At 43.7% G+C, this 72,089-nt stretch overlaps 2 long non-coding RNA genes across 2 annotated transcripts; both read left to right on the forward strand.

The window, feature by feature from the left end:
• The first annotated feature begins 9,818 nt into the window (after nucleotides 1-9,818).
• LOC309868301 lies at nucleotides 9,819-39,226 on the forward strand. The gene is made up of 3 exons (XR_014313627.1): nucleotides 9,819-9,995; nucleotides 10,149-10,241; nucleotides 38,681-39,226. It is a non-coding gene; the product is annotated as an uncharacterized lncRNA (long non-coding RNA).
• Nucleotides 39,227-67,585: 28,359 nt separating this feature from the next.
• On the forward strand, nucleotides 67,586-71,605 carry LOC309868302. The gene is made up of 3 exons (XR_014313628.1): nucleotides 67,586-67,965; nucleotides 70,715-70,819; nucleotides 71,420-71,605. It is a non-coding gene; the product is annotated as an uncharacterized lncRNA (long non-coding RNA).
• Nucleotides 71,606-72,089: the final 484 nt, after the last annotated feature.

A 72,089-nucleotide genomic window follows, 5' to 3' on the forward strand; every position in this document is an offset into this window, starting at 1 on the left:
TTGTATACCTACTTCAATTAAATAGTAAGAGCTACACAGAACCTTGTGTGAAACAGACTCACAGGCAAGTCTGGGCTCTGGGAGAAAGAGTGCTTCGGACACTGGAGAATAAAGTCGTGAGATATACACCATGGATTTGGTATCCTTGCGCTGGGGTTGGTTTAGGGAAGTTAAAGGGATTGACTCTGTGGGAAAAGTCACAGCAATATAAGATTAATATGAGTTAACACCTGTCGAGCACAAATAGTACAGCAGGCACTGTGGTGAGGACTTGACATGGATTGTCTCATTCGCTAGTCCCAACAAACCTGGAAGGTAAGTACCATTATTCCTACCATGGGAGGAACTAAACTTTGATTAAGTAACTTGCCCAAGATTATGTCACTAACAGATGGAAAACAGAGGGCTCAGCAGACCCCATGCCCCTTGTTAACTAAGTAACCAGGGTAGTGGATCAGCACCTTCATCCCCGACACTAGGGCATTCCTCCCAAACCTGAAATATGTGCACAAACTAGCTATGGCTCTTACCATTCATCTCCTTTTTGGAGGAGGGAGAGGGCAGAGGGAGGAGAGAGAATCTTCAGCAGGGCTCCATAACACAACCCTGAGATCATGCCTGAGTTAAAATCAAGAGTCAGACACTCAATGTACTGAGCCATCCAGGCATCCCAACCTATGGCTCTTATTAAAATGCAGGTTCTGAGGTGCCTGGGTGGCTCACTGCATTAAGCCTCTGCCTTCGGCTCAGGTCATGATCTCAGGGTCCTGGGATTGAGCCCTGCATAGGGCTCTCTGCTCAGCAGGGAACCTGTCCCCCCCCCCTCTGCCTACCTCTCTTCTTGCTTTTAGGAGTATTCTTAAACCCCAGATATTCCATCATTTTGTACACAAAGAACAAGAGAAGTGATCAGAGAAATGCACCTGTTCTGTTGGAAATTCTAAGAATTTGACCAAACCAAATGCTGGGGAGGATGTAGGTCCACACATCTCTCATTGCTTATGGGTGTGTAAATTGCTACAACTACTTTGAAAAATCTTTCCGTATGCTACAACATAGTAATTTTACTCTTAGTTACATAAAAAAACTTTGACTCCCTCCTCGACTCCTTCCAAAAGACATTGCATGGCAACATTGCTCTCAATATCAATAATAAGAAAGGAGATTATAACATGAATAACTCATACAATAATATTATACCATGTTCAAAATGAATGAACCACTGTGACACACAGTATGGATTAAACTTAGTAGTATTACGCTCCGTGCAAAAGTAAATTTCGAAATAAAACCTATAACTATACTCTTTCTATAAAATTAAAAACAAATAAAATAAGTATAAGAATACATATAAACGAGATAAAATTATGTAAAAAGGAAGGCAAGGAAATGCCGCATCCAGAAATTAGTATATTGGTTACATTGTATTGGTGGAAGAGGCCGGGAGGATGGGAGGAAGAAAAGCCACAAGTTGGGTGGTATGTTTCTGGGAGTTTTTCATATTAAAAATAGAAATTGAAACAACAACAAAAAAACCCAAATAGGGTTATGCATGCAACAAAGATAGGGGTGTGCCATGAAATGAGTATTATGATTAATACAGTTCAGTGCAATTGAAATCCACCTTTGGAATTGAAAGAGAGTGGAGAAAATGAAGTGCGATGGCCGCGGACAAGTTCAGGATTTGGAATCAGAAGATCCCGGTGTGTAACTTTGGGAAAGTTACGTAAAGACACAGAGACTCCGTTTCCTGAAAGTACCAGGAGCTACACCAGATGGGTTTGTGGTGGGGGTTAAACGAGAACCCCAGGGTCAAAGCCTTGTGTCCGCTGCCCAGCATCCCACCCAGAGTATCTGCCCCCCGGGTCCCCCTTCTGCTGTACATACCATCCGCACGTTTGTCCTCAGGAAGATTAGGGCACAGCAAATATTAGGGGCACCTTAATGAGAAGTCACAGAAGATCAATAATCAGAATGAGGGGAAGGAAGGGCAGCCCAGCTCCTCTGTCTGGGTGATAATTAGGTTGGGGATTTGGGGGCTGATTAAACGTATCAAAGTCTGTTTTTTTCTCAAGAGTGAATTATGCCCTCCCCAATAATCTTTTGTATCCCAGTGATTCCCTAGAATCGCTTATTTTTTAATTTTAGGTTTTAGAGGCAGCTTAGCATGGTAGGATACACATAAGCTTCTGTAGCAGATTAGTAGGGCTTCCCCATTTCTGATTTTCCTCTCTCCTGAACACAGAAGAGTCAGGTTGGGTCTGTGAGTGGTCTGTTCACAGACCGCGGGCTCAAGTCCCGCAGTCTGGGCATCTTCATGTCTACCTGTGGAAGCCGGGCGCACCCCTCCAGCCCTCTTCCTCAGACGGACCGATCACAGAGGTCCTATGTCGGAGGGGCAGAAACAAGAGATGGAAAGACACAGGGTTGCTCAGTGACCTCAAGGAGGGAAGCAACCCTAGGAGACACTTGGACCTGCAGCAGCTTTTGCATGAGTGAGAAATACACTTTCTTTCTCTCTTTTTTTAAAGATTTTATTTATTTATTTATTTATTTATTTGAGAAAGAGCTAGCAAGAGAGAGAGCATGAGTAAAAGGGGAGGGTTAGAGGGAGAGGGAGAAGCAGGCGCCTCACTGAACAGGGAGTCTGACGCAGGGCTCGATCCCAGGACTCCAGGATCATGCTCTGAGTCGAAGGCAGATACTTAACTGACTAAGTCACCCAGGCCCAGAAATATGCTTTCTTCATGTATATGTATCTATGGCTACTGACATTTCAGAGTTTGTTACACAGCATAGCTTAGCTTAGCTTCATACAACTGTTTCTCTTATTGTCTTGGGTTTCAATGCTAATTCCATTATTTACAGATTGCATGACCTGGAACGAGTCCCTTAATGAGCCTGATCCTTGATTCTTTGCCTTAAAATGGTAACAATACTTCACTGTGCTATTTTTCCCAAAATAAAACAAGTGAATGTATTAACAATTCTTTTCACAGTGTCTGAAACAAACTAGGTACTCCTAACTCACAATTATTATCATTACCACAATGTCTAGGTGCTATGCTAGGCACAGTGGGAAGTCTGATAAAGTATAAGATACATTGTCCCTTCCTTAAGACGAATAGATTGTATTTGCGAAAACAGCCCATGCACTTAGAAGAACTTCACAAAGCCTTACAAGAGATTGTTGATACACCTGAACCTGCAGTCAGTGCTATCAGACCAAAGAGGAGGGAGAGCTCCAAGGATACTAGGACAAGGTCAGGGACTACCACCTGACACATCCTGAGTCATACAAGAACTTGCACTTCTCAAGTCCTCTAAAGCAGCAGGTGCAAATGGGAGCTACCAAGTCACCATCTGTGCCGGCCTGAGGATCTAGCTGGCACAGGCTGGTGAGAATCTTTGGCCATGACTGGTTGATCTGATTAAAAGATTCACAAGGCCTGCGCAGACGTGGACCTAAAGAAAGGAAAAGGTAGAGAGGTTTGGGAGCCCTACATGTGGTCAACCTGGTGGGAAGAGTGTACTGACTTCCAAAGCTCTATTGACCGTAAGAGGCCAAGCTCTGAGGCACAACCACAGAACCCCAAGATGTTTGTGGCCTTTCGCTGAGCTGAGCACACCGTTCCTTCAGAGCTTAGAGTCTGTAGGAGAGAGCCAAGGGTACGGCGGGCGAGAAAGGAGCCAAAGGGAGCCACTGGGGTCATTAAGGATCCGGTTCCTGTTTTTATTAAGGGTCTGACAGATAAGACTCAGAAGCCTGGACCAGGGCCAGGCCGCAGGGATGTGGCGTGGGTTGCCGGGTTAATGTTCAGAAGTCAAGAAGCTGTCAGAACCCTCACTGGGTGATCGTAATTGCACGCCAATTAAGTATGCATTACAGCATCGGAGGGAAAAAAGCAGGTTTCCCCCACCCACTGGCTCCCCACCTCTGTCAAGGGAAACTGAAAGCAAATCTATGACACACAGATTTGGCCGGAGCTTCAGAGACAGAAACATTCGAGACTTTGGGGCATGGAGGCTTTGCCTTAAGATCTTGACACCATCTGCCCAAATCTCAGCCATCTGAGTCTTTTTCTATATGGTCAACTGTGTGAGCAATTTAGGCCCAAACCGGGGGGGGGGGGGGGGGGGCTGCGCCTAAATGGTGCCCCTGCATGGACTTCTTTTTTTGAAAAGCACTTTCTTTGTTCTTTTCAGACCTTTTCTTCAAACTGCTGTGCAGCCCTAGGCCCATGCTCCATGCTTACAGTTTGGGAAGCTGAGGCCTGGGATGGGGTGATGTGTGCAGGCCCTCTCACAGTGGGTTAGACGAGAAGCCATTGAATAAACCTGAAATAGCCTTTTTCAGACCAACTTTTTACTAAGAGGTTCATGCATCTGCCGGTCTAAGCCTCGGCTTCATCATCTTTAAGCTAGGGATGGTGGGCAATCACAAAAAACAAAAGAACAAAAACAAAACAAAACCCAAAAAAAAGGAAAAAAGAAAGAAAGAAAAACAAAACAAAAACAAACAAATGAAAAATAAACTAGGGATGATGTTGATGTTGCACGATTCACAGGGATGCTGTGCGATTCCACGGACGTTACCATGGAGGAGAGTCCCCGGCTCAGCACGGAGCACATGGCAAGAGGCATTCTGGATTAATAGAATCTGAAATGTGAATTTCCAGGAAAGGGGCAGGACCACCCACCAGGACAGTGTCATCCCCATGGCCACAGCTCCTTTATGACATGTTGGTGTCCTCCCTCTTTCTCCTTCCTGCCTGGCAGCCCCCCAGTCTCCTGGTGTCTGCCTGGCCCCATTTTATAGACAGGCTGGCTTTGCGTTTGGGGGAGATGTTCCTTGGTCCTTGGGAATGGATTTTGGAACCTAAGTAAGAAAAACTTTACCTTTGGCTTAAAGTGAGTCTAGAACATGGTGATGGGAGCTTGGGGGAGTGGTCAAGGACAGGCTAAAGGGCCTCTCAGCCCTAAAAACACATCTACAACCAGCTTGGGAAGCTCCAAGTCCCTCTCGGTTTCCCCTCCCCCTCTTCCAGACAGTTCTTATGACACTTTTTTTTTTTTTAAGATTTTATTTATTTATTTGACAGACAGAGATCACAAGTAGGCAGAGAGGCAGGCAGAGAGAGAGAAGGAATTGGGCTCCCTGCTGAGCAGAGAGCCCAACGTGGGGCTTGATCCCAGGACCCTGGGATCATGACCTGAGCAGAAGGCAGAGGCTTTAACCCACTGAGCCATCCAGGCGCCCCTCTTATGACACTTCTGTGGGCAACTTTGCACCTTTATTCAAAGCAGCATAAAGATGCTGGGGCTGGAGAGGAGGGTGCAGTGCCATCCATCCCCATCAGCAACTCTTCTCCTCCCCATTAACTCCTCGTTTAGCGAAATGTGGATAATCACACCCACCTAGTGAGGTCTTTGTGCAGACTTGAGATAATGGGGGACCTGACGCATTCTAGGCCCTCGGTAACTGATTTTGATGATGTTTGTGTTTTGTGTGCTATACACTGTACGTAGAAGGACTGTCCTGTCTCGTATTTTTAGATATTCCATAGGGATAACACAGCACAGGCACCTTCACTTCCAAGTGTGCTCTCTTTAACAGGGAAGACAACAATCAGGCTAAATAGACCTGATTCCTCAGCTGTTCCTCACATCATCTTGTCCTCTCCCCGTGCTGCCTATATGCTTTGGGATGAGTCCAAATTTGCCAGTACCCCCTGTAAAGTGGGCCCCAGGAACATAACTGTGTGCTTCAGGAGAAGGCTCACCAGAGAAGTCACCATGTTTCATTGTAGACCCAGTGGAAATTAATACCAGTCTCTATTCCAGAGATAAGCAGTAAGATTTCTGGAGACTGGGGACTAGTCAGACAAAAAATACATATCCCCACAGGAGGCAGGAAGATTTCTGAGGTTCTAGAATGTTCTACATCCTGACCTAGGTGTTGGTTACGTGAGTTACTCATTTTTAAATAATTCATTGAGCTAAACATTTTTTTTTGAGCTGAGCATTTTTATACAACAGTTTTCTTGAGATACAATTCACATATCATGTAATTCATCCATTTAAATTATATAATTCAATGGTTTTTAGTATATGCAAATGTATATAGCTAAAAAACAATCATTTGCTACATCTCTAATCCCCACAAAAAAGAAACGGTACCTTTTGACTATCATCTTCCCAGAGCCCCCTCCTTCTCAGACCTAAGCGATCACTAATCTACTTTCCATCTCTATAGCGTGACCTATTCTGCACATTTCATATAAATGGAATCATACAATATGTGGTTTTTTGCAGGTGCCATTTTTTTTCATTTAGCATAATATTTCCAAGATTTATCTGTATTGTGGCATGGGTCAATACTTTATTTTTTTATGGCCAAATCATATTCCATTGTGTGGATATGCCACTTTTGTTTATCTGTTTATTAGCTGTTTCCACCTTGTGGTTGTTATGAATAATGTGCTACGAGCATTTGCGTACAAGTGTTTGTGTAGACACGTTTCCATTTCTCACAGGTATGCGCTGAGAAGTGGAAGTGTTGGGTCATACGATCATCCCATGCTTAACTTTTTGAGGAACGGCCAGAAAGCAATTTCCATGGTGGTTGCACAATTTTATTTTCCCACGAGCAGTGTAGAAGGCTTTTGATGGTTGTACATGCTCCCCAATACTTGTTGCTATCTGTCTTTTTGATTATGGCCATCCCAGTGGGTGTGCAATGGTATCTCATTGTGGTTTTCATTTGCATTTTCCCTGATACGACTCATTATGTTGAACATTTTCACTTATGTACTTTTCTTAACATACATCCTACTTTAATAAAAACAATGTACTTTTAAAACATACTTCATTCTTGACCCTTGATACAGACCTCTGGAGGCTGACAATGTTGCATCTCCCAGATTGGATTTACTGCTGGGGTGTACCAAGCCGTCTTGGTATCAAACTAGACTGGAGCTGCTCTCCCTCCCAGCAAGAAATTTCCCCTGGATCACACACGGACGGTTGCTGAGTGTCCCCGTGTGGGGGTGTATAGCTCTTCCCACACATTCAGGTAAACTCAGCTTGTAGAAGGGAGTGGAAGGTTACTATTCAGACCTGGGTCAACCATCTGAAAGACTATATGTGACTCAAGTCCTTGTCTTTTCTGAAGGCACAAAGTGTGGGGCAAGAAGATGGATGTGCTCAATCCAGACATGGGGTTTTAGGCCAGAATCATCTCAGGATCAGGGGAAAGATAGCCCTTAACAACATGTGTTACATGCCCTATTTTACACATGGGGAGCCTGAGGCTTAGAGCAGTCATTCACCCAAGCTTCCGAGTAACTCAGACTGCAGAAAGCCCTACTTTTCAATTCACTCCCTCAGACAATGGAGTGAAAGCTTGGAGCCTTGGCATTAACCCTTGGGTGCAGTTGGCTGTCTTTGCAAGGCAGCCTGATGGCCTGGTCCTGGGAGCTCATGTTCAGCCCCGGGAGGCCAGTCACTGTCATGCACGCCTCTTGGTCCCCTGGGCTATTCTTCCTCTGCTGACCTGTAGGCTGGGTTCTTCCTTTTCTGCCTGTTGGGTGCAAGATCTTCATGTTTCTAGCTTCTTCTGGCACCAGGCACCACTGTAGCTTTGAAAGGTAAGGGAGATGCGTTGGTTGGGTTCCCCAGGAAGTAGAAGTTGAGGCAGAGTCAGGAGTGCAAGGGATTTTGAGGGGAATATGTGCGAAAGAAGGAGAACAAGCAGACTTGGGCAGGGGAACCCATAAGATTCACACCGAAATTCTCTGGCAGCTTGATGGGGAGTGACAGAGCAAGGACTGCCCAACCAAGGAGCCCCACATGGTGGAGAAATTGCTGGGTCTTCATACAACCACCTCCCTCCCACCTGGCCCCTCCAAGGAAGTTGAAGTGGACCCCGAGGGAGCTAAAATCTGGCACCTATTATCTAGACACGCTCTTTAAAAGGGGAGCGGAGCAATACTTGTCCTCATCACCAGTGCTGTAGGCAAAGCCAGACAGTAAGTACTCCAGGAATCAGTTACTGACTCAGTCATGGACTACAGACCTGGACTATAAACTGAAGAGCGGGTTGATTCCCATCTCCCCCCACCTCCTTTTCTTGTGGGTCACATCATGAGTGGTGTGTCACTGAGCTGGGTGGACTCTGCAAGGTCTTTGGGCCTCAGTATTCAAGGACTTGGGGACAGGTGAGTTACCTCATGTCCCTTGTGCTGTTACTCCCACTTGAATTCATGTCTCTGCTGAGGGCCACAGTCACCATGGTCCTTGTCACCGTGTTCCCAAATTTTCTGTGGTGCTAGATTGCTAGTGCAACTAAAAAGGTATAATACAAAAGAAAATTCTAGTTCACCTTGTCTTCTAGAAATCTCTTGTATTTGGAACAGTCACATGCTATGCCAAACAGAGGATGAATACAGTGACCTTCTGGGTTCTATGGTCTTGACTGCCTTCCTCCTTACCCTAAAAGGGCTGTAGAGACTTCAGTGGCCTAATGGAGGTGGAAGCCTTTGAGCACCTCATTCCAAAGTTATCAGAGCATCTTTTGCCTAAGGCTCTTGAAACCTCTTAAAAGCACCACCATATTTTCATCAAATAAAAATTGCCCAAGAGAGATCTCCTCATTACCAGCCCTTGGTGGGAATCTGGCATTCATCCTCACATTCCCTTATGATCACAGTCTTACCACAAAGGGCATCATTCTGTTGGTTTATCGGCAGAGCAGTCTAGGGCAGAAGGCAAAAGCATCAGAGTATCTTGTCCGCCTCCTCCCCTCTGCTGGGGTCCTGGCCGTTGTTCACCATCATGGTCCCCAGCACTCTGGTCTCTTTGGCATGGTTATTTTGTTTGCCAAGTTAACTTTTATTTAATTCTACTTCCCACTGAAGACCCACTGAGAGAATTTTGCCCACTGTTTAAATCATGGGACTAGTATGTTACTGGGAAGAGTATGTCCAAGGTGCTGTGGGAACAGGCTAGGCAGAAGACAAAGCCTGCTCACACAGGAAGGGACTTCCCTTCATTTCCTCATTTACAGGTGAAGCCAACACAGTGAGCAGGTGCCTGGCAGGGCTGGACTCAGTTCACCTGATCCAAGTAGCCTGGTTCTTGCTTCTAAGGTGTAGAGTGAGGTGGAAAGAACTCAGACTTTAGAGTGATGGGCTCTGGGGCAGATGACTTAGCCACTAAGAGTCTCAGTCTTCTCAACAATAAATTAGAGACCATAACTCCCACCCTGCAAGATTGCTCTGACCAGAGATAATATATGAAGAATGTATGGATCATAATAGACACTCAGTAAGGGGTAACTATTAAAATCATTACATTTTCTGCTATAACTTCAACAAGGAGTTATTGGACAGGTACTCTATCTATCCATCTGTTCAAACATCCATTCATTCATAAAACATTTCTGAACTCAGAATTGTGTTAGGCTCAATGAAGGGTCCTACCAAGAAATAGAAAGCAGGCTCCCTTGAGTCCAGAAAACTCAAACTCAAGTGGAAAACAATAAATTAGAGGAGAGTCAAATTATAAAATGGAAACCATCACACCTTCTCGACCATGCTGTAAGAGTGAAGTGGGGAAGCCTTCAGGCTCAGCCTCTGGTCCCAGGTGGATTCTCTTAATGGATAGCCTGACTAGAGTTGTATCTTACATGGGGACAGACACAGTCTGTCAATCTTCTATGAACCCGTGAAGCATGAGTTTTAGGGTCCCTCAACTGGAAGGGCTTCTTCCAAAAGTCTCTGTACCTAATTTTGTTTCTCTTGCCTATAGGGGGCCCCCCAAAGTGCATAAACTTCAAGGCCTCAAATCTTGGATTATCCCTTATGGAGGATTGCGTTTTAAAGTCAGAAGGTTAAGTAGGAATCTACAAGTTCATGCCTCGCAGCATGCCCTCGGAGCATTGGGAGTGAGGAGATGAGATGAAGAATCAGGATACCTTGAGATCTGAAAGGAAGGTATGAATCAAGGCAGGCCAAACTGGGGAGCAAGAATTTGAAAGTTGGAAGCCTGAGGCAGTGAGAGAAGAGATGAAGGGGTCAGGTGGGGGGGATGTGAGGGTAGGGAACTGTACTTGAAGCAAAATACCTATACAATTTCCACTTTACCAGTGCAAGAATGGAGTATAATGCATAATGGTGGGACCGTGTTTGGAGCCACGATGATCTGCGCGCTTCTTCCTTGAGCACCGTGACTTCGGATAGGTCAGGGAACACTTCAGAATTTCAGTTTCAGTTGTGAATGATAATAGTCCTACTCATCTTGAAAGTGTTACTTTTGAAATTTCAGATTACAAAATTAGGGAGATATTTTTGTGGAAATGATTTGTGAACCATAAAGAACTCTGTTTACTAATATAGGTTCTAATTCATTTTACTCATACTACAGATAGAATTTTCTTGTTCACCAATGTGATAATAGTGGAAAGTACCCTTAGAGGAAAAAAAAAAACAAAAACAAACAAACAAAAAAGCCCTCTACCCCTAGTATTCCCAGAGTAAAAGCTCTAGCTTATTTACATGATTTTAAGCAATTCCCGAACTTCTCCAAGCCTCAGTTTCTCTATCTAAAGCATGGGAGTTATTATATTTTGTCTTTAAACCAGTGAGGTAAATCTTGATCAGATTTATCTTTAAGTTGCCTGGGAGGAAATAAATGAAAATCACCCAATTCACTTTCCATATTCTGACCTTTCCTAGAATATGGAAAGGAGAATGCCTCAAGACTTTGAGTAACAGGGAAACACCCTGAGGGCCACAGCCCCCTTGGGCCAGACAGTAAGGAGAATGACATTGGTTGAGTGCTAGCTGTTGGACATACAGCTTTGCCCCAGACTCGTAATGGGCCTGAATGGTTTGCCTTATACAGATATTTGCAGGGAATATCTGAGAGACTACTTAAGTTCGCAACCCCGGTAAATGAAGGAGCGGTACTTCAAACACAGGTCAGTGTTGGAGCCTCCCTTTGCTGGTGCTCCCTGGTTGATTTTCAGCTTCTTTGTGTCCAGGGCAAAGACGATTGAACCAATAGTCTACAGGGAGTCAGGCTGGTCACAGGTGAGGAAGCATGAGGAAGCATAAGCCTCTTCTAGACTCCGGGATGTTGTGAAATTGCTAGTTATTGTTTTTAAAACAGGGAGAAAGTTTCCACGCATGCTCTGACAGAAGGATTGGTTTCAACGTCTGCTGGTTTTTGCCACCATTGCCTTTTCTGGATCAGTGTCCCAAATAAGAGACTCTATGTTCCTTGTAGGTCATGGCTGTTTCTGTTAACCCATCTTTTCAAAGCTCTAATAAAAGAGGCCATCATGGTGCCCGCATGTCACAGAAAGAATGTGACCTCACAGCACCACACGGCAAAAAGGGTTCAAAAGCAAAGACGACCTCAATTTTGGAGCGTTTCCACTTGTGATGTTTGGCATCCTTCAGACATGGTCTGAGAAACTGACAGGACCAGCATCTTCTCAGCATCCAACTATTGAGGAATGACCCGGATGGGAGGATCTCCTCCTGCCACAGATACACCTGTGGCACTGGCCACCCTTCCCCCAACCCTTAAGGCAGTGTCTCTTCTCTATCCCATGTGTACCCCACTTGGTTCACAGGTCTCCACTATTAGATGAGTAATAAAGTAGGATATAAGCCTCCCTTCTGGCCAATCCCAGAAATAAAGTAACATGTTCAAACACCCTGTTATTATTATTACCAATGATAATAAGAGGAATAATGAGCAAGAATTGCTTTTATTAAATAAATCAGGAAAATGCACTTTACAACATGTTCCAGAGACACGTCAAGAGGCTCTCTAAATGCTTGGATGGTGTTGGAGCATGCGTTGCTTACCATTATGAGGGAGTTTCTCTACAATTACTGGTCTCTCAACAGCAGGTTAGGACTCATCTTATAAATATATAATAACATAAACGGGCTTTCTGTTTATCAACTATTACATTACAAGTGTGTGTTTTCCTCCTATAAACCCTCTTTTTTAATAAGTGTATTTTGGAAATGATACCATAATTGTCATTTAAAGTCTAAGATAGTTAACCTTGATCTGTTGCTATTCTTCTCAATTTTAGAGTTAAGAGGGAAATCTTTGTTCACTTAGCTCTATAACCTTCTCTAGGGTCAAGTGCAATATTCTGAACATGCCAAGCATGCAATAAAAAGTGCCCAATAATTGGCTTTTTTTTTTTTTTGAGTGAATGAATAACTACAGAGATCTTATATGTCATCGGCATCACTCCCTTGCATCTTAATGGGGCTGTATCTGAAACCATCCTAGAATGGTAGCAATAACAATGTGGGGGAGGGGAAACGAACTGGTTCAGTCAGTATAGCATATGACTCTTGATCTCAGTGTTGTGAGTTCAAACCCCACATAAGGTGTAGAGATTACTAAAAATAAATCTTTATTTTAATTTATTTTATTTTTGAGAAAGAGAGAGCACTTGTGCAGGTGGGTGGGGGCAGAGGGAAGGGAGACAGAGAAACTTAAGTAGGCTCCAGACCCAATGTGGAGCCTGATCCTGGGCTTGACCTCACAACCCTGAGGTCATGACCAGAGCTGAAATCAAGAGTCAGACATTCAACTAACTAAGCCACCCAGGTGCTCCATAAAGAAAATCCTTAAAAAATAAAATAAAATAAAATAAAATAAAAATACATAGGCAAGCACACCTTGAGAGTAAATATGTCCAAAGTTGGAATTCAGTCTTCAGTGTGCCTAGTGTATCCGATAACTGGAATAGGTAGTTTTTTCATTCAGTCCCCCATTTTTCAAAATTATTTTCCATAATAATCATTTTCTTGGTTAGTTCTACAGTTTTAAAATAGAAATTAAAATTTAAAAGATAAACAATAATATTAAAGATATCATCCAAACTTAGTGAAATACTTTATACATTGTCCAAAATGAATTGTTACTAAAGAAAATATTATACCTTGCAGTTCACACTCCGTTCCTGTGTTTTAGAATTTAAACCTAAATAAGACTCTAAGTCCTCACTGCCTCTACGCTTACTGTGTTGTTATCTTTTTCAGTGTGTACAGTTTTTTCCAAAACCATCAAGCACTTCTCAAGTTCTCAGTGGACACTGGGTGTTCCACAAATTAAACTCAATTCTGATGCCGGCTTTCTGGAGACTGTGTCAGATCCCAAAGGTAAGGGTTCAGTCCTACAGGACTCATCACATTTCCAACACCAATCTCAGGTTCTGGTTATTATTACTTGTTCTTCTAACCAACTGGCTATAAATCAGAGGTACCTATGACCCTCTCCTTGCATTCGATTAATTTGCTGGAGGAGCTCACAGAACTCAGGGAACCAGTTTTCTTACTAGATACTGGTTTATTACCAAGGATATTAAAGGATATGAGTCAATAAGCAGATAAAGAAATATTTTGGGGTGAGGTCTAGAAAGGTCTTGAACCCTGGCACTTCGGTCCCAGTGGAGTTGGGGAAGTGCCATCCTTCCAGCTCATGGACGCATTCGGGTTCACGAACATGGAAATGCTCTGAAACCCTCCTTTTTGTTTTTTATGGAGGCACTATTACAAAGGCACAATTGATTAAATCTTTGGTCATTGGTGATCTCTTCAACCTCCAACTTCACTCCTGAGAGGTAAAGGAGGAAAGGGTGTGACTGAAAGTTCCAAAACTCAAAGCCTTGTTAGTTCCCCGGACAACCAGCCCCCATCCCTAGAGGCTTTCCAAAAGTCACCTCATTAGCATAATCCCGGTTGTGGTGGAAAGGAGCTTGCTGTGAATAACAAGACACTCATTTCACCTTTATGGCTCTGAAGTAGTTCCAGCAACTAAGGACAAAAGAGCAAATATTATAACAAAAGATGCTCCCATTGCTCTCATCATTCAGGAAATTCCAAGAGTTTGGGGAGCTAAGCCAGGAACTGTGAACAAAGACCAAAATATATATGTATCACACCATTTATTTCAAATCAGCTGCTTAAATGTGAGAAGTTATGATACCACAGGGAGTGAAGATATGAAGTATGTCTGGAGGAGAGTTCCAACAATTCAGAACCATCATATGCCCTTGCAAACATACCCTTGGAAACAGAGTCCTTTGGCTGAGTCCTCAGGGGTAGGGTGGGTCAGGGAAATGGGACTATATAGCTGGGAGTTCCTTTTTTTTTTTTTTTTTTTTTTAATAAAAGCTGGGATTTCTTAAAATTAACTGCCATATGGAAGATAATGTTCCTTAAAAATGGGCTTATTTGAATCACATAAGTGCATGTCTGTCTGTATAAACTCAACAGTAATCATAGCAACTATTTAGAACTGAGACCAGTACAAGGTTTGGTGGGGCAGGGAGCATTTGCTCAATGACTGTGTTTAGAACTGCAGTGGCATGTCAGGTCCATTGACTTCAGCTTCATTACTGTTTTTAAATTCTCTACAGAAAATGCCCCCCCATTACCGTCTCCTTGTGAGCAGTCCATCCTCAGAAAACTCATACTAAAGGAGCGAGGTTAGGGAGGGCAAGAGTGATCCAGCTGCCTGCCCACAGAGGAAAGCTGCTCTTCTCAGCTCCACAGGGCCTTCACCTCTGCCAACTGACAAAACTAAAACAATCTGGTAGTGAGTCTGATGTCTTTATTCAAAGGAAAATAATCCATGAATTGGGGGAGCGTAGTGCCTCACACGGGGGACCCTTCCTGAGGGATCTGGGACAAGTTTGAGTTTTATAGAGCCTGAGAAGAGACAATGCAGAAATGGCATGATTGGCTAGCTGGTTCTGTTTTTCAGGGTAAGATAACTAGCCAAAGCTGAGCTGGAGGATTGTGATTGGGGTATGTTACATTTCCACCTCCCCCGACCCACAGGTGTATCTCAAAAGTACAGGCTGACTTAACTTTAGATTTAGGACCTGGGCTGGGCCACTGTGGGGGCCTCCACTATGTGATGTGGGTCCAGACATATGAAATAACTTTACCACCTCTCACATTGGTCTCCCTGCGGAGGGAACTCACGTCTGAGTCCAGCAGGGTTGAGGTGGTAGTAACAGAAAGGGCCACTGATTAAACCCTGTGAGATTTTAGGGTATGACAAATTCAGTTAAGGGGTCTTTCTCAACAGTGTATTACCCCGAAGTAACAGGGCTCATTTTGTCCCCTCGCTATAGAATGCCACGTGGCTGTGCAGGACCTGCTATACTCTGCAGTACCCAGTGCCCAGAAGAGGGTGATAAGCTCAAGAGAAAATAGCCATAGAGCCCAGGTAATAGCTGACCACAGTGGCGACCTGGCAGGCACTCCCACTGAACCATTGGCTACATGCCTAATTACAATGTTATGTAAGATTTCTGTGGTCTTGCCTTTGCTGGGGAGGAAACATTATCCTCTCCTCTTCAAGGTTCTTTTGGCTGGTCTAAGAATTAAATTGACTTGAGAAATTAGCAGGAGAAAATCAATTTAATTACAAACCAACTAGGGTTCCATGAGAGTATGAGGCCCACAGTCAGCTAGGTAGCTGAGGCTTACATGCCATCCAGAAAGACAGAGAAGGGGGTAGGAGTCTGGGACTTCAAAAGGAAGGAAGACAATTCATAGGAAGATGAAAAAGACTTAATGTTTGGTAAACAAATGTTTGTTGGACTCTACTGAAACAATGGGACCCATAGAGGAATTTTAATAAACAGATTTGCTAAGTTCCTGTCTGCCACACCTACTTCATATTATACTATCATTATCTGTGGTAATAGCTCCCTTCCTGGAGCAAGTCCTCCCAACTAAATTTTTTGGGGCAGTTAGGGGGAAGGTCAAAGTGTCTTCTTGAGTCTTCTAAAAATAATTAGGCTAAAATAATCTGCAAGTCACTGATACACATTTTGGAGTGGCAAATTTTGTATCCTTACCCCGTAAAAATAAGAACTTCCACAGAGTTTACCTTGTGTTCCTCTTCCAGTAATTCTATAAGGTGAATACAATCACTACCAGCCTTATATCATAGCTTAAACAATCTGATCCAGAGAGAATGATCATTTCTCCAAAGGTTATCCAGCAAAGACTTGAACCCTGGTCCCTTTAAGCTTTTGTTTTTTGGAGTAATCCTGGTGGCCTTGAACAAAGCTGGCAAAGAAGGAACCATGAAATGTGCACTAAAAATCTTGATATTATGTGGCTTATGAATATGGAACCTCAGAGGCCAGAAATGAAAAACTAAGGCCTCTTTAAAAATAATGTTTTTAAAAAAATTATTTATTTATTTGACAGACAGAGATCACAAGTAGGCAGAGAGACAGGCAGAGAGAAAGGAAGGGAAGCAGGCTCCCGGGCAGAGAGCCCAATGTGGGGCTTGATCCCAGGACCCTGGGATCATGACCTGAGCCAAAGGCAGAGGCTTTAACCCACTGAGCTACCCAGGCGCCCCTAAAAATAATTAAAAAAAAAAAAAAGAATTTATTTATTTATTTGACAGAGAGAGATCACAAGTAGGCAGAGAGGCAGGCAGAGAGAGAAGAAGGGAAGCAGGCCCCTTGCTGAGCAGAGAGCCCCATGCGGGACTCGATCCCAGGACCCTGAGATCATGACCTGAGCAGAAGGCAGCAGCTTAACACACTGAGCCACCCAGGCGCCCCTTAAAAATAATTAAAAAAAAAAAACATTTTTATTGAGATATAACCTCATGGAGTGAAGTACACAAACCTAAGTGTACAGTAGATGATCTAAGCTTTGAATCCCACCTGGATCAAGCTAGAAAGCATTTCTAGTACCCTACAGGTCTCACCTTTAAGGTGAGAACCTAACCTCCAGCAGACCTGGCCCTCTCCAGGGATAATCCCTCATTCTGGGCTCTCTCTCAAGAGATTAAAGATTATTTTCTCTTATGCTGACATTTACTATACCAAACAACTTACAAGACTGATATTTCTCATAAAATTAATTATTTTTGTAATTAACTGAGCAAAAGTGACACACCCCATCCTAAGATGTTCGTCCTTGTTCCCCACTCCTGGAATGAGCTGTCCCCAGATATTTACCAGCATCACTCCCCCACCTCCATCATGTCTTTACTCAAAGCTCTTCTCTGTGAGGATTCCTCTGAGCAGACTACTTAAAATCGTAACCCCCCCACCCCACATTCCATATTCTACCCCTTCCACAACACTTCCCACTACTTGATGTCATCTACACTTTCCTTACTTGTTTACTCTCTACTGCACCCCGACTAGAATGTAAGCTCCTTGAAGACAAGGCTGTTGGGCCATTTGGTCTGCTGCTGGATCCCTGGGGGGCACTGAGTATCTGCTCAATAAATATTTGTTTGAAGAAATGAATATCATGTAGCCTGACCCCCCAAAAAACTCAAGCAAATGACTGAAAACTTAGTTTGAACATTCACTTCTAGTTTGGGAAGTTAAATGTAGAATTGTATACATTTTATTGGGAATTACAAGCTCATTCTTAGTAGGTTACTATGAGTTACAAATGTGAAGAGGGACATTCAAGGAAAGATGAAGGTCTTCAGAATCAGAAGGAATCACGGCTCTGCCATTCCCTAGCTATATGAGCTTGGGCAGCTGTGTTTACTGCCCTGACCCTCGGTTTTCTCCTTGTTTGAAAAATGGGGCTGAGAGCATGGCTGTTTCACAGGATGGTCGTGAGCATTAGGTAAAGAGTTGTTTAATAAAGGGAACTTATCTTTATTATGCTCTTCTCAGAGTCATATTAATGCTACATAATTCAAACCTTAGCAAGGAAGCTGGAGCAAGTTTTATCCCCATGCCTGCAGCTATAAAGAAGTGCCTTGTAAATGAGCAATTATATTTCTCAAAGTTCCTTAAACCCACACTCATCTCTCTGATTACATTCCATATTACTGGGTTGAGATAAGAGTTCAGAGTTCTACAACCAGATGCCTTTAAGATACCCAGTGGAAATTTCTCACAAAATTGGTGGGTGTAAACAAGACCCGGCCACTTCTTGAAGATGCCCTCCAGATTTCTCTTCAGGCCATGTGACTCTATGCCGCTCTTAACCTTGCAGGAGGGCTCTTTTACCTATAGATTCAGGATCTCCAAGCCCATCAACATGTTTAGATGGCCTAGAAGGTTTTTCTTCCAAGACTCCCCAGACCGGGGTTGGAGGGGGCGGTGTTGGAGGCAAGAGGGAGCTGAGATAACACTGCCCTCCAACCGCTAGAGATGCTAAGAATTCCATTATAGCTTTAGTCCTTGGCATGGGTCTCTTGTCTCTTAGTCTGCAGGAGGTTATCAATCATTAATCCATTCATGTGAATGACTTTTCCAGCTCCTTTCATAAAAGCAAGGGAGAATAGGGGAAGGGGAAAATAAGAGTGAGAAGTAACTAAGGAAAAGGTGCCAGCTGTGAGGGGAAAAGCTCCTGAAAGAGATTCGAGCTGGGAGCTGCTAGCCTGATTTCTTGCAAGTGTGCTTCTGAGTCCAGGGGTGGAAGTCTTCACTCTGGCTGGACACACAGCCCCCTCTGTGACCTGTCAGCATTTTTTATTTCACGGCTGCTCTGAAGAGGTTGCTGTCCCCCACTTAACAGTTTGTTATACTTTTCTGGCATTCAGCATTTCTTAGAGACTGGGGGCCTCCAAGGGAAGCCTGGAAGCTGAAGAAGTTGTTCATAAACTAAGGCCATAGGCAAACAAACAAACCAAAGAAAAGATGGAGGAAGTGTTCTGATCTAGGTTTCCAGGGCGTGTGCCTCTGACTGTTGCTACTGCAACTTTTTCCTTGTAGGTGATTAGATTTCAGTGGAACCGGAAGAAGACTTGTTTTCCACCTACAGCTGCATAGAGTACACGGTGTAATTGAATGCCATGCAGTAAATGCTCTGACCAGTAATTTGTGACTATTCAATAAATATTTCCTGCATGCTTGCTGTGTGTAAAACAGGATAAAAGGCTACTTTGGGGAACAGGACTGACAAAGCCCCCACTGCTGGGATTTGCATTCCTGAGGGGTGAGAAAGACAGCAAAGAAATAAAAATAAATAAGAAAATTGTGGATCACGATAGTGCCATCAAGAAAACAGAGTCTTGTGATAAGAGGGCCCGTGTGTGTTGATGATGTGATAGGTTGGTCAGGAAAATCCTTTCTGAGGACAGGACGTTTGAAGTCAGGCTTGAATTCTTGAGGATAGTGCAGATGTGTGTGAACAGGGAAATGGCATGTTCAAAGGCCCTGAGACAGGAATCACTAAGTACTTGAAAGATTCATGTGCTTAGATCACAGAGAGAGAGATGGGAAGAAGCAAAAGATAAGGTCAGAGAGGATGGCCAGATTTGCAAGACCTCATTACCATGGGAAGAAGTGTTCAAGAAAGGGAGATGACAGTGGGTGGTTTTAGAGCAGAGGCATTGCCTGCCTCTGATTTTTTTTTTAAGATTTTATTTACCTGAGAGAGAGCAAGAGAGAGCAGAGAGAGCGGGGGCGGGGGTGGCGAGGGGAGAGGAATGGAGGGGAAGGGTGGAAAAGCATGTCAAGCAAACTCGGTGCTGAGGGAGGAACCGATGTGGGGCTCGATCTCTCGAGTCTGAGACCACGACCTGACCAGAAACCAAGAGCAGAATGCTTAACCAACTGAACCACCCAGCTGCCCCACTATTCCACTGCAATATTTTAATTGCACAATGAGATTGGAAAGAAAATTTCCTCCAGTTAACTGTTCTCATGTTTCAAAGATGCTTACTAAACATCTGTTGAAAGAATGAACTCGGGATTCCTGGGTGGCTCAGTTGGATAAGCATCTGCTTTTGGCTCAGATCATGATCCCATGGTCCTGGGATCGAGTCCGCATTGGGCTCCTTGCTCGATGGGTGTCAGGGACTGCCTCCAGTCGGGAAAGTCCCCGCCATTACAAGAAGGTGCTTGGCTCACTGCTAGCAAAGTACGCTGCAAGTATACAATGAACTTTCTGGTGAAGCCCGCCTAAAGGACATAGTTATTGGCTGTATCAAATTTAATCAGCATAGTAACAGGACTCTCATTGGCTCTCCCCATGGCTTGACCCCTTATTGGTCACCCTGCTGTATATAAGCTAAGGAAGTTGATTAAATAAACGGAAATGAAGCATTAACACCATACCAGGCTCATTGTCGTCCTTGCGGGCCGAGGGCGACAAATGGTGCCGAAACCCGGGAAATATTAAGAAAAATAGAAAAACCTTGCAAGGGAGAAGTCCACAGGTAAGTGGGGACGGGACCACGATCAAAGCGGTGGGAATCTTGTACAAGACCTCAATAAGAAGCGGGGCGGCCTTAGAGCCGGGATTTAACAAGTCCTCAATAAGAAGCAGGGCGGCCTTAGAGCCGGGATTTAGTGAGTCCGCAATAAGAAGCGGGGCGGCCTTAGAGTCGGGATTAAGCAGCGAGTATACACAGAACAGCCATTAGGTTGGGATTCTAATTATGGGATCTGGACTGTCAAAGTCGAGGTTAGAGGGTTCCCTAAAGGACCTTCTAAAGGCCAATGGCACGCCATTAAAAACGAAAACTGCTAGGACATTCTTGAATACAGTTGAGACAGTGGCGCCTTGGTTTCTGGATGAGGGCTTGCTAAATATCCCCCAATGGGACCAGTTAGGTGAGGATTTTAAGAAGAGGGATAAAAGTAAACCATTGCCGCCGGGAACTTTAGTTATATGGACTCTAGTCAGAGGGTGCCTGGGAGGATATAAGCCGAAATGTGATTCAGTTATTCAGGAGGGCGCTGAGGCACTCGAGGAAGTGAAAGAAGAACGCTCATCTCTTGCTTCAGAAAGGAGTAGTTTTAGCGAAGGGGAAGAAGAAATGTCGGGGGAGGAGCTAGAGTGGAAGTTCAAATTAAAACCAGACCCTCCCTGTTCAGCAGTGACCCCTAGTGCTCCGCCTCCTTACAATCCCCTGGCGGGGGAGATAACATGTAAATGTCATCCCTCTGCTAATGAGGATTGGAAGACCGCATGGAGGGGGGCCAATAGCAGCTCGATTTTCCCAGTTCTAGAGGACCAAAATCATCAACGGTATCATCAGCCCTTGGAATTTAAATTAGTTAAACAATTAAAGGAAGCGGTCATGCAGTATGGCCCTCAGGCAGCATTTACTATTTCTCTAGTGGAGTCCATAGCAGGCATGAATTTAATCCCCGAAGATTGGGGGAATTTAGCAAGGGCAGCCCTCTCTGGAGGGCAATATTTGGTCTGGAAGACAGCATGGCAAGAGCATTCCCAGGATGTTGCACGGCGTAATGCCGCTGCAGGCAATCCACAATGGAATCTGGATATGCTTATGGGCATGGGGCCATACACTGGTAAACATGACCAACTGCAATACAACCCTGCCGTATACATGCAGATTGCGGCTGCCGCTACCAAAGCATGGAAAACCCTCCAGGGCAGTGGGGACTTGCAGGGTCAACTATCTAAGGTGATACAAGGACCAAATGAAGCATATGCTGATTTTGTTGCAAGATTGATGCAAACAGCTGGGAGAGTATTTGGGGATGTTGACACAGCCATGCCTCTAATTAAACAACTGGCCTAAGAGCAAGCCAATAAATGGTGTAAAGAGGCCCTTAGGCATGGAAGGCTAAAGATTTAAGCACATACATTAAGGTATGCAGGGATGTTAATGACAGTGTTATTCAAGGATAAGTACTTGCTTCAGCCATTACTCAAGGCCTTCAGAGCATTCAGCTATCCCAACGTAAGGGCGCTAAAGGAAATTCTGGGGAATGCTACAAATGTGGAGCTCAGGGGCACTTTAAGCGAGAATATCCTGACAGCAAGGGTCCCCCAACAGTAAAGCAACCTGGCATATGTCCTAGGTGTGGCAAGGGTACACACTGGGCGAATGAATGTCGCTCAGTAAAATATATTCAAGGTAATCCACTACCCCCAAGGAATTCAAAAAACGGGAAATGGGGCCCATCACCCCAGGGCCCTCAAATGTATGGGGTGCTTCAACAGGTAGCCCGCACGCATTACCCGCCGACGAGCCAAGGCGGGCTACAAAAGGAAGCGCCGGATTGGACATCCGCGCCACCACCAGACTTGTACTAACCCCCGAGATGGGAACCCAGGTGGTGGAATCGGATTTTAAGGGCCCACTGCCTGTGAACACTGTAGGCCTATTATTAGGGCATAGCTCCACAGCCCTTGCTGGATTAATAGTACACCCCGGAGTAATTGATGCTGATTATACAGGAATAGTCAAAATATTAGTGTCTTCCCCTCGTGGCATTACAGTTATCAGTCCAGGTGATAAAATAGCACAAATTATAGTGTTACCAAGCTGTCATAAACTATTCCCCAACACAGAAAAATCCCGTGGACAGAGGGGTTTTGGCTCCACTGGCCCACCCCTCGCATGTCTAACACTTGGAATGGAGGCTAGACCTCTTTATTCTCTGTGGATCAGAAATAAAAAATTTATGGGCCTTCTGGATACCGGGGCTGATCGTAGTATCATTAATGAAGTTGATTGGCCAAAAGATTGACCCCTACAAAGGGCTGATCAAACCCTTAGAGGCCTAGGGGTTGCCCAAAGTCCTATGTGTAGTGCTGCTACATTAAGGATTATATGGGACAGAAAGGTACCCTTTTACATAGGGCATATCAGGGCACATAGGGCTCTCTCTGGCCCCTTGAGGGAAGGCAATCGCATTGCAGATATGTTAACCAAAGAGCAATTTATCTTCACTTTAATGGAAAATATTCAACAAGCAAAACAATTTCACAAGCTATTTCATGTTAATGCTCTTACTCTCAGACTTAAATTCAACATAACAAAAGCTCAAGCCAGGGACAATGTAGTCTCTTGCAAAAACTGTGTTACTCTCTTGCCATCCCCCTCCTTAGGAGTTAACCCACGAGGCCTTTTACCCAACCATATATGGCAAATGGATGTTACTCACATCCCTGAATTTGGTAAACTAAAATATGTGCATGTTTCCATGGACACATGTTCTGGGGTCATATTCGCCTCTATTCATGCTGGGGAAAAATCCAAAGATGTTATTTCCCACTGCCTTCAAGCCTTCGCCACTTGGGGTAAACCTCGACAAATAAAAACAGACAATGGACCTGCATACACCTCACAAGTATTTCACGGTTTCCTTACTCAACTAAACATTACCCTAAATCATGGTATTCCCTACAATCCTCAAGGACAGGCCATCGTGGAACGTGCCCACTTAACCATCAGACAAACTCTTTTAAAACAAAAAGGGGGAATAGGGGACACGTTCCGGTCCCCTAAAGACAAACTAAATACAATTCTATTTATTTTAAATTTTTTGACGCTCGATAAAAACGGTCAAGCAGCAGCTGAAAGACATTCAGCCCATATGGATTCTTCCCCCAAGCCCTTAGTTCTTTGGAAGGATATCCTTAAGGGACAATGGAAAGGTCCGGATCCTGTATTAATCTGGAGCAGAGGCTCCGTTTGTGTTTTCCCACAGGACAAAGAAGTGCCGATTTGGATTCCAGAGAGATTGGTCCAGAAGGCCCCTGAGAATGAGGATGAGGACAGAGGAAGCCGTGATCCTCCTACTGTCGTGGGGGACTCTGATATTCCTAATTCCCCCGACAGCGACACGTGAATTATGGGCTATTCTGAAGGCTTGGCCCTATCCTTTACATTTAACTAATTCTTCCTTTATCTTCCCCCCATTCTTCACTAGCTGATGTACTGAGTGTTGGTTCTATTGTTCCTTTTTCTGCGCTTTGTGTTACCCCTGTAAAATTCTCTCAATTTAATAAGGCCAGCAATTCCTCCCAACAGCTCTCTTAGTATTTGCAGGGTATTCGGTCTGACGATTTTCAAAATTTCACACGAATCCTTCTGGCTGAGATAACTCGAGTAAATAGTATGCGTGTGCAACCAGCTTCCCTTCCAGAGCTATTTCCAACATTCAGCAATATGTTCCAGTTCACCAAACAATGGGCTGGTACAATTGGTCATCTTGTCCTCCTCCTTATTGGCATTCTGCTTCTATTCAGAAACGTTCACCAGTGGAGAACACAGCAGCGAGAGCAGAGCCGAGCTATAGCACAAGCCCCTATGTCAATAGAGGCTGGGACATCTCCCCAGATATGGCTAAGCATGCTAGATCGGTAGTCAAAGACGGGTAAGATCAGTAGAGAAACATACGGCAGGACATAAGGCAGGACAGAGATCATCGATATCTTGTGTCTGATGACGGGTAAGGATGTTTTCTGCTACTGACAACCTAAGACAGGCACGATCTCTGCCATAAAACAAAAAAGGGGGAGATGTCGGGGACTGCCTCTGGCCGGGAAAGTCCCCGCCATTACAAGAAGGTGCTTGGCTCACTGCTAGCAAAGTACGCTGCAAGTATACAATGAACTTTCTGGTGAAGCCCGCCTAAAGGAGGACATAGTTATTGGCTGTATCAAATTTAATCAGCATAGTAACAGGACTCTCATTGGCTCTCCCCATGGCTTGACCCCTTATTGGTCACCCTGCTGTATATAAGCTAAGGAAGTTGATTAAATAAACGGAAGTGAAGCATTAACACCATACCAGGCTCATTGTCGTCCTTGCGGGCTGAGGGCGACAGATGGGGAGCCTGCTTCTCTCTCTGCCTGCTCTGCCTGCTGCTTCCTCTCTCTGTGCTCACTCTCTCTCTCTCTCTGACAAATAAATAAAATCTTAAAAAAAGAAAGAAAGAATGAATGAATGAAGGAATCACAGAAGAGAGCCAAAGGCTGGTCAAAAGGACAGTGGCCTCAACCTGGAGCTGGAAGAGGCGCCATGCCGCTCAGCCGGATGCATGACCCTGGGCAGTTCATGGAACCCCTTCAAATCTCAGTGTTGTCATCTGTAGAATGGGGTAATAGCTCCCTGAATTGCTCCAGGAAGGTGCGGTGAGGATCAAAGGAGAAATGTGAAAAATGCATATAGGAAGAGCGATGGATGATAACGCGGACGATGATGCTAAGTTTTTGGTTATGTTAAGCTACAGCGGGATGCTTGACTTTAACTCTTAATCCTTCGATTCCATGAGTTATCTTCCAGCTTTGTTTGGAGTCCATTATACTTCTCAGCCTGGACTCCTGTCAGGTGGGTGGCTGGCAGTCCTGCCTCTGCTTATTCTTAAGGCCTCAAGGGAAAGCCCCACGCTCTTGTACACAGTACAGATCCCTTGTCCTTGCTGTGGTACCAAACAGCTGACAATACGCTTTCCGAGATGTTATCTTATCCTGTGCCGGCTCCTCTGTAAAGGAGGTGGTCAGGTTTGATTTCCTCTACCCTGTCTCTCTTCCCAAGACTCCTGGCCATTCTCAGCTGTGTCTTTCCAGGCTAACAGGTCCTAAAGGTTTTTCTTCTTTGTCTTATTAGAGACTAGGGTGATGGGTGTCTATTTTGTGGGAAAGAAATTCTGTAAACCCTCCCTAAGTGTTCCTGTGTTTTGCAGCTTGTCAGACAGCCCTTGGCTCTAATCTGAATCCCCGTGACTAGAACCACAGCCTCTGAGCCTCAGCTGTGTCTTCGGGTACCTCTAGAGCAGCACCATTTTCTGGCACCAAGATGTTTGTTTGTTTGTTTGTTTGTTTTTAGATTTTATTTATTTATTTGGGAGAGAGAGAGCACACAAGCAGGGAGAGAGGCAGACTGAGAAGCAGACACCCCACTGAGCAGGGAGCCAGATGTGGGGCTCGATCCCAGGAACCCAGGGGTCATAACCTGAGCCAAAGGCAGATGCTTAACCGACTGAGCCACCCAGGTGCTTCGAGATGTCTGTTTTGTGTTGACCCAGGCATGCAGATTGTCAGAGTAGGAAGGAGTCTTGAAGATAAGCAATTGCATCTTCTTGTTTTGGCCCCCCAGGGGCACAGTCGCAGTTAGAACTGGTCGTGGCACTTTTATACATCTCACGAGGAGCACGGCCTCTCAAGCTCCCCACCAGTACCAGTGGCTAAGGACCTGGCAAACTTTCAACAGTGAGAACATAGTAGAAATGTGACCCTTTTTCCTAGAGAACTGTGAGATGGTCCTTCCAGATTCCTGCTAGTGGAGGGCTTCAGAATGAGGAAACAGAAGAAAAAGCCAATGGAAGCATGAACTATTGGCTGGTGTTCTTGGGACTGAGCAGCCTGTTTCCTGGGGATGTGGACTCAGGCAATCTTATTCAAAGCTCTCTCTGCTTATTTACAAACTGTCATGTCCTTTGCTGAGCCTCAGTGTTCTTGTCTGTGAATTAGGGATAAGAATCATGGGGTATTTTGAAGGATTAAATACACTTCTGCACTGTGCCCCAGGCTTCTCCGTTTCTAGTCACGGGTGGGGTTTGGAGTAGATGGCCTCAGAAGACCAAGAGGGAAAGAAAGACATCTTAGTTATCAAACAGCTTTCACTAACCAGACTTTGCTGAGCTATTTTCCATAAATCAGACACCCTTGAATTATGTTACCCTTGAAATCCAGAAAGGTATGAAAATCAAGGGAGAACATACTGGGGACAAAATGCTTTTTGGGTTCTGCCAGCTCAAGCTCCTGTGGAAAGTAAATTTATGAAAGATGCTTGACTGAACCTCAAGCCTGGCTGCCTTCCCCGCCCACCACAGGAGCTCAGCGGGCCAGACAGCCCACAGGAGGAGCGCCCAGGACCACCATCACTCAGTTGCCCACACCCATGGCTGCCCAGAGCCAAGATGGGCTAGGGGAGACAGGGTCACACTGCACAAAAGGGTTTACAACTCAAATCCTTGAAATATACATGTGCCAGGGCACCTGGGTGGCTCAGCCGGTTGAAAGTCTGCCTTCAGTCAGGTCATGATCCCTGCATCCTGAGATCAAGCCCTGCATTGGGCTCCCTGCTCATCAGAGAGCCTCCTTCTCCCTCTCCCTCTGCTGCTCCCCCTGCTTGTATGCTCTCTCTCTCTATCAAATAAATCAATAAAATCTAATATATACATTAGATTTATATATATAAATATATAAATTTTATTGATTTGACATAGATATATATATTTTATTGATTTGATTGATTTGACATATATATATATATATATATATATGCCAAATGCTCTAGTTTCCCAAAGTTCACAGGTCAGTTGAGATGTACTCAAGTCCCTGATCAGTGAACACAGGGATAATAGAAACTTGGGAATTTTTATGAGTTTTGACTGTTTCCTAAGGTAGACAATAGACCTACCTTGAGCTGCTTTCTCTAAGGTCATATTAAATTGAATTTGTATTCCCTGGGCTCACATTTATTTTGTGAGGGATGGGATAAGGGTGGACGAGAGGCTTGTGTTGAGGGCAGAGGGGAGCATTTACCCTCAGATCAGGCGAGATGCCCATCTTCTGAATTAGGGTTGACCAGTTGGCTTACTTGTGCTGGGACCCTCTATGTGAGCAGGTAGAATTCATGAGAGAGTCCCTAGTGTTGCATCGCTTGGCTCTTAGTCTTAGCTGCTGTCCATGCAGCTCCCCCACCTCTCACTCATGAATGAGCACAGGGGAAGAGAGAAGTCCATTTTCCCCTTACCCTGACCAGGTCCTAGGCTTGACAGGGATATGCAGATCATTGTAAAATGAGCGAGACTCTGCCTTTCTTGCCTCCCCTCTTCACCCCTTCATGTTTTGAATCAGTGGCACTCACTCCAGGAGGCTGCTTGACACTCCCATTCCCCACCCTGTGCTTATAGCAGATAAACTCTCATAAACAGTGGACGGGGAGAGAGATGCCGATAAAGATGCGGATAAAGAATGCCTTCAGGATAGTAAGAGAAAGCATCCGTACTTCTTGGGTGTTGAATTCACGTAGGAAGCAGCCCCCTTTCCCCCAGGTCCGTTTTTGGTATGTCTTGCCTGGGAGAAAAGGTAGGGTTTTTGCTTTTGCTATAATAAAATCAATGCCTCCTTCTTAAAGAAGGAGCAAGGGCTTAATATTTTAGGCAGCCCAGGGCAGACTAGGGTGAGGATTTTGTAAACAACCTGGAGTCAGAAACGACAGAGGTTGATGGATAACTCTACATTAAGTTTGGAGTGGGATCTTGTACCCCTCCTGTCCCCTTCTCCTGCCCTTCTTCCCCTGCTGTGCATCGCTGATTTCACACCGGCACCAATGGACGTGCCTCCCTCCAGTGATTCAAGGGGTACGAGAGGGTGGGAGAGTCCTAAGAGGAAATTTAACCCCAGGACCCTTTCCATCAGAGAGGCGAGGCATTGTCTAAACAATCTGTCACATGAAAGATGGGTCTCTGTCCTCTGTGTCAGCGAGTGTTAGCAGAACGTCATCTGTAAAGGGGATGAGAAATCCCTTTTATCTTGGCCTGTTTCTTTTAAGCAGTTTTACCGCTCTTAGAATACCTATCTGCTGAAAATATTCTGAATGTCCGCTGCCCGCTTCCTATCCATTTGCAGAAGGAAGAATTCTTCCCACATCCCTACCTGACCCTTGCTAAGTAGTTGCTTGTCCAGGGGCCCAGAAAAACGGGTCAAAAGCTGGACTGAAAAACCAACTGCACATTTCATCTGGCTCCCAAGTAGAAAGGACAGGACCGACCTATGTTTGCATGGACAAGCACATTCTGCAAAGTTGAATAGTAGCGCGGTAGTGGCAGACCAAAGACTTAGGAGTCAGCCAGGACTGGGTTCAGATCCTATCTCCACTCCTTAAAAAGCTGTGTGCCTGGGGCGCCTGGGTGGCTCAGTGGGTTAAAACCTCTGCATTCAGCTTGGGTCATCATCTCAGAGTCCTGGGATCGAGCCCTGCATTGGGCTCTCTGCTTAGCGAGGAGTCTGCTTCCTCCTCTCTCTCTGCCTGCTTCTCTCCCTACTTGTGATCTCTGTCTGTCAAATAAATAAATAAAATCTTAAAAAAAAAAAAAAGCTGTGTGCCTTTGGGCAAATGATGCCCTCTTTAAATACTTTCCTTGCCTGTTTGTTGTGAGGATTAAAGATCATGTGTGCAAAGTGTCTGGAACATAGTGTGTACTAAATAAATGATAATTCTAGCAATCTTCATTGAGTTGTTTTTTTTTTTTTAGATTTTTATTTACTTATTTGACAGAGAGGCAGGCAGAGAGAGAGAGAGGGGGAAGCAGGACTCCCTGCTGAGCAGAGAGCCCGCTGCGGGGCTCGATCCCAGGACCCTGAGATCATGACCTGAGCCAAAGGCAGACGCTTAACCCACTGGCCACCCAGCGCCCCCACTGAGCAATTTTTAGCACATTCTCTCACAGGTCATTCTTACATATGTGCTATTAATACTTATGTTCATCAATAAATAATTGACTTACCAAAAAATTATTGAAAAATAATGAGAGTAAAGAATTAGGTCAGAAACCCAGAGCTTAAAATTTCAAGTGAAACACAAAAGAGAAATCATCTGATTCCTACTACAGGGGTCTCCGGGCCATCTTGCTTGAAATTTGGGGTGCCATGAAGGGCAAAGGAGGTAGCTGGCTCTCTTCTTTGGACAAAGGTCAGTCCGGCACCTTCAGTCTGCTCATCACTTGTCTCAGATACGCAGCCTGAGCACTCTGCAGTCTGTTTCTGGAGAGCAGGGTCTATGAAATCGCTGCTCACAATTCAGCAGCCACTGGCTGCCTGGAGGGACTGGTTTATTGACGGATAGTTGGCTAAGCCAGCCCAGCGCCAAGGTGTAGCTGTGTCTGGGTTTGGCGATAGAGGCAGAGCCTTCATTAGAGAATTTAAGGGGATGAACATTGAGGTTTCCCAGGAAACTGCCCACAGGAAACTGGAAGACAGTTTGTCTTCCAGTTTGTTTGTTTTAAAATAGCTTCGGAGAGAAGAAGGAAGGCATGTGGGGAAGGTGGCTCAGTTCTCACTGTGGGCCCTCTGCATGCTGGCCCTCTGAAGATCCTGAGCGCTTCACTGTGAAGAATGCGGTCCTGAGTCGTGGGTCTCGTTCTCTCTCTAACTTCCCATGTGAAACAGCTCATTTTCTGAGCCTCAGTGACCTGGTATGTAAGACCACTAAGATCTGCTAAGATTTCTTTACTGAAGATTTTATTTATTTATTTGAGAGAGAGTGAAAGAGAGAGAGTGAGAGTTCATGAGAAGGGGGAAGGTCGGAGGAAGAAGCAGACACCCCCCACCCCCACGCTGAATAAGGAGCCCGATGTGGGACTTGATCCTGGGACTCCGAGATCGTGACCTGAGCCAAAGGCAGTCGCTTAGCCAACTGAACCACCCAGGTGCCCCACTGCTAAGATTTCTTAACAGGACAAATATTCTATGATTCACTTCCCAGGGTTTATGTTGATGAAGAGTTGGAGTTTTGAAGAGTTACTGACTTTTTCTACTAAGATTCCAGTATGCCAGAGATTTCTGGACAATGTGTGCCTCTCAGGGACTTAATCTGCCAGAGGCTTACCCCATGGACCCATCTGGGAGCCCCTAATCTGCCATTTTCAAGTCAAGCCCTGGATGTTAATGATATTACAAGGTCAGGAATTTGGGCCTCTAGCTTATTATGTTAGACCATTCAATACTCACATAGTGAGCCAATGACCAAGGTGCCCTCCAGGACCGACCAGGGAGGAGTTAGTCTCCTGCTGAAACATACCGTGGTCTGGAGCCATCCAGTGTTTCATCTCTTCTGGTGAAGCCATAAATCACTTCTTGTCCCACAGTTATTTTCATTTGTCTGCAGATCCCCAAACATGTAGGAGTCAAGTTGCTGCCCCATTCTCATCACCACAGAGTCACTGGGAATTGCATGCTCTACCGAATGCCTCCAGGAAGAAGATATGCTTTTTATTCATTCATTTCACAAATATCTATAGAGCATCTACATGTGACAGGTGCTGCCCTAAGCATTCCCAATTTAATCAGGAACAAACACCAAACCCACCCTCTGCTCTTAAGGACTTTACAGCCCAGTGGGGGGCAGATATCCATACAATATGCCAACATTCAAACCAACCCTTGTGTAACTTCCAACTCAGCGGAAGCATTCTGAAAGAAAGGAGACTGTTCTGGGAGAGGGCTTGCTGATGGTCTCTTCAAAGCCCCCTCTCCCTTTTCTTTAGTTGCTGAATCCCTATTTGGTTAGAAGGGATAGAGAGCCCAGCTGGAATTTTACTTTCCCTAGCCTCTACTGAAGACAGGTGTGGCTGTTGAGTCAATTTGGGTAGAGTAGGGTAGAAGTTCTTGGGTGGGACCGCTAGGAACTCTCTCTAAGATAAGGTAGGTGTCGTGATGGCCAGAGCTCTGGCAAGCCCTTTGACAAGCCTGAGGAAGAGGGCTCTGTCCCAGTAGACACTGTAGTTTCATCACTAGTCTCGGCTGCCTGTCTCTGGGCTGTTTGTTTCGTGAGAGAAAAGACACGCTCTCCCCATCATTGTCTTTCCCCTCCACCACCAACCGATCTTGTTGAAACCACTGTGTGGGGATGGGGAGTGGGGTGGGTGTCTTTGCTGCTTAGAGATGAATGAAATTCCTAGCTGATAGAGCATTTCACATAGAAACCTGATCCCTGTTGGGAGGGTGTATGAAGAGAGGGGGCACATACCAAGGAGGAGTGGCAAGTAGCAGGAAGAGGTGCTGGAGAGGGGATGGCTGGGTTTGGAGAAAGGATCAGCCCCAAAGAGGCCCCCTGGGGAGAGGAAGCAGGCTGTGTTCCCTGGAGCTAGAGGCCAGGGCAGGTAGGATGCAGAATCTGAACAGTGGAGGGGAATGAGTCAGGGAGGTGGGCGGGACCCATACCACACTGGCCTTTGGACATCTCCCTGAGAGCAGCAGGAAACTGCTGAAGAGTAAGAAGCAAAGGAGGGTATGATCACTTTTGGAGGGGTCATCTAAGCAGTAAGGAGTAGAAAAGAGTGGATGCCAGGAAACTAGTTTCTGTACTTTGAAGCCCAGAAGGGGCTAGATGGGAGGGATGCTTTGTAGCCTGGATGAAGATGCTAACAATTGAGGAAAGTGAACGGCTCTGAAAGCCATTCAGGAGGTAAAATTAATAATACCTTTGGAAGTCAATTGAAGATACAGGAGGGAGAGAGAAGACAGATTTGAGCTCAAACTGTCTGGGTTAAGTTCTGGCTTTATCATTCACTATGTCTTATCTTTACTATCTCACATAGTTTCAGTTTTCTTATAGGAAATATGGATAATATCATTCCCAGGAAAATATCCCCAAATAATACCCGACTCTGAGATTTGCTGGGGATTGAATAAGACAGCACGTGTAAAAGTACTTGAAAAAATAAAGTGTTACAAATATAAATATCAAGCTTTCTACTAACAATGATTAAAATAAGAAATATTTGGACCATCTCAGCTCTTGATAGCAAAAATTATTAACAGTAGTTACCATTCACTGTGTCAAGATGTTGTGTACTTTACAAATATTATCGATTTTCAACTTCGCCACAATCTTTGAGATCACTGTCCCAATGTCTCAAGTGAGAAAATTGCAAATGAGAAAGATCAAGTAATTCCCAAAGTCATGTAATTAGCAAATGAGAGAAGCGGGATTTGAACCAGAGCTGTCTGGAGTCAAACTCTGCAACAGTACCCTGTACAGTACTGTGCCCGGGCCTCAGGTCCTGTTTCTGGTAGGTAATATCTTATCTCTGTGTGATGCCTTCATTTCTTCTGGGATCTGTATTTACAGTTCAACTTATTTTCAAATGACAGAGCTGTGCTTTTCCCATAGAATTAATGTTGCTGGCACCCCATGAGACACGTAATGTGTACATGGAATTGTTATTCAAAATAATATGTTCTTCCCTTCACCTTATGTGCCTTCTTTCTCTTCCTAGCACTTAAAGCACCTGCTGTTGTACTATACATCTACTTAATTACCCAATTCCGATCTGGTGGCTCAAGTAGAAGCTTGAGGTTCGTCTGTCTTATTTCCCTTCTGTATGCGCCAGGGTTTGGAACAGTGCCAGGCACAAAGTGGGCACTTGGTATTAATTTGTTGCATAAATGAATGAATAAGGTTTGAAATGGCCCCAGGTACATTGCTTTATTCTGTCTCCTGTCTCATGAACACAACTGTGGAAAAGCTGACCAAGTTAGAGGAGCCCTTGATAGTTGACGAGTCTATGAGTGGTTCTCAATAGACAGGAGGCAATTTCAAAACCCCTTGTGGGTTTTTTTTTCAAATCAGCTACGTGTTCATTCAATTCCCCCCTCTCCTTCCCACCCTTCTTTCCTCCTGTGTTGGACAGGAGTTTTCTGAGGGCAGAGACCTCACCTCAGCAGCCATATTTGGTGTCCCACACTCAGTACTTCCCCAGACATCAATGAGCAGGCAGGAACTAGTGAATTACAGGTTCTTGTCTCTTTACCGTACGCTGCCATGGCCTGGCCCACAATAGCTCAATCTATAGGTCCTCAAGCGCCAACACAAAGCTGGCTCAAAGGCAGAGTCAGGTTGGGGAAGATAGGAATCTCTCCAACAGGGCTGATTGTATTAGCTAGCCCTGCAGGGTCAAGTGGCCTGGGATGACTAGCAGGGAGGTGCGGAGTGGGGAAGGTCTGCTCTGGTAGAGCAACAGCTGCACGCACATGAGGTCCCACCCATTGTTGCCACCTAGGAGTGACAGAAATTCTGCTCCACATAACTTCTGCTAATAGTTAGGGATCCATATATTAGAAAGGAAGGGATTCAAGTAGAATTCAAACTAGGTTTGAATGTCACCTCTGCCACACACAGGCAGTTTCTTACCTCACCCAACCTCAAACACTTCCTGGGCCAAATGGAGACGAAGATACCTCAACCTACAACTTACCTCATTAAGTTGCTTCGAAAATAAAATGAGATAATGTATACAAGGATTTAGCACAGTATTGACCCTTACAAGCCCTGGAAAAATCATCATTAAATTGCCTTACAAACTATAAAATACCGCACTCATGAAAGGGATTATTACATACCTAGTGGGAGGCTCCCCAGAGGTCAGGGAAAGGACCCCTCCCAAGCCTCACTCCCATGGCCCTACCCAGATGCTTGACATTCCAGCCTCTGGCCCTTTGGGCACCTCTGTTGAAATGCAGATTTTATCTAGTACTGTTTAATGGCATTCATTCAAGTTATTAGCACCTTAACTCTAATCAGATTAACCTCCGCTGAAATAGGAGTCTTGGGCCAGAGAAATGTGAAGTGAGGGAAAAGGTAGTGTGAGGGGTTCACACCAACCTGAGGTCCTTAACCCTTGGATGGCCTGGTAGGACTTACAGCAGGGACTCTGGGGGCCTGGGGAGCTGGAGGCACACTACCCCACCCCCACCCCTGCCCAGCCCTGCCCAAAGAGTAGGGACTGAAGCAACAAGGCACCAGGTGCTCCAAAATGAGCAAAGCTCTCTTTCGGTCCTCGCCTTGCTGTTGGGATGATCAGCCAGCGATTTACTTATAAAGCCCGCCTTGCTGTTGGGATGATCAGCCAGCGATTTACTTATAAAGCCCGAAGGAGTTCGTGGTGGTCTAGGATCCTACAGTTTCTCAATCAATAGATCTTAAAAGGTTCAACTAGTCTTCTGGGGAGATGGGGAGGTGGGGAGAGGTGGAGGGAGGGACTCCTGATGGGCAGACTTTTTCCTTAATTAATAGATTTTATGTTTCTGAGTGGGTTTACGGAAAAATTGAGCAGAAGGTACAGAGTTCCCTTATACTCCTCCAAGCCCTCAGTTTCTCCTGTTACTCACATCTTGTCATTAGTGTGAGACCTTTGTTGTAAAAGATGAACCAAAATTATTAGCTGAGGTTCGTGGCTTGTGAACTTCACGAGGGGCCACTCCTTGTGTCATACAATCTGGGGGTTCTGCTGGATGTACAATGTCATGAGTCCTCCGCTATGGCATCCTACAGAATATTTCACTGCTCTAAGTCCCTTTGCTGTTGGAGGAGCCCTTACCTTCACAGTAGGTTGAGAGCACCAGTGTTGGGTTGGGCCTTGTTTTAGAGGGAGTGCACCTGTCCAGAGATCCACAGGTGAGAATGCAGCCCCCCTTCCCCACTGCTCAGGGGAAAGATCCAGCCCCACTTGTGGGGGCCCCCCAGGGGCTGGAGGTGGGTGGGACCAGCTTAGCACCCTGGGTGGAAAGCACTCCTTTCCTTCTTCTGTTCTTGTTCCCTTTCTTTTGTTAATACTTTATCTTTTCAGGGTTTATTTATTTATATCTTTTCAGGTTTTAAATCTTTTGGCAGGCCCTTTAGAAAAGTCTTAGAGGTCCTTTGCTAATTGTTATTAACCTTGACTAAACGTTGGAATCACCTACAGAAGTTTAAAAAAAAAAAAAAAAAAAAACCTCAGTGCCTGGGATCTACCCTGGTTTGGTTGACTTGGATTTCCCCAGGGTGAGGCCCAGGCACAGGTGTTGATTCAGAACCTCCCCAGGGAATCTGAGGCTAAGTGCAGTCCGGGTGGCCAGCCTGTTCTAGGTAACATGCCTGTTACCTAGGTGTGGGGAGGGGGCGGCTGGAGGGGGGCTCCTTTCCAGGGGACCCTCCCACCTCAAAGCAGGAGGAGATCACAGAGGTCTCTATCATGCAAGTCGCTCAGGAGAGAATACTGCACATTTTCGCAGCTGTTCACAGAAGGGCAGGTACAGGATGGTGGAGCAACATTCTTTAAAATCCCGAAAAACTGGGAAAACCTAATGCGGAGACGATAACATAAACGTGGCAGTTCCAATGAAGTAGACAGACCCGTGAGCCTTACCGCGTTGGGCGATTTCACGATAGGCACCCCTGCTTGAGCCCGGGAGCTGACCAGTCGCAACAGAAGCCTGACGGGCAGAGTCCAGGAGGCCGCCCTGTCGCTGCGCCCGCACACCCGGGGGGAATATCAGCTTTGCTGACACATGAGAAACATCTCCAGGGTGTCGTTAAGTGGAAAACGCCAGTACCAGAACAGCATGAAGAGTGTGATTCCCTTTATGTAAATAAAAAACAAGCACTAAAAATAGGCGTAAATATACATGTTGGACAGTAAATGCAGAGAAAAAAAAAAAAAAAAAAAAAAAAGCCGGGAAAGAGATTAGTCCTGGGAGTGGTGTGGGAATGGTAAAGAGGCTTTTTAACATTTTGGTTGGTGCCATTCTGTATTATTTGAATTTTTTGTGGTGAACATTTGTTCATGTATGATACTGAAATTAAAAAAAAAAAAAGTAATAATTTTCTTATGAGAAAAAAAAAAATGCCTGTGGGCCCAGAGTTCCAGGCTGTAGTTCCGGTTCCCTCACTTGGTAGCAGGGCCAGCCACCTGGCCCTTCTGCGCCTCAGTTTCCCTATCTACGAAGTGAGGATCCTGTGATTTCACACGCACAAGGTGGGAATGAGGATTAGCACCAATGCAAATGTGTGTCTGAAGCCAGGTGGGGAAGGCTGCCTTCCCTCACCAGATAAAAATGGAAAGGATTTCCTTTTTAGCGATTCCGGCTGAGAGCGGATGGGTTTGCGTAAGGTGGAAAAGCTGTGTGCGCCGCAGGACTCACTGTGCCCCTTCCCGCTTCTAGTCAAGCTACCTCATTCCCATGTGTTTCTGTTTGTCTACTAATCCACTCCTCCAAAAGTCCAGTAAGCAAGCGTTGTTCCTTGAATTGTGCGTATAAACCCCAGGAAGTGACCTTATTGGGAAATTAAGGTCGTGGCAGATGTAATTGGTTCAAATGAGGTCATACTGGAAGAGGCTGGGCCCTTAACCCAAGAGGGCTGGTGTCCTTACAGGAAGGACGCACAGGGGAGAATGACAGGTGACAAACGGCTGCGGAAGCAAGCCCAGGAAGGCTGAGGATCGCCAGCCCCTCCAACTTGCTACCACCTTCAGCATGCTTTTGTACGGTGTTCACCTCCTGCTTTGTAGTTGCTCCCATGCGAAGCTTCATCCGCCCAACCCCCGCGCCATCTCCCGGCATGGAAGCCCATCCAAGCAAGAGCCTGTATCTTATTAATCTTTGATTTCTAGTGTTTGGCAGATTATTGTCACTTAGCATGTGCTCAAAAATGCACATTAAGTCTATTCCTTCAGTAATAAAAGATCCTTGCTGATAGCAAATATGACCCTGGGGTCCAGGACCTGGGTTGCAGTCTCTGGTGGCCTTGGCTCGCCTTTGCGACCTTGCCGACCCCCACCCCCACTCCCCAACCGGGTTCTGGAAGGTTTGTATGCCCTCCTGGTTGGTTGCTAATGTTTTCCTTCTCCAACACTTGGTGGCTTTTGCTAAGAAATACGTGGTCATTTCTGTTTCTCTGACCCTACCAAGTATTATACTTTATAAGAAGGGCTTTTGATATCATTCATTTTTTTTTTCAATGAACTTGTTTCAGAAGATGCTGAGGGCTGCTCACTGGTGTTACATGCAGCATATTTCTTCCTGAGATGCTGTCTACATAACATAAAATGAAATAAAGGTATCCATCCATATAATCTGAGCTCTGAACCAGCAAAAAGTTAGAGACCTATATAGAATTTCCATTATTGAAATGGAAAATGGGGAAATGTTCATTAGATAATATTAAAGGAAATGATAAAAAAATCACACATGCTGTGATCTTACCATACCTACCACTAAAAAAATGATACACTCAGAAAAAGACAAGGCTGGAAATAATCACCAAATTGTTAAATTATCTTTGGTGGTGAGATTATTATTTTGCTTCCTTAATATTTTTGTTTTCTACAATGAGCATATATTACTTTATTTTTTTAAAAGAGTTTTTCTTTTTCTTTTTTTTAGAGAGAGAGCATTTGAGCGCACACAGAGGAGCAGATGGAGAGAGAGAGTCTGAAGCTGACTCCCCGCTGAGCATCGAGCCCGACATGGGGGCTCGATCTCATGACACTGATACGTCAATAGGCAATAGGCTAGGCATCCCCTTCACTTTTTCTTCCAATGACTATCTCGTTGAGCCAAGATCATTTATTTAACATGCAAAATTATCATAAATGCTCTTAAATCTATTTCTTTCTTTAAGAAAAAATTCTCTATTCATTAGAGACTGAGCACAAGCAAAGGGAGAGGCAGAGGGAGAGGGGGAAGCAGACTCCCCACTGAACTGGGAGCCCAACGTGGGCTTGATCCCAGGACTTAGAGATCACAACCTGAGCCGAAGGCAGACGTTTAACCATCTGAGCCACCCAGGCACCCCCTCTTAAGTCTATTTCTGAATTTTCTATCTGGTGTTAGCGATCTTTGTTTCTATTCACGTTTTAAGGACTTTGAATAGTTTTTTAAATATATGGTAGTTTTAATCTTCCTTGTTACTTTCATCTTTACAAAATTTTCCTGTCTATTCTTGGTAATTTTTCCATATGAAATTTAGAACCAACTAGTCTATTTCCAAAAACATGCCCTTTTGGTATTTTTATTGGGATGACATTAAATTTACAGATGAGCTATCTTTGACAGCTTTATGGTGTTGAGAATCCTAGGACACAGTGTGCCTCTGCATTGTTAAATCTCCTGATGTGTCCTTCAGTAGCATTAAAATTATAAATTATGGAGCCTGAATTGCTTGTTAAGTTTATTTTCAGGATTAAAAAATTAAAGAAAATTTTTTTTTCTTAATTTTTTGCTTCTTCTAAATAGGGTCTTTGCTTTCTTTGTATTTTGTAACAGGCTATTTTTATAGCTGTGAGTCATGCTTGATTTCCATACACATGGAATTTATTGAATTCTACTTGAGTTTGCTGTATTTTTCCTTTGATTCTCCTTTTTTCCAGGTATACAAGGGATCTGCAAACTATGTCTTCTGGGACAAGGCCAGCCATGGACTTTTTTGATACAACTGAGAACAAAAAAATTTGGGGTGGGGGAGGGGCAGAGGGAGAGGGAGAGAGAATCCCAGGCAGACTCTGCACTGAGCACGGAGCTGATCATCGAGCCGAGTAAGGAGCCTGACTCAGGCTCGATCTCATGATCCTGAGATCATCCCTGGAGCAGAAACCAAGAGTCTGATGCTCAACTGATGGGGCCATCCAGGCACCTGGGATTTTATTTTTCACATTTTGAAAGAACTGTTTTAAAGAAGAAGGAAGAAGGAAAAAGATGACACAGAAATCATTTGCTATCTGGTCCTTTAAAGGATGAGTTCAGTGACTGTTAAAGTATACAATACTTTCACTTGCCTTTAATAATAATTGATCTCTACCTTTCTAATTTTTATATGTCTGATTTCTATTTCTTCTTTAACTACCTTTTCTGGGGTTTGATGATACTGGGCAACTGTGTTCTGTTCCTGAGAGTAAGGGAATTCCTTTTCATATTTGTGGATTTAGGAGGATACTGGCTATTAGGTTATGACAGGTGTATGCTATCATCTGAAGAAAGTACCTATCTATTCTTACTTTCTTTCTTTCTTTTTTTTTTTTTTAAAGATTTTATTTATTTATTTGACAGAGAGAGATCATAGTAGGAGAGAGGAAGGGAAGAGATCACAGAGAGAGGAAGGGAAGCAGGCCCCCTGCCGAGCAGAGAGCCCGATGCGGGGCTCGATCCCAGGACCCTGAGATCATGACCTGAGCCGAAGGCAGCGGCTTAACCCACTGAGCCACCCAGGCGCCCTATTCTTACTTTCTTAAGCATTTTACAGACACTAACAATTAAACAATGTTTAATTTTATTTTTCACCATCTATGGAGAATGTCGTCTTTTTTCTCTGTTAAAATGGAGAACCATACAAAAAGTTTTCAATATTAAATCATTTTTACAGTTCTGGAATCAGCCCTGTGCTTTGGTGTTCATAGGTGAGAGTGATTTATTTATTTTTATATTAACTCTGTCAGGTTTACCTGATCTATAATTTGACAGCTTTCCTTTCTAAAAGTCAAAGCTATAGGTACCAATCATTTAGAGAAGTAAAGCTTTACAAGATTTGCTGCAAGAAAGAGAGCACGCCCATTCCACTCCTCACCTTATCCCCTTTCCCTAGAAGCAATCACTTTCTATTCCTGCTGTATCAGATTCCTAGGGTGCTTTAACAAATTGCCATCTATGTAATGACATTCAACAATAGAACTTGATTCTCTAACAGTTCTTTTTTTTTTTTTTTAAAGATTTTATTTATTTATTTGACAGACAGAGATCACAAGTAGGCAGAGAGGCAGGCAGAGAGTGAGGAGGAAGCAGGCTCCCCGCTGAGCAGAGAGCCCGATGCGGGGCTCGATCCCAGGACCCTGAGATCATGACCTGAGCCGAAGGCAGCAGCTTAACCCACTGAGCCACCCAGGCACCCCTCTCTAACAGTTCTTGAGGCTAGAAGTCTATAGTCATGGTGTCCATAGGGCCATCCCTCCTGGGGGACTCTTGGGAAGAATCCTTCCTTGCCTCTTCTAGTTTCGTGTGATTGCTGGTGTTCCTTGGCATTCCTTGGTTTGCAGCTGTGCCCCTCCAGTCTCTGCCTGTGTCACCAATGGCTTTCCCCTGTGTCTGTATCTCTGCCTCCCCATAAACACACTGCTTATTAAAATCTGTCAATGGGGGCATGTGGGTGGCTCAGTTGGTGAAGTGTCTGCCTTTGGCTCAGATTGTGATCCCAGGGTCCTAGGTTCAAGCCCCAGGTCTGTCTCCCTTCTCTCTCTCCCTCCGCCCCTCCCCCTGCTTGTGCTCTCTCTTTCCCTCCCTCTGTCAAATAAATAAAATCTTTTTTAAAAGATTGAAAAATGTTTTAGAGCCCACCATCATCCACTATGGCCTTACCTTAACCTGAACACAGCTGCGAAGACCTTATATCTAAGTGAGATCACATTATCAGGTTTTGGGTGGACATGAATTAGGGGGGAAACTGTAGAACCAAGTACAGTCTTCCTTTTAAACCCCCAAATGCATGTTGGTCCACGTGGAAAATGCATTAATCCCATCTCAGTATCTACCAAAATCTCAACTCATTCCAGCATCTACTTTGAGTCTAAAAATATTTTTTAAAAAGATTTCATGTATTTATTTGACAGAGAGAGAGATCACAAGTAGACAGGCAGGCAGAGAGAGAGGAAGGGAAGCAGGCTCCCTGCTGAGCAGAGAGCCTGATGCGGGGCTCGATCCCAGGACCCTGAGATCATGACCTAAGCTGGCTTCAGAGGCTTAACCCACAGGGCCACCCAGGCACCCCTCCTTTGAGTCTAGAATCTAAATGTCATCCACTCAAAAAGCCCCAAATCCTCTCATTTAGGTCATCTGAATTTGGGATGGGACAAGCCTCTGGGTGTGATCCATCCTAGGGTCAAAATTCCTCTCCCTCTGTGTACATGTGCAACTGGAGAATTAGTTTTCTGCTTCCAAAATCAAATGTTGAGCTAGGCACAGGATACATATTCCCATTCTGGAAGCGAGGAAATGGAAGCAACAAAGGGTTCATCTGTCCCAAGCAAGTCTGAAACTCAGCAGAGAAAATTCCAGTAGGTCCCAGGGCCTGAGAGTGAGCCTCTGTGGTTCAGTGCTCTCTGGCCCCCAGGACCATGGAGGTCCCAGCCTCTAGGTCTCCGGTTCTACCCGTTCTGACCCCTTACCAGTGACTCTGTCTTGTACATTATAAGATACCGAGCTCTTTTTCAAAGATTATTCTTCCTTCATTCCATTTTGTCTCTGCCCCTATCTGTCCAGGCTGGCAATGTTTCAGCTGGTATAAAATTCTCTAGACCCTGCAGGCGTCTGTGGATATAAAGAGGATCCATGTCCTTAGACATAACCGTTCTCCTCAGGGCTTTCTAGATAACCCCATCTTGATTCCTGCCTTCTGCCCAGGGGGCTGGTTGTATCCACAGTCACACCCAGCTGTCCAACACCGTGGGGGGTGTCTACATGGGAGTATGCTTTCTCATCCTTTCTAATATGGATAGCTGAGAATTTTCCAAATCAGTCGATTCTGCTTCCTTTTTACTTGATAGTAAATTTATCTGCCTCAGCTTCTCTCTGTTCTATACTATACTGTGCACTATAAGCAGCGAGCAAAGACCCAGCCTTCCATACTTTGCTTGAAAAGCTCAGCTGAACTCTTCAGTTCCTGACTTACAGGTTCTACCTTCCACCCAGCAGTGTAACACAATTCAGCCAGATGGTCTGGCACTCCTAACAAAGGCCCTATTTCCTCCTGTGTCCACCAGTACACTCCTCACCTCCTTCGAAGGTCTTAACAGAAGCCCCTTTAGTATTTCTGCTGACATTCTTTTTATAATGATGCATGTATTTTCCAAGATGATAGATGCTGTCTGCCATTCTTTTCACTTCCTTTTGAGCCCATACCAGAATCATCTGCAACATCCACATTTCCACCAATTGTCTCTTCAAGGCAATCCAGGCTTTTTCTAGCCTGCACCTCAAAATTTTTCCAGCCTCTTTCCATTACTCAGTTTCAAGGTTACTTCCACATTCTTAGGTACTGGTTACAGCAGCACTCTATTTCCTGGTACCAGAATCCAGATTGCTCAGGGCTTTTGAGAGAGATGAAACCAATTTATTTCAAAGAATTGGCTTACTTGATTGTGGAGGCCAGGCTGAAATCCACAGGGTGAGCCAGCAGCCTGGAAACTGTGGCAGTGATGGTGTTGTATTCTTAAGGCAGAATTTTGCTTTCTCTGGGAAACCTCAGTGTTTGCCCTCGTGGCCTTCAACTGATTGGATGAGGCCTACCCACATTATCAAGGGTGACTATTTAAAGTCAACTTAAAAGCTTCACAGCAACATCTAGGTTAGTGTTTGTTTTTAAAGATTTTGTTTATTTATTTGAGAGAGAAAAAAAGAGAGAGCATTCAGGAGCTGAGGGGAAGTTCAGAGGGAGAGGGAGGAGCAGATTTCTTGCTGAGCAGGGAGCCCCACTCAGGGATTAATCCTAGGATCCCAGGGATCATGACCTGAGCTGAAGGCAAATGCTTAACTGACTGAGCCACCCAGGCACCCCTAGGTTACTGTTTGATTAAACAGCTTAGCCAAGTTAACACATAAAACTAACCATCATACCCACTAAGAAGCAGTCCAAAATTAAGACATTTTACTTATGTATGTATGTATTTATTTATTTAATCTCTACACATCCAATGAGGGGCTTGAACTCAAGACCCCGAGATCAAGAGTCACATGCTTTACCAGCCACGTGCCCCAACGTGTTTTAGGTTTAGAAACAGTTTCACAAAACAACAGAAAATGATAGTCCTTTCGAAAAAATTACACCCAAGTTTTCAGAAACTATGAATTGTGGATTATGAGGTACAACATAGAACTCATCATGTCAAAGGTTAGTAAGGAACACCATGCGACTTCTTTTTTTAAGTTGTGAACTGTGAACAAACATGCAAAGGCATGTAAGAAAAATTATTTACACAATTTTAAGAAAAATAACAAAATAAATTCTTACGTACTCACCAACTAGGGCAAGAAATCGAACATTATCATCCCTCAGACATGCACCACTGTGCCCTTTACCAGTTGCATTTTCTCTCCTCTTTCCTCACTCACAGACAATTTTGTGCTAATTATTTTCTTTGGCGATTTTACTTCGTAAGTAGAGCTAACAATCCTTTAAATTATTATCTATTTAATTACTAAACACGAGTAGAATTCTACTGTATGCATTTTCCTTGACTTGCTTCTTTTTGCCCAATGTCTTATTTTTAAGATTTTCCCTATGCTGGCACACATGGCTCCAGCTCATAGAGTTTTTACTCTCAGAGAGTATCCCCATGAATGATAATACCTCAAGAAACCTATCTGCTCTACTGTGGATGGACATTTGGTTCGCTTACATTTTGTAAAAGTCTTCTGGTGCACATGTGAAAGTGCCAAAGAATTCCCCCTGGTGATGATGAGATCTTGAATTCCCATCAGCAATGAGCTGAGAGTTCCATTATTCCACATCCTCCCCAACCCTTGGGATTGGCTGGATTTTTAATATTTGCTACTCTGGTGGGTGTAAAAAGTATGCTGCTGTAATTTAAATTTGCATTTCCCTGATTAGTAATGGTTGAAGATAGTTTTATATACATATGGAAAATTTGTGCCTCATTTTCTGTGGGATTTTATGAATTAATTTTGCTAAATTTGGGAGGAGGCTGTTTGTCTTCTCCTTACTGATACCCAAGAGTTTTTGTATTTTGGATACTAATCTTTTTAGATCTTGTTATTTAAATGTCTTCTCCCATTCTCTAGTTTTTGGTAGTGACTTTTGATGAGTATGTGATCATAACTTTAATCATGATCTTCATTTTAAGAAGACCATGAGTTTCCTTATGGCATATTGAGCTCCCTTCCAAATGCTTATTGCTACTTGGATATCATCTTTTTTGTTTTTTAAAGATTTTATTAATTTATTTGACAGAGAGAGATCACAAGTAGGCAGAGAGGCAGGCAGAGAGAGAGAGGAGGAAGCAGGTTCCCTGCTGAGCAGAGAGCCCGATGCGGGGCTCGATCCCAGGACCCTGGGATCATGACCTGAGCTGAAGGCAGGGGCTTTAACCCACTGAGCCACCCAGGTACCCCACTGGATATCATCTTTCATGAAGTTTCTGTTCAAGCCTTTTTGTCCATTTTAAAAACATTTATTTGTCTTTTTCCTATCCTTTTATAGGAGTTTTAAATATATTTAAATATATTTAATATATTTTGAATATTTGTCCTTTCTCATACATATATATGTATATATACACACATTTATATATACTTTTTCATATATATAATATATATTATATATATGGTGAATATTTTCTCCCAGTCTGTGGCTTGTCTTTTCCCCTTTTTAGTTGTCTTTTGATGAGCACAAGATTTGAATTTTGATGACTCCAATTTATCATTTAAAAATTTTATGGTTAGGGGGCGCCTGGGTGGCTCAGTGGGTTAAAGCCTCTGCTTTCGGCTCAGGTCATGATCCCAGGGTCCCGGAATCGAGTCCCGCATCAGGCTCTCTGCTCAGCAGGGAGCCTGCTTTCCTTCCTCTCTCTCTGCCTGCCTCTCTGCCTACTTGTGATCTCTGTCTGTCAAATAAATTAAAAAATAAGTAAATAAAAAAAAATAAAAATGTTATGGTTAGCACTTTTTGCATCCTGTTAACAAATATTTTCCTACTCCAAAGTCATGAAGATATTTTCCTATGCAATCTCCTAGAAGCTTTATGGTTCCAGTTATCATGCATGGTTTTACGATTCATCTTTTATTCGCTCTTATTTGAGAGAGAGAGAGCTCAAGCAGGAGGGGGGGCAGAGGGAGAGGTAGACAAGTAGTCTCCCCACTGAATGGGGAGCCCGAGGCAAGGCTCAATCCCAGAACCCCAGTATCATGACCTGAGCCGAAATCAAGAGACTGATGCTTAATTGACTGAGCCACCCAGGTGCTCCTATAATTCATCTTAATTAGCTTTTGTGTATGCTATGAAATGGGAGTCATACATAATTTTTTTCTATATGAAAATCCAGTTGTTCTAGAACCACTAATTGAGAAGTTCTTGTTCTTCCCAGTGAGTCATAATGGCACCTTTCTCAAAAATCAAGCGATTATATTCGTGTGGTTTCATTTCTAGATTTCTCAATTCTATTTCGCTGTTTGTTATGACAATACTACACTGTCTTAACTTCTATAACTTTATATAGTCCTGAAATATGACAGTATCAATTCTCCAATTTTTCTTTCCCCTTCAAAATCGTCTTGCCAATGGGTGCACATTTTAGAATAAACATGTTGTTTTCTTCAAAAAGGCTACTGGGATTTTGACCGAGATTGCACTGAATCTGGAGATGCATAGATCAATTTGGGACAAACTAACATCTTAACAATAATGAGCATCCCAAGCTATGAACGTGGCATATCCCTACATTCACTTAAGTCTTCTTTTCTTTTTCCTCAAAAATATTTAAAAATTGTCAGTGTAAAGCTCTTGCACATATTTTGTTATATTTGTTTGATGTGATAATAATTTGATTTTTTGGGGGAAGCTGTGGCAAATGATTCTATTTTTTAGTTTTATTTTCCAACTGTTCACTGCTAGTATATAGAAAATATATAAGTATATAACTATATATAAATGTAGTATATATAGATACATATAAATACGATTAATTTATGTATATTAACCAATGATCTTGCTAAATTCATTTGCTAGTTAAAGCAGTCTGTTTTTAGATTTCTTTAGATTTTTTCTATGTCTGCTTTCATAGATAACATTTAATTTTTTATTTTCTAATATTTATGCATTTTATTTCTCTTTCCTTCCTCATTGCACTGACTATGACCTCCAGTATAATGTTAAATGGAAGTGTGAGATTGGACATCTTAGCCTGTTCTTAGAGCAAAGTATTCAATATTTGACTATTAAGTTTCATGTTAATCAGTTTTTAGGAGATATCTTATCATTAAAGAAGTTCTTATTTATTCTCAATTTTTTGGCTATGGTTAGATACTGAATTTAATAAAATATTTTGATTTTTTTACTGTGTTAAAATGATCATACTATTTTTTCCTTTATTCTCTTAATGTGATATATGCTGTTTTTCAAATGTTGATCTCATCTTTCCTCCTACCCTAAATCCCACTCATAATATATTATTCTTTTCACATCTTGCTGAATTTGATTTGCTAATACTTTTATGAGGACTTTTTAATGTGTGTATGTTCATAAAGGATATTGGTTTGAATTTTCTTTTTTTGTAATGTCCTTCTCTGGTTTTAGTAGCAGGGTTATTTTTAGCTTCAGAAAATTAGTTGAGAAGCATTACCTTTTTACTGAACAAATTTGAATTTCACTGTAAAATTTTCAGCACCTGGAGTTTTCTCTTTACAAGATTTCTCTTTACAAGTACTTTAATACATCTAGAGCTAGTCACATTTTCTATTTCTTCTTGTGTCTGATTCAGTGAGCTGTGTTTCTCAAAAAAATTATCCACTCATGTAAGTCGTCCAACTTATTGGCTTAAAGTAATCAGCATAATATCCTTCCATTTTTCTTTAGTATCTATAGTTTGAAGTAATATCTCCTTTTCATTCCTGATACTGGTTATTTGTGTTGTTTTTCTTCTTGATCAGTCTTGCTGGGGCTTTATTAATCTTACTCATCTTTGTTCTATATTTTTATATATCTGTTTTCTCACTCCTTAATTTATGTTCTTACCTGTATTATTTCCTTCTTTCCATTGCATTTCATTTACATTTCTTTTTCTAGTTCCTTGAAATGGATGCATTTAAAGCTATACATTTCTAAGTGTTAGTTTAGTTGCTTCCCAAATTTTTACATTCTATTCACATTATTATTCAATTAAAATATTTTCCAATTTTTTCCCCTAATTTCTTCTTTGACTCATGAATTTTTGAAAAATATATTGTTTTATTTTCAAACATTTAAAGTTTTTCCATTATTTTTCTGTTTTCTATGGTTAATTTTTAGTTTAATCCTGTCGTGGCCTGAGATCATACTTATATGATTTCTGTTCTTTACATTTTATGAATATTTGTCTTTTAGTTCAGCATATAGTGTGTTTTAGTAAATATTCCTTGTGTATTTAGAAGAATGAATATTCTACAGTTGTTGCATATAGTGTCCAAGACATGCCAGCTGGGTCAAGTTGAATAAAACTGTTGTTCAAATCTTTTATAGCCTTTTTTTTTTTTTCCGGTTTTACTGGGGTTTTGTCTGTTTATTCTATCCCCTGACCGCTTTCAGTTCTGTACACTTATGCTTCACATTTTTTGGAGCTCTATTATTAGGTGCAGGTGTGCTTTGGATTGTTATGTCTTCCTGATGAATTGATCTTTTTTATAATTCTTTAATGCCTTTCTTTAACTTTGGAAATAATTTTTTGTCTTAAAGTTTAGTTTTCTCTGCTGCTAATATAACCAAACCCAGCTATATATATTTATATATATATTAGTATATATATAAAATTATAACCAGCTTTCTTTAGGTTAAATTGTGCATGTTATATCTTTTCCCATCTCTTCATTTTCAGCCTATCTGTGCTCATATATTTAAAGTAGCCTCTTGTAAACAGCACATAGTTGTGTTACTTTTTTTAGTCTATTTGAAAATCTCTACATTTCAATTGTTGTTTTCAGTGTATTTATACTTAATATAACCACTGATGTGATTGTATTTAATTCTATTCTCTTGCTATTTTATTTGTCACATTTACTTTCTGTTCCTCCTCTCGTCCTTTATTTTTGATTTATCAATTGGTTTTTGTTATTAAATTTTATTTCCATTTCTTTACATTTAATCTTTCATTTTTATGCTTTTGGTTTGTATCTAGTAATAAGCATATATTACATATATGTAATATAAGTTATATATATATAACATATATATATTTCCATTTTTTTGGATGTTTTATACTATGCATATATTCTAGAAGATTACTCTAGACATTTTAATATTTATACTTATAAAAATCTGGGCAAGTTTATATTTTTATTCTTTTCTTGTTCCAAGAGCCTTGGAAAACTTTATATCCTATATGGTCTGCATATTAATTTTATCTTAGAAGAATTATAGAAGGAAGAAAAAATAGTGGTGAAAACAGTCAGTGAAATAGAAAATTAACATTAAAATATAATTAAGTGGCGTCTGGGTAGCTCAATGGGTTAAAGCCTCTGCCTTCGGCTCAGGTCATGATCTTAGGGTCCTGGGATCAAGCCCCATATCGGGCTCTCTGCTCAGTGGGGATACTGCTTCCTCCTCTCTCTCTGCCTGCCTCTCTGACTACTTGTAATCTCTGTCTATCAAATAAATAAATAAAATCTTAAAAAATAATAATTAAAATCTAAAAAGATTAAGGATATGAGGGAAAATGACCGATAAGGAAGATAAGGACTATCCAACAAATTAAGATTTTTTTTTTTTTTTTTAAAGATTCTTATTTATTTATTTGACAGAGAGAGAGCACAAGCAAGGGGAGTGACAGGCAGAAGGAGAGGAAAAAGCAGACTGCCCACGGAGCAGGGAGCCTGACCTGGGACTCAATCCCAGGACCTTGGGACCACGACCCGAGCTGAAGGCAACTGAATGAGCCACCCAGGCAGCCAAATGGTCGGTTTCTTTAAGGAAAAGAATGTTGGAAATGAAAATAAAAAATAAAAAATAGATCATAGGTGAAAATGTTTTTCAAAAGACTTAAATGTGTGATTGTAATTGTATTCCAAGTAAATCTTTGATAATGAACTGTCAAAACTATTATGTATCTCAGTAAAGCTACTGGAATTCTAGGATTAAGAATTTTTTAAATGGAGAAAGATAAAAGTAATAAATAATCCTGTGGGATTCTAAACAGGAATGCTAGTCATTTATGAAGAAAATAATATCAGGTTGGTCTGAGGTTTCAACAGCGTCCTAACATTAGGAAAAAGCAAAGGAAGATTGACAAATCTCAAGGAAAATGTGTTGCACAAAAACTTTCATTTTATCTGAAGGCTCTGAAGGATATTTTTAAAATCCTCTTGACCGTTAGATTGAGCATATTAAATTCACATTTTTCTCGGGCAAAAATGGTCCAACATGGGCAATTTCATATAGTTTAATCTAACACTTGGTGACAAAAAGATAAATGGGAAAGCCATGTTAAAAATATTTAAATACAGAATGACAATTTAAAAAGTATTCGAATTACAATTTCAGGGGTATCTGAGTGATTCAGTCAGTTGCATTCGACTTTTGGTTTAGGCTCAGGTCATGATCTCAGGATCATAGAATAGAGCCCCATGTCAGGCTCTGTGCTCAGTGGAGAGTCTCCTTGAGATTTTCTCTCTCCCTCCGCTTCTGTCCCTCCACCCCCTTGCCCCATTCTCTCTCTCTAAAAATAAATAAAGCTTTTTAAAAATTTGTGCAAATTACAATATCAGAAGAGAGTGTAAAGGCTATCAATTTGGCAATGTAGGAATAATAATATAAGTAAATCTTGAGATGGAGAAAGGAAAGGAGAGGGGAAGAGGCTTAATTGCACTTATTTCTTCATCCTTAATGTGGGGACAGGGAGATCTGGAATGAATTGAATGTGTATAAAGCTGGGAACAGGGTATGAACTGGCTAGCTCCAACCCATTTATCGTCCTGTTTTCTTTCCCCTTCTCCTTCTCCTCCTCCTCCTCCTTCTGCTTCTTCTTCTTCTTCTTCTTCTTTTTTAAGATTTTATTTATTTATTTGTCAGAGAGAGAGAGAAAGCACAAGCAGGGACAGCAGCAGAGGGAGAGGGAGAAGCAGGGAGCCCGATGCACAACTTGATCCCAGGACCATGGGGATCATGACCTGAGCCTAGGGCAGACACTTAACCAATGGAGCTACCCAGGCATCCCTCTTTTCCTTCTTTAATAGACGTTGGAAAGCTGAAATTCTAGCTCTCCCTATACCTCTTGCCACTAGCACGTACAGGCTAACACCATTTCTCATCAGAGTTGAATGTGCAAATCTGTTTGGAGAAGATTTATTTCTTGAATAAAGAGAAAAAGTCACAAAAGGAGAAGACTTTGGCCCTACCTGTCCTAAGAGCTTTTATTTAAGCCTTTCTTACTGAAGTCCTGGTTGTTGGAGAGAAAAGCCAAATGCATTCTTCGCTCATCTTGATTTTGGTGTCTGGAGATAAACTGAGTCTACAGGGCATCAGTCTGAGGCAAAGGGTCCCATGCTTGTATCTTGGCTCCACCATTTGCTGGCTCTGCGACCCCAGACAAATGACTTACCCTCACTTCGTTTCTTTTTTTTTTAAAGATTTTATTTATTTATCAGAGAGAGAGGGAGAGAGAGCAAGCACAGGCAGACAGAATGGCAGGCAGAGGCAGAGGGAGAAGCAGGCTTCCTGCCGAGCAAGGAGCCCGATGTGGGACTCGATCCCAGGACACTGGGATCACGACCTGAGCGGAAGGCAGCTGCTTAACCAACTGAGCCACCCAGGCATCCCCCTCACTTCGTTTCTTAAATCTGGACAGTGGAGACCCTAAATCTGTAACAGTATTTTGCACATTCAAAAAGTGTGGGGCTAGAGCTTAGCATAGCGACTGGTACATCGTTTGTGTGAATTAGCGGCGGCTCGCTCAAAGCCCAGTGTTGGCCACGCTGCCTCTCTAAGACATAGTCTGAACCCCTGTTCCACAGCCCTGTGAAAATCCACAACGTACTTGTGCGAAGTGGACTTCTAAATGTAGCCCCCAGGATTCCTAGCTCTTGGTAGTTGAGTCCTTGGATGAAATCCCTCCCCTTGAGCCAAGGTTGGCCCTGGTAGTTTGCCTTTCTTTGATCAGAGTATGGCAAAATCAACGGGATGTCCCTTCTCTGCCTATGTTACAAAAGATCATGACTTCTGCCTTGCTGTTAGACACCATGGCTCTCCTGGTTGGTGTTCCCACCTCGAGTCACCATTTTGGAGAGGCCCATGTGGCAAGAAACGGAGGTGGCCTCTAGTCTACAACCAGAGAGGGGATGAAGATTGGCAACAATTATGCGGGTTTGGAGGGGAATCCTTCTCCAGGGGACCTTGTGGATGATACCCCAGCTTTGAACGACACCTTGATCACAGCTGGACTGTAAGAGACCCTGAGACAAAGGACTCAGTTGAGCCATGCCTGGATTCTGACTCCTAGAAAATAGGGCTAATAAAACAAAGTGCTGTTTTAAACTACTACATTTTAGGGTAATGTATTATGCAATAGGTGACTAATGACTTCCCTTAGAATCTTGATATTGGTCATATTTTTCTGCTTTAGCAATCTAGTGTCTCTGTATTTCTGTAAAAATATCCGGTCTGATCCAAATATTTTTTGAGTGAGGTTTTTTTTTTTTAAATTTTTAAGATTTTTTTATTTATTTACTTGAGATATATAGAGAGATACAGTGATCAAGAGAGCAGGAGTAGGGGAACAGAGGGAGAGGGAGAAGCAGGCTCCCCTTGAGCAAGGAGCCCCATGCATGCTCGATCCCAGGACCCTAGGACTATGACCCAAGCTGAAGACAGATGCTTAAGAAACTGAGCAACCCAAGAGATACTTCAAATGAGGATTTGGGGTTGGGAAAATCTTCATCCCTTCTCTCCTTCTTTCTCTTCATCTGCTCTGAACGACGGACAATAACAAATTCTTCTTTTGACCTGTGCCAAAGAGTTCCACTCGTGGTTTGCCCACGGGCCCAAGAATCTGTCAAATAATACTATTCTTTCCTAAGAGAAATTCTGGAAAATCCTTGTTTTCCCATTTTGTTTCATGGTAATATTACTATTGTTGGTGGACCGAAACAAAATGCAAAGGGATCATGGGCAAATAGACAGGAGACCAGAAGGCTGAGGTGTGAGGCAAATCTTTAAAGTCAGGGTAAGGGCCAAAGGGAAACTTCTCTGTGCACAGAGAGAGGATGAAAAAAAAAGACTTTTCACTTTAGCAAGAGACAGAGTGGCTAAGATGTCTTTCTTGCAAAGCAGAGGGTTGTGATCCTTCTCACATACAAACCTCATGGTCGATTAAAGCCTTTCAGTGGTCTCTCATTCCCATTTGGTCTCCTTGGTCAACAACCTCAGAACTTTTCTCTCATACCAGCCTCTACTTTGGCCCATTGCTAGCCACGTCCAGCCTCACACTTCATATACATCCTAACCCAGAGCTCCCAGGTTGGCTACCCATTGGCCCATTAAAAACCACAGGTGTGTTTTATTTGGCATATGCAGTATTTTTTTTTTTAAGTTGAGCCAATATTTAAAATCAGAGAATTTCTCATAAAAGTCCAGGTTTCCAGATTCTTTTGAAAAATTGGAATATACATTTGCACCCCTCCTCCCACCATTCTTGCATGGCCACAATATGTTGGGGCTGAATATGAGCTGTTCCTTCAGATGGGGCATGAGCTCTTCTGCTCCGTCTTAACTATGGCGGTAAGGCTGAGTACTAAGTTAACATGCACACTGGAGGAAAGCGTTAAGACCTATGATAAATGTGCATGTCAGGTACAACAGGAATACAGTTGCGGAAGTGTTGATCTTTGCTCAAGAAATAATAAGAGGAAATGACGTCTGCCCTGCGTCTTGTGGGATAAGCAAACCCACCCCAATAGAAAGCTTGGAGGGACAGCCATGAGGGGAGGTAGCATGAGTCCACCCTAATTCTATAGGTTAAAAGGATTTGTGGTAACAGAATTTCCAAACACATAAAGCAAATCAGAGAGCACTGAAAGAAGCAGCAGGCAATTCCACTAGTATTGCTGGAGATTTCCATGCTCCTTTCTTACCAATGCTTGCCCCGGACAAATCACTCAACCTTTTGGGACTTAGTTTGGTCACCTGTGAAGTGGAACAGTGCTAGTCCATGCTTAATTTTTGGAGCTGTGGGAGTGAAATGGACACGGAAGAACTCAGTAGGCTCTCAAGAGCTTTACACACGTAAGACTGATCACTTTCCTCATGGGTAAAACACAATGTTTTGCTTGTCATCACGAAGCAAACAAAACAGGTCAACAGACTCTTGAGTATTTTTCTTTCTGTCCCGTACTGGGCTAGGAATTGAGCTCTAGGGAGGGCTCAGACAACGTGAACACCCTCGGGTGGCTCGCAGTCTAGTACAGAAGGCAGGCGATGGTAATTATATGTTTTATATCTGTATAGTATATGTATATGTGATTATATATATTTTATATAATATGTACGTTACATTATAAGTAACAATTTAATGCAAAATGCTTTCACCTAGAGGAATTCAGAGGGCACCAGGCATCACCAAAGCCTAACATTTCTCCCTTCCTTCACTGAGTCAACAAATCTGTACCTACAGGGGTGCCAGGCTCATTCTGGGGTATACAAATGCTAAGTGAGACTGCCAAGGTCCCTTCACTCCTGGATTCCACTCCTGGGGACTGAGTGGTGAAGGTGATGATACTGCTCAGACAATAAAAGAGTAAATAAATCCATACGATCCAATAAAGACAAGTTTTTGAAAGAAGACAAGCAGGGCAAGATAGGAGACAAGGTGGCAGAGGGTGGGGAACTTCTAGATGATGTGGTTGGAAGGCACCTCCTTGATAAAGGCCTGAATGGTGTTATGAGTCTGTGAGGTGAATGGTGGTGAGGGTGGTGGACATGTGTGTGTGCTGGGAAGACAGGAGGAAAGCATTTGAGATGGACATCAGCAGCTTTGGCTATATTCATTATTCAATATTTCATTATTATATCTATATTTGGCTATATTCATTATTTTGTATTAACTGTGGTTGGGTGACTAACAGGAAGCATACCTAGGGGTAAAGCTGTCTCTGCAAACTTGGCTGGGGTGGAAGGGATGGGGTGGGGTGGGCATCCCACAAGTCAGGGACATTCTCTCAGTGGCCCAGATGGGAGCCCCACCTTTGGCAGGATTCTAAGGAGGAGTGGGGAGGGAGCTGCACATTCAGCCATCCCTGCAAACCATGCCTGGGGTTGGGGAATGATTCAGAGAGGAAGAGGGACAACCCCCCCAACCTTCTCCTTCTAAGCTTTGTCCCTTCATCCCGTTGCTCCAGTCCGGTTTCCTCAGAAGTGTGTGTGTGTGTGTGTGTGTGTGTGTGTGACTCTTCCATAAGGTACTTGTATTCAAGCCAAGAATTCTGGAAGATTGGAAACCCTGAAGACCCCAAAGGAATTAAGCTCCAATATATATAGAAAATCCAGGCACCGTCTGAAGGAGAGAGCATGTTTTCTTTGGGGGCAGGAGAAAAGAGCGAGGTACAGCCATGGGGAGCCAGGAATAGACTAGGAGCTCTGGAGATGGGCCTCCTAACCCTGTTGGTCCCATCCTCCCAGGGCGACTTCGGGGTTCGGAGGGTTTCCTTCTGTCTTCCAGACTGCTTTCGCCTTCATTCAGGCCTTCTGAGTTGGGGGGACGGGGGGGGGGGGGCGAGGAGCCCTGCGGGTGTGAGCGTGTGTGTGTGAGCGTGTGTGTGTGTGTGTGTGTGTGTGTGTGTGTGTGTGTGTGTGTGCAGCTCTGTGCACGGCATTCCGGTTTGGGGAACGTTTTACAGAAAGCAAACGTCTAGCCAAGTCCATTTCCGCTCCTGTCTGCCCTTGCTCACAACTGCTGCGCCCCCTCCCTCGAAGCCGAGGCCCCGGGGTGGGCGCGCCCCTCCCGCATGCAGACAGGGGCCTGGGTGGGAGCCCGGGGGCACCCGTGGGCTCAGATGCCACGCGGATGAGGTCACATCCTCTCCCTCCCGGGCCCTCGGCGGATGAAAGGCGAGAGCGGACGGAAATGCACGCGGCGCGGGAAGGCCGGGCTTGGCGTGGCGGGGCTGGATTACATAATAGAGAGAGGGGCTGGCCGCCCGCAGCGGGCCGGGCGCCGGGGCAGGGCGCGCGGGGGCCGGCTGGGGTGCGCCCGCGGGGAAGGGGGCGCCCCCGCACAAGGGCTTGGAGTCTTCTCCGCGGTCGGTCCCTTAGCCGCCCGGGAAGTGGTGACAAATCAGCCGGCTGGGGCGTCGCAGAGGAAAACGTTCTCTTGAAAAGGGTGTGAAAGTGAGGGGAGTGGGGGGCGCTGTTCTCCTTCGCACCCGGGGACAGCGGTGGGACTCCAGCAAGGAGCGGGCACGTCACCCTGCGGGGACACGGCAAGACAGCCCTAGGGGCGCGCTGTCTTGGTGGGACAGCAGCTGGCCCCCTTTGCAACCCCCTAAAATAATTTCCAACCTAAGTTTGAAAACCACCCATTTTAAGCACCCAGAATTTCTCACCATAGCTTTAAAGAGTTGTCAACGTTGTAACTCTTGCCCTGTTGACATTTCATGGACATTTACAAATACACCTGGTTGTATCCCTTTAAATACAAAAGAGAATCTAGCTACTTGACCCAGATCATCATTCATTTAAAAAATACATTTTTAAGCTCTTAAAGGGCAAAAGCTTTACTTAGTTCTCTTTTCTCCTTGAACCCCACAGGATTTTATCTGAACAAGACTATTCTTATGGCTGAAAACGTTTTATTGATCATGTTTTATGGATCAATGAAATTTTCTTTCAGACTTTACACAGTATGCTTATTTTTATAATTATTTCATAAATGGTAAACTTCGGTAAAATCGGCAATTAATCAGAAATTTTTATTCTCAATCAGCCCCTGTATCCGTGGATGAATATTACTTCCGTGATTCAACATCAATTCCATTTTTACGTTTCACTTTCATGGACATTTTGTTCACATGAAAAGTAGACGACAAGGGGGCAGGTGTTCATATGGCAAAGTCACTCGAGTCTTCAAACGCATTCCATGTTCTTTGCCAAAATATCACATAGTGATGTGTCATCAAAACTGTTTTGTCAGCTGGTGATTTATCAGCTGATAATCTATGTCCCCCACCAATTTGTTGAAAACAAAGAAATAAAAGCCATTTGACTTATGACTGGATTTGTCATTCAGATACTAATGTCATTGCTTTCAATTTCTGGAAATTTTGCTAAGAAGGCTTTACTCTGACATGTTAAATGACTGTAAATTATACCTGTGACTCTTTCATTTAAAGGCAACTTGCTCAAACAGATAAACTCAGCTTCAGGAAATAGAATTGTTCGTTAACTTCTTTGCTAATACATCTTGGAGTTAAAATGCTTTTATTTTGTCACTTGCTTTAACTCAATTTTCATGAGAACCTTGGTAGCACAAATTTATCTCACTCAATTTGTGGAAAATATTTACTAGATACCAGTCAGCCAAACCAGACAGCTTTCTATCAGAAAGAGCTCGCTGTCACTTCCCCATTTGAGGAATGCTTTTGACAACATCGTCACTTCTGAATTCCAGATAGAGAGTGGAAGAAACAGCAAGGGGACCCACCGTCAGTGTGTTATGTGGATGAAAGATAAAGGTGGCACCTTTTACGTCCTCCACTGAGGCTCTCTGGTCTTTGCTCTCACAGGACTGCCCCTCAGAAGAGACGAAATCTTTGGCATGAGTGGGACGGAAGAGTTCATTCAATGAAAATCACGATCAGTCCAGTCCCATTCTACAGAACATCTGAATTGAGAACATCCCATCATTGGCCAAAATATCCCATTTTTTTTTTTTTTTAAAGATTTTATTTATTTATTTGACAGAGAGAGATCACAAGTAGGCAGAGAGGCAGGCAGAGATAGAGAGGAGGAAGCAGGCTCCCTGCCGAGCAGAGAGCCCGATGCGGGACTCGATCCCAGGACCCTGAGACCATGACCCGAGCCGAAGGCAGCGGCTTAACCCACTGAGCCACCCAGGCGCCCCAAAATATCCCATTTTTAAAACCGAGTTTTGTCCTTAACAGAAACATGTATGAAACAGAAAGGGAGGGGGGTCCCCAACCTGATGCTTTGGTTAAAGGCTTCACGGACACCAATGTTTCAAACAGTACCCCTTTTTGATGCCCCCTGAGGTTTTAATGCATAGGAGTGACATAGTGCCTTTATTGTGGACGGGATGAAGGTCAAGGGAGGAGGGAGAGGTGGGACCCCCAGCTACTAGTGATGGCAGTCCCTGGGGCTGTGTATTTTATTTATTTATTTATTATTTTATTTATTTATTTGACAGAGAGAGAAATCACAAGTAGGTAGAGCAGAGGGCCTGATGCGGGGCTTGATCCCAGGACCCTAGGATCATGACCTGAGCTGAAGGCAGAGGCTCAACCCACTGAGCCACCCAGGCGCCCCATCTGGGCTTGCTTATTTAATCTCCCTGGTATTCTTGAACCCTTCCTCTTCTCTCCTTCTACACCGACTTTGCCTTAGTTCCAGGCCTCATAATCTCTCACATCATTCCCACCACGACTTTCCAGCTGGGCTTGCTAGCTCGGCCATACGCATTCTCCACACTGCTGTAGAGTACTTTGGCTAAAATGCCAGTCTGACCAGGCTACTCCCTCTCACCTATAGCAAGAAAGTGCAAATTCCCTCCTATGGAGCACTGGGACATCTGAATTGAGAACTGGGGCCCCCTGGGGGCCCTTAGACAGAGGGGACACTGACCTGCTGTTCGTCACATCTGTGTTTTGGGTCTGGTTACCTTGTTACCATTAGGAGTGGAAATTTGTTGTCACGGTAAGCCTTCAGACAGGGAGTTATGTCCAGCCTGTTCTCTGTCCTACAGAATGAAAATGACATTGTATCACCTTACAGAGAATATCTTTCCCCTGGTTTCCACAGCAGAGCAGGACTGGGGACAAGCCAGGCAAGCCTCGGTAAGGGACGACGTTTTGCAAAAGGGATTACAACATCACTGACATAGAACAAAACAGATTGATTGATTGATTGATTTTTAACACTGACACATCAGAGGCACAGTAGTATATATGGTGAGAATACTTTGATAAACCACTTGGTGGATATTTGTGTAGGTAAAGGCCCAAAGAACATAACCAAAGCCCAAGTAACAACTAACAGGCTCTCATCTTCCTTCACGGAAGAGGAATAAGGGTGAGTACTTAAGTACAGCTCAGTAAGACACTTTGACATAGACAGACCATGTTCATATCATTTTTATTGCAGTATATTGTTATAATTGTTCTATTTTATTATTAGTTATTGGTATGGATCTCTTGGGGTGCCTAATTTATAAATTAAACTTTACCATAGGTATGTATACTAGGACAAAAAAATAGTGTATAGGGGACTCTGGTACTATCTGCATTTTCAGGCATCCATTGGGGGGCTTGGGATGAATCCCCCATGGATAAGGGAGGACTCTTGTTTTCAGCTCCTTCTTGCTTAGGGGTGTGCAGGTATGGGGCCAGAGCTGAATTACTCAGAGTGGTGGACAGCATCTCCCCTCCTTCTGCCATCAGCTTTATCTAGGTAGAATTTACATGTAACATTGTGGAAGTCTTATACATGATTTGATACACTTATATGTTACAAAAGAATTACTACCATAGCATTTGCTAAAGTTTCTACCATGTCCCAGAATTGCTGTGTTTGTGTGTATGTGCATGTGTGCACCCGTGTTAAGAACTTTTAAGATCTACTCTCTTAGCAACTTTCAAGAATATAATACAATATTATTAACTATTACTTAATTTTAATATTATTAACAATATTATTAACTATAAACTATTAACTAATGCTGCATATTAGATTCTTAGAATTCGTTTTTCTTGTAACTGAAAAATTTGTAGCCTTTGACCAACATCTTCCCACTTCCCTCACCCACCAGTCGCCGGTAATCACCACTCTGTTTCTGTTAAGTCTGGCTTTTTCAGATTCCAGTTATAAGTAAGATCATACATATTTGTCTTTCTCTGATAGACAGTGTCTTTACTGCCTTCCCCCAGGAAGCACCTAGCACCTCTAAATAAATATTGAGCATCTTTTGGATAAATGTGATCTTTCCTCTCCTTGGCTCAACGTTAAACATTTTAGGGCAGATTATGCCCCTGCTAGGGAGGTCTGTCATGTAGAGGAATAAGTTCCATTCTCAGGCAGTTATTAGTAGGATAATTTGGCATGATTTTAATCATGTCATCCATAATGGCTTTATCAGTAATCAAGACAGAATTCTGACATCTGTTTGTTTGAGTATAAACTCTCTGAGTTTAGAACTGGAGCCCGGAAAAGGGAGTGTTACATATTTGGCCCCCTGTATTAGTTTCCTAAGCCTACCATAACAAATTACTATAAGCTGATAGGTTTAAACCAATAGAAATGTATTCTCTTACAGTTCTGGAGGTCACGAATCTGGAATCAAAAGATTGGCAGGACCACCCTCCCTCTGAAGGCTCGAAGGGAGAATCTTTACTTGCGTCTTCTAGTTTCTTCTGGTGTTTCTTGGTTTGTGACGTCATCCCTCTGCCTCCATCTTCCCATGGCCTTCTTCCCTGTAGCTCTTCCTCTGTGTCTGTGTCTCAAACCTTCCTCTTCTTTTTCTTATAAGGACACTCGTCACTGGATTTAGGAAGTACTATAAATTGGGGATGATCTCATCTCAGGATCTTTAACTTAATTACATCGACAAAGGTCATATTCATAAATATTTGGGGTTAAGACTTGGCCATATCATTTTAGAGGACACAATTCAACCCACTCTACTCCTCCAAACCTAACATCTCATTAAGGAGTAGAGAACATTGAACAATGGATAACAACTTTCATGTCTGGACCACAGAGCATATGTGGATGGGGACTTTGGGCATGGCTAGGAGACAAGGCCTTTGCAACAGGGACAGTGGGGGTTTGAGCTTGGCAACTGGTAGTAGTGTTTCCATGATGTCACTTGGCTGTTTTTGGTAGCTGTGCTATTAGCTTTCCTAAAAAATGAAATTTTTATTGAAGTACACCTATCATAGGTGGGCAGTGTGATGAATTTTTGAAAACTGAACACTCTTATGTAACCAGCCCCTGGATAAAGAAAAAGAACATTACCAGCACCCCAGAAACCCCACCAGGCCAGTTACTACCTGCCAAATACCATTCTGACTTCTGACAGCACAAAGATTGTTTCTGTTTGTCTTTGTAGTTTATATAAATACAATCATACACTACGAACTTCTCTGTGTCCATATTCTTTCACTCAACTTATGTTTATGACATCACCCATATTGTCATGCATAGTTGTATGTCACTCATTTTCATTGCTTTGTAACACAATTGGCTTTTAACAGGTGTGGTCTTGGCAGGTGGCATCAGATTGTACCAAGAATGGGCCATGGAGGACCTCATCTTTGTGGGTCACCCACAAGTGGTTGTTTTAATACAAGCATAGAGAGGCAGGCTGGACCCTAGCAAGTAGGGTGGCTTTTTGTTGGACTTTGAAACCAGAAACAGCAAGAATTTGATTAAGAGGAGGCATTAAGAAGGATGAAGAAGGAAGAAAGGATTTGATTAAGGAGAAATGCGTGCATTTCCATGAGGTTATTTTTTAGGTGTTAGGGGGATAATTTTAGTGTGTTCCTTAGCAAGATCTTCAAACCAAGAGGCCAGGACCATAAACGGACATTCTATAAATTTTGCAGACTAGCAGTGAATTTTGCATTTTAGAGAGTTAGTCACAGGTATCTTTAGGCAAAATGAGATAAACTACCTCAAACTCTGTTCTATTTCTTATACTGCTTTGAATGTCCTTTAGGACCAAGAGAGAGGACTGCAGAGGAACTAATTTTAAATTCCTGTAACTTGCCCACAAATTCAAGGGAAACCCCCATTCTGTGATCTCAAGGTGATTCCAGATTTGTTACTTATACATACTCTGACTGTGGCTCTAAATGTTAGGGACCCAAATTGTGACTTCCCTTACAGAAAGATAGTAGATTTTATTAAGAGAGAGAGAGAAAGGAGAAAAAAGAAAGAAAGAAAGAAAGAAATGAGGTCTTTTATCACGAAAAGAATGCTAATGTCTAAATTTGCGGTAGAAAAACCAATGTACATTATTGAAAATGTAAGGTTAAATGTTCTTCAAGGAGGAAATTAAAACGATGGGCATATTTTAGATAAGCCTATGGCAGAAACAGTGTTTGGATTCCACTGAAGTCCAACAGAAGAAGAGAAGCAAATTTTTATGAAAAGCAGACTGGGATGAATTTTGCAGGGGGAGCCAGGACCCAGGAAAATTTGAGAAGTCTTAGATCTACCGGGAGGACAGCAGAGCAAGAGTACATTATAAAAATGATGGGTAACTGCTCCTTGAAAGATGGGACAGATATTCGAAATGGTTACCGATATGGTTACCAATACCAATATGACAAATCTACAATGAAAAACAGAAGTATCAGTTTCAAGTTCTAAAAAGAAATCTTTCTACGAACTTGACTGCACGACCCAAGAGACCCCTAAGACTAGAGGACTATCTGCAAAATTTGTGAAATCTGTTTTCTCAAAGACAGCCCAGGAAAAGTGAGATGTAAAGTACAGCCAGGCAGGATAGACAGAACCAGCCCAGGCTGCACTGAATCTTGGGTTGGTAGGAGGAGACCTCTGGGTGGGATTTTCCAACACAGTAAGGTGAGGGTGTGCAAGATTTGTCCAAGCAGTGCTTGCTTTGGACAGACCCAGAATTAAGGACTTCATACCATTATGAGAAACCCAATAAGAAAAAACATTTGGGGGATTATGTTCAGAAAACAGTCACTGGAAAATGAAAGAAAAGGATGGATTGGTTTTGGTTTTGTTTTTGTTTTGAAATAAAGAGACTAACTGAAAAACAGGTTAAACTAATACAATGGTGAAAGAAGTGTGGTGTGGTCCAGAAGGAGAGCCCACTAGGGCAGTATCTCACCACAGCTGAAAAAGATACGACAGAAAGACATGACGTCTAAAGTGTTGAACAATTTTATTTATTTATTTATTTATTTATTTATTTATTTATTTATTTGACAGAGATCACAAGTAGGCAGAGAGGCAGGCAGAAAGAGAGGAGGAGGAGGAAGCAGGGTCCCCACCAAGCAGAGAGCCCAACATGGGGCTCAATCCCAGGACCCTGGGATCAGGACCCGAGCCGAAGGCAGAGGCTTTAATCCACTGAGCCACCCAGGCGCCCCTTGAACAATTAAAAAAAAAAATAATCTAGAAAGAGGGTCTTAAGAAGTACCTGGAGAGCCAGAATCATCATCCATAACTTTAGTTCCGGATTCAGCCAAAGTGATCTCCCATTTGGGAAAAATGGGGAATGGGGGGGAGTCTTCTTGAGGAGACAGGTCACGGGTCTTAGTACCTCCACAGCAGGAGGTAATGGATACCCTTGGTGGGATGTTCCCCCAAATGTCTGCCCACAACAGGGGTGGAGGTGCTTATGCTTAAGGAGGTGCTAGAGCCCTCAAAGAAATGGATATTAGGAGGTTATGACCATTGTAGTTGGGAAAGGAAGGTATTTCAGGTAAGAAGACCAGGAGACTGGAGCTGCCATGATTGCAAATTGCTAAACTTAGTGTGAAGGCAAGGAAGTCTCAAATCCATCATCTCAGAGAAGAGACAGCATGCATGGTGTCCCCCACTCCATGTAGCACCTGTATAGTGGCAAAGGAAACCTTCCAAGGGGAGATTTGACCCCACTGAGTTTAGGTGGACCCATATTCCAGGCTAACATTGCCTGATGGGTATCCTGGCAGAATGGAAGATGTTCTTGCTCTGTGTCTTCTTTTCCTCACATCCTCTGGGCTCCTTCCATGGTCTTCACAGCACTGGTTGTAGGACCCAGGGAATACAATTTTGCCTGTGGTAACTGTTACAAGACGTGGGAGTTCATTGTGTAGCTGTTGTACCATTAATCTGTTGGGTTCACCATATTAGCTCTTTGGACACTTTCAAGATGAGGCTCATGAGAGAGTTGGTCACCACCATTTCTGAGGTGCTGAGGGAACCCCACTCATTCCCACCAGAGATAGCCTGGGTGTGGCTGCTAAAGAAATCCTAACTCCACCTACATACTCAGACCTTCCTCAGCTAAGCAGAATCAGAAACCAGGAGAAGCTTCAATTCATCCATCCAAACTTTAAAACTTCAGACTTGGGACTTTATGTGATTTTTAAAATTTTTATCTTATTTCATTTTTTAATTTATTTTAATTTTTTCTTTAAGTAATCTCTACACCCAATGTGGGGCTTGAATGATGACCCCAAGATCAAGAATTGCATGCTCTCTTGACTAGGACATCCAGGTGCTTCCACGGTGTGATTAATTTAAATCCAGTTCAAAAATTTGCAAAAACCTAGTAATACACTAATTCAGGATATTAAGATAGACAGTGAAATTATAATGAAATATTTATTTCATTAACTGGCTACTTATTTTATTATTTTAAAAAATATCTGACATATTACATACATTTTGTGTTCTTAGATTTTAATTTTTTTGAACTTTGCTCAGTAAGAATATCTGACCATTGAACTTTAATGTGTCCCACAGAAATTCACAGTGAGAATGAATTTATGTACTTATTTATTCATTATTTATTTAATTCTGTATGAACCCATGAACATTTATCTTACTCAATTCTATCAGTTAACCTATACCTATTATTATTTATTTCATTATTCAATGTTCACAGGTCCATGCCAATATAAATATATAATTGAACAAACATATACATCAACAGAAAAAAAAAAAAAACAGCTCTTTCTCAGTAGAATTCCAATTAGCAAATGTAGAAGGAATGAGAGAAGTAGAAAAGCACAACTTGGCAACATGTCACATTAAAAACTGGGGTGCATATTAAACATCAATGGGTACTAGAACTGTAAGGTGCAAATATGATGGAAAACAGGATATTTGCATTGCCTCAAAGCATCTCCTCACAAGATGTTTATTAACCAGGAAGGAAAAATAATAAATTTACAGTGGAGAAACCTAGCAGACCCCATCTTAACCGAGTGGTCAAAGTTGACATCCTCAGTAATAAGAAATATTGACCATCGTGGGGCTCCTGATACGATGCATTAAGAAGAATACAGCATCATATCTGTGTTAGTCTTGCCAAAAATACATAACCTCAATCTAATCATGAGGAGGAAACATCAGACAAATCCGAACAGGACATTCTACAAAATAACCAGCCAATACTCTTTTTTTTTTTTTTAAGATATTATTATTTGACAGAGAGAGAGATCACAAGTAGGCAGAGAGGCAGTTAGAGAGAGAGGAGGAAGCAGGCTCCCTGCCAAGCAGAGAGCCTGATGCGGGTCTGGATCCCAGGACCCTGGGATCATGACCTGAGCTGAAGGCAGAGGCTTTAACCCACTGAGCCACCCAGGCGCCCCAGCCAATACTTTTCAAAAGTGTCAAGATCACGAAACTTAAAAAAAAGGAAAAGACTAAGAAAGTGTACCAACTAAAGGAGATTATGGTGGGCTCCTAGGTGACTCTGTTGATTAAGTTCGGGTCCTGATCCCAGGGTTCTGGGATCCATCCCCCAGGGGTTCCCTGTTCAGTCCAACTCTTTGTTTCAGCTCAGGGCTGAGATCCAGCCCTGAGTCAGGTTCCGAGCTCGGCGTGGAGTCTGCTTGAGATTCTCTCTCCTTCTCCCTCCGCTTGTCCCTTCCCCTGCTTGTGCTTTCTCTCTGTGTCTCTCAAATAAATAAATAAAATCTTTAAAAAAATAAAGGAGATTATGGAACATGGTAACTAAATGCCAATTAATGCAATGTAGAATCTAGAGTTGGATCCTGGGGCCAAAGAAAGACTTTAGTGAAACAAACTGGTGAAGTTTGAATAGGTCTGTGATTAGGTGATAGACTTGTATCAGCATTCGTTCCCTGGTTCTGACCATTGGACTGTAGTTATTTGTGATTAATAGCTGGGAACTCTGGGTGAAGGCAGAAGGGAACTCCATACTCTTTGTGCCACTTCTGTAAGTCCGAAATTATTTCAAAATGGAAAGGTAAAAAAAGAAAGGAAACCGTCTCTTAAGCATCATTTGAGACGTTAGAATTGATCGCATCTTCCTTTGTGCCCGTTCTCCACCTTGTCACGTCATAATTTTGCATGGTATTGATCACACTTACTTATCCTTTTACCCCAAGTTCTCTTATGCAGGAAAGTTATTTTTAGTCTTTGACTCTTCGGTGCGTATAAAAGTGATAAATCCTTATAAGGCATGAACAATTCATTCAACTATATATATAAATATATATTTTTAAAATTTTTTTTTAGAGAGGGAGAGAGAGGAGTGTGGGAGGGAAGGGGCAGAGGGAGAATGAGAGAGAGAACCCTAAGCAGGCACCACACCCACCCAGTGCAGGGCTCAACATCATAACCCTGAGATCATGACCTGAGACGACGTTAAGAGTCAGATGCTCAACCGGCCAAGCCACCCAGGTGCCCCTCATTCAACCAGTTTTATGTGTCAGATCTTATGCTAGCGCCATAACAGGTCGTGATGGATTTCTCTCAAGTGGCTTCCAGTCTGCGTTCAGTGAGACCAGTCTGGAGATGACTCTCACAGACTGTGGTGGGTCGTGCCACCGAGGGAGGTCATGCAACCGAGGGAAGGAATGCTGCCATGTGGATCCGTGGAACTGGGGAGAGGTTCCCCAAGGAAGCAAAAGTTCAGGGCATAACTGAAGGATAGTCAAGAATGACACAGCCAAAACAGAATGGAGAAAGAATGTTCCAAGCAGGAAAACAAAAAAAAAAACAAAGCAAAAAAAAATGGGCGAAGGTCCACAGGTGAAAGAGAGCGGAGATCTTAGGAAACTGCACTTCTGGCTGCAGGTCCTGGGAAGGGAGAGGGATGGCAAGAATGGAGTGGAGCAAGCATCAGGGCTGGGTCACAGCACGGCTCGTGTGTCAGCATGGGGGTTTCTACACTGTAGGAGAATGACTTGGAGATTTCGATAACTGAGGGAGTACTCTGGCTGCGTGTGGCCAATGACTGGGGCACAGCTTGGAGGCGATGGGCCGGTTGGTTTATGATTGATTGATATGCATAGTGAGAGGGTGAGGCATGAAATACACAGCTCCCAAGCTTCCGGCTGAGACAGCTGTAGAAGGCAGATGGCTACACTCAGAGGGGCATGAAGATGGAAGAGAGATGGGTAGCAGTTACTGGGTTCTCATGCCATGCTAGCAGCCACGATAAGAACAAGTGTTTCCCATCTTCCCATTTCAGTCCCTCTGTCTCTGAACTCAATATTCTTTTTTTTTTTTTAAAGATTTTATATATTTATTTGACAGAGAGAGATCACAAGTAGGCAGAGAGGCAGGCAGAGAGAGAGGAGGAAGCAGGCTCCCTGCTGAGGAGCCCGATGTGGGACTCGATCCCAGGATCCTGAGATCATGACCTGAGCCGAAGGCAGCGGCTTAACCCACTGAGCCACCCAGGCACCCCTCTGAACTCAATATTCTAAAGAGAGACTCCGATATCTATGTCTGCTTGAGGAAGAACAGGCTTAAGGAAGGAAGTGTCAGGGTTCTCTGGTATAAAGAAGTTTGCTGGATGTGTCCCTTCCATGGCAGAGGTGGGATTGGACTCTCAGAAGTGGGGGTAGAGGGAGGAAAGACACCTCAGTAAGTAAGGTTGTCCAGGTGGGAATCTGGTAGTCCCATTTGACGCACAGAGGAGAGACGTGAGCTTTAGATGTTTATATTCAGGAATCTGCAGGGGCACCTGGGTGGTACCATCCATTAAGCGTCCAATTCTTAGTTTCTTTTAAAAAAATATTTAGCATCTTCAGCATGTAGGTAGGGGAAGCCAGAAAAGCTGCTGACACACCATCTAGGTGAAGGGTGTTGGGAGAAATGTAACTGACGGACGGATGGAAGCCCCAGGAATAGACACATTTGAGGGATGGGTGAAGGAAAGGAGCTAGCAAAGGAGAAGACATAACTTCAGCACAGGGCACATGGAAAAGGGAGGGAATGTTGTCTTGGTCGCCAAGAAAGACGGGAGGCATCCATTGTGCTGAAAATGCTGGAAGCAATGGAGCCAGGGCCCGGATGAAGGAACCCAGGAGTCAGAAGTGGGGTCCCAGCTTCCAGTGGGATGGGGTGGAAGGAGGGAGTTGGGAAGGTAGCAGAGGAGCTGTGGGAAGATTGCCATTTGTTAAGGCGGTGTGGAGAGGTCATGAGATAGCGTTGAGGAGAGTCGGCAAAAGTTTGTAAAAGCTGTTGTGGAGAAAGGGGTAAAGAAAACCAAGAAACGAAAATTAATTTGCGAGCAACCCGAGAGGGCCCGGCTGAGGTTGGAGATCCTGAATCTGAAACACGAGTTTCTGTGCTGTGTGGTTTGCTCTAGTGGGGCTCAGCTGCCCGTGGAGGGAGGGAACAGAAGGTTGGGAGTTGCTGGTTCTGGTTGAGTTTGGCTGGGTGGGCGTGGGCACACTGGCCTAGCTCTCGTGGCTTCTAGGAATTATGACCTCTGCACAAGCTGTCCCCTTGGTGTGGGGACTTTGTTCTGTCTTCTTTCTCTCCTGCAGGCTGACAGAGTGATGCAGAGACAGCTCAGAGGACCTCTCCCTGTGGAAACTCTTCCCCTTCATGGAAGCTTCTCAGCACGATATACTGAGATTATAGCACAGAGCTTATGTCTTGTCTTCTGACATGGGGAGGGATGGTGACCTCTTCATCTCCAACCAGCCCAGTGACCTTGATCCTCCCCTTTTGAGCACCCCGCTGTCCTAGTCTGGGATGCCTGTGGAACACCATTACAACACTGAAACCACCTGAGTGCTGGTGAGTATGCAGATGGGCATAGCTTTACTAACGCCCCTGGGGGATTGATGGGAGGGGTGGCAGAGGGGGAAGGGGAAGTCCGTTTATTTGCCTAGACAGCCCCTCTCTCCAGGGACATTAGAGTCACCTGTTTAACTCTTTCATTTCATAGATGAAGAAACTAAAGTGAAGGTCTAGGGAGCTTAAGCATTACTCAACTGTAATATAACTACTTTTTTTTTTTTAATTGATGGGCTTTTGGGGAGCAATTTTACTTTTAGAAAAATTAAGGGGAACCTCAGAAAGTTCCCCTATATGCCTCATTCCCCCTTCCAGTTTCCCCTGTTGCTAACATCTTGATTAGTGTGGTGCATTTCTTATAACTGAGCCAACACTGATACATTATTAACTCAAGTTCAGAGTTTACACTAGGGTTCATTCTGCTTTTTGTTCATCATGTGGGTTTGGACACATGTATCCACTGTTACAGTATCGTACAGAATAGCTTCACTGTCCCAGCAATGCCCTGTGCTGTCTATTCAACCCTCTTCTCATCTCTGCCTCTTCCAGAATGTCGTCTGAGATGACTAGATGACTAGAGTCATTCAGTATAGCCATTTTCAGGTTGGCTTCTTTTATTTAGCAATACACTTTGAAGTTTTCTCCATGCCTTTTTATGAGCTGATAACTCCTTTCTTTTGAGTGCTGAATGGTATTCCATTGTCTGGAACGTGCCGCTGTCCATTTATCTATTCATCTTTTTTTTTTTTTTTTTAAGATTTAACTTATTTATTTGACAGAGAGATCACAAGTAGGCAGAGAGGCAGGCAGAGAGAGAGGAGGAAGCAGGCTCCCCGCTGAGCAGAGAGCCCGATGTAGGGCTCCATCCCAGGACCCTGAGATCATGACCTGAGCCAAAGGCAGAGGCTTTAACCCACTGAGCCACCTACATTCATCCTTTGAAAGACATGTTGCTTGCCTTCTTATTTTGGCAAATATGAATAGAGCTGCTTTAAATATTTCTGCATGTTTTGTGTGTGTGTACATAGTTTTCAACTTATTTAGGTAGATATCAAGAAGTGGGGTTGCTGGATTCTAAAGTATGAGTATTATGTTCTGTAAGATATTGTCTAACTATCTTTTAAAGTAGCTGTACCATTTTGCATTCCCGCCTTATATCCTGTTGCCTTATATCCTCACTGGCATTTGATATTAGGGCCTTGGATTTTTAGCCATTCTGACAGGTGTGCAATGAGATCTCATTGTCTTAACTTGGAATTCTCTGAATTGGCCATCTGTAGATCTTCGTGAAGTGTCTGTTCAGATCCTTCGCCCAGTTTTTAATTGGGCAGTTTGTTTTCTTATTGTTGAGTTTTAAGAGTTCTTTGTATATTTTGATTTTTTAGAAGATTTTATTGTTATGTAATCTCTACACCCAAGGTGGGCCTCGAATTTATGACCCAGAGATTGTGAGCTGTATGCTCTACTGACTGCGCGAGCCAGGAGTCGGGTAATTCTTGGTGTATTTTTAGAAACCAGTTCTTTATCAGACATGTGTTCTGCAAAAATGTTCTCCCATTGTGTGGTGGCTTATCTCTCCATTCTCTTAGTATAATTACTTTCTGTAGAAGTATAATGTGCATATACACACACATACATTATGTATTTACATGTGTGTGTGTCCAAATTCTAAGTGTAGAGCTCTAAATATAATAAATGTCTTGATATATATACTTAATATAAGTGTGTAATAAGTGTACAGATTGTAAGTGTACTTAATTTTTACAAAGTGCACGCCTCCAGGTAAGCAGCACCCAGATCAAAGGCAGAAAACTTCCAACAGCCCCTAACGTCATCTCTGTGTCCCCTTTCGGTCACTCTTGGAGGCACTGGTGACAACTATCCTGACCTCAGACAACATAGATTCGTGCTTCCTGTTTTACATTCAGCCACAAATAGACACACACAGAATATACTGCCTCTCGTATCTGACTTCCCTTGCTCATCCACATTGTTGTGCACAGAAATCTTCTTCCATTCTGCTTTTCCTTTTCAATTATATATTATAGAAGCCCACAAGCGATGGGTGTTTGTGTGTGCGTGCGCGTGCACACGTGTGCATGTGTGAACATGCAGGCGTGTCTCTGTGCGTGTTTTTTTCCACGTATTGCCTTCCCCTGTGTGTGGTTCTCCATCTCTCTTGAACGCAGTGGATTCACCCGACACTTCAGGTTCCTCTGGGTGGTGGATTGTTTGGCTAAGACGGCAAACCTTGTGTACACGGTGCTCCCCACTCTTCCCCATCCACCCTCACGGCATCCCTGATGCCAGGAGAAGGCCAGGCAGCCTCAGGGAGCTGGGAATGTGGCCCACAGTGCCAGGGGGGACGTGGAGCAATGCCTTCCCCTAGGACTGGGAGAAGGGCGGTGCTTTCCACTTCCTTTCGTCCCCTGAGGCACCCTGGCTGTGACAGGGAAGCTGGGTAGAGAGGAAGAAGAGAGGATTTTAAGGCCAGCAGAGGCTTTTTTGCTTGTGGACTTTTTGAGGTGTTTTTTTTTTTGTTGTTGTTGTTGTTTGATGTTTGGGACCCCGGGCATATTCTTCCTACTCCCCATCACTCTGCGTGGGGTATCTCTCCCCATGGAGGAGCCTGTGATCCTGATAGGGGCTGAGATGCACAGAGGAAACCTGGGAGCTTAGCGAAGAGAACATGCGTCTGCTGACTACCCAGTGGGTGCCAGGCCTGTTTTAATTCTGTCTTCATCTCTAGGAACCAGATACTATTTCCCTCCATTTAACTGAAAACTGAGGTGCAGAGTGTGAATCTGTCCAGATCACACAGCTGCTAAGAAGGAGAGCCAGGATTTGGAAGCAGGTACAACAGACTCCAAACTTCTACTCACCCCAGTCCCGTGTTTTCTTCCTTCCTTCCTTCCTTCCTTCCTTCCTTCCTTCCTTCCTTCCTTCCTTCCTTCCTTCCTTCCTCACTCTCTTTCTTTCTTCCTTCCTTCCTCTCTTTCTTTTTTAAGATTTTATTTATTTATTTGAGAAAGAGATCCGAGAGAGCATGAGCAGGGGGGAGGGGAAGGGAGAGATGCAGAGGCAGAGGGAGAAGCAGACTCCCCACTGAGCAGAGACTCAGACCTGGGGCTCGATCCCAGGACACTGTGATCATGACCTGTGATCTGCCCTGCCAAGGGCAGATGCTTAACCCACTGAGCCCCACAGGTGTCCCCACCCCAGTCTTTTCTTGACCCCAGAATGCTGGGAGAGACTGAGGGCAGGGTTTGGGGAGGGATTCAGCTGTGCACGCAGCTGGAGCACCTCTCTCCACCCCGATGGGTGGGCTGGGTTCAGGGGGGAAGAGAACCCGAAACCAGTGTCACCAAGCCTGGGCTGCCACAGGTGCCTCCACACCACCCAGACCTCCATGGACCCTTGAGCCATAACTTACTAACTCTGTTTAATTTTCAAGATAGTCCTGTGGATTAGGCATGACTGTGTGAGGCACTTCTGCAGGGAAGAAACCAAGTGACTATAAGCCGCTTGCGCGAGGAGGACAGCTCCAGCGCTGCCCTGTCTTGTCCTCGGTGTGTCCACGAATTGCTCTACCAAGGCCCTGAGGAATGCAGGCAAAATGGTCTGTAAGTGCAGGTATTAACGCGGGTATCTGGGAGAAGGGGGATCACAAAGAATCTGCTCCCCGCTGGCAGGGACCACAAGGCAAATGTAGCGACCTCTACCCCCCAGCCTCTCTGCATGTTTAATGAGCCCCTGCCTGAAGGTGTGGTGGGCGCTACTCTTGCCCATTGCTTCCGTCTCTCCTCCAAGAATCCATTCTTCCGTTCTGTTCCCCACCCATCCCTCACCTGCAACACCACCTTCCCTCTGCAGCTGCCCTGCCCCAGACCTCTGTGTGCTCTTTTGAAAGAGAATCCCCCCCAAAGTGCTCCCAGGTTCTCCCAGCCCTGCTCTACCCAGTCTTGCCTTCGTTCTCTGCTGTACCCCGCTTCCTTGGTAAGCCCTGGGCCAGCTGCCGCGTCATCTCCTGTCTCCCCCAGTACTCCCGTGTCCCCCAAGCCACCCTCCCCCACAGAGCCTTCTCTCCTCCAGCCTCATAACCTTCCTCTTTAGTGGCCCCTACC

This window comes from Mustela nivalis (assembly GCF_964662115.1).
Source record: "Mustela nivalis genome assembly, chromosome: 7".
Lineage (NCBI taxonomy): Eukaryota > Metazoa > Chordata > Mammalia > Carnivora > Mustelidae > Mustela > Mustela nivalis.